The following is a 72,089-nucleotide window of genomic DNA, read 5'->3' as shown; positions in this document are numbered from 1 at the left end:
CACAGTCAGTAAGATTGTCATTGACACCAAAATTGGTGATGGAATAGATAGCAAAGAATGTCAATGTGCTGAAAAATAACGGATTGAGTTCAATCTGGATAAATGTGAGGTAATGCATTTTCCACAAGAAACAGGGTTAGGATTCATACAATTAATGGTAGCATTGGAGAGCAGAGAGATCTTGCTGTTAAGGTACACAATTCTCTGAAGTTTGCATTATATATAGACAAGCTGCTTGAAAAGGTGTTTAGGCTGCTTGTGTTTATTATTCAGTTCTTTGAATTTAGAAATTCAAAGTCATGCTATGGCTGAACAGGGATTTTATGAGGTTACTTCTAGAGTGCTATGTACAATTCTGGTCATCTAGTAATAAGTAGAATATTCATAGAATCCCTACAGTGTTGAAACAGGCCATTTGGTCCAATAAGTCCACACTGCCCCTCAGAAGAGCATCCCATCCAGACCCATTCCCCTACCCCTGAATTTCCTATGTCTAACCCACATAAGCTCATCATTCCTGGACTCTTTGGGCAATTCGGCATGGCCAATGCATCTATGTTGCACATTTTTGGGCTGAGGGAGGAAACCGGGGCACCTGGAGGAAAGCCACGCAGACGTGGGGAGCATGTGCAAACTCCACACAGGCAGTCACCCGAGGCTTGTATTGAACATGGGTCCCTGACGCTGTGAGGCAGCATTGAGCCTCCGTGCTGCCCCAAATTATTATGAATGTTTTGACGTTTCAGAACAAATTTATCAGCATGTAGCTGGGTATGGAAAGTTTGAGTTATAAAGAAAGGCTGGATAGGCTGGGACTTTATTTCACTCAAGTGTGTGTTGGGGTGGGGGGTTGCGGGGAAATGTGACCTTATAGAATTTTTTTTTAAAAAATGGAATAACATCATAGAACTGAAGTGAGTGCGAGCTCCCAGAGTAACGACAAAAAACTCAGTTTTGTGCCAAAGTGTTGTGTACATCTCAGTTAGCCACATAGTCAATCAGCACAGAAACAGACCTTTCAGTTCAATGAGTACCACAAGTGGTACAAATCGGGTTAATCGTACGTGTCTTTTCCCCGTGATAGGGGATTTCAAAGCTAGGGCCACATCTTTACTGTGAGAGGAGATTGATTTCATAAGGACATCAGGGGCAATTTTATTTTTACTCTGGCAGTAGCTCACACGTGGAATGAACTTCCTGAGGAGGTGGTAGATGTGGGGACAATTGCACCATTTACAAGGCATTTGGATAAGTACATTAATACGAAGGATTTTGAGGGATTTGGGCTAGAGCAATGAGATGGTCCTGGCTCAGTTTGGGATTACGTTGGCATGGGCTGGTTGAACTGAAAGATCCGTTTCTGTGCTGTCTGACTATGCGGTCGTCTGAAATGCACTCAGCACTGCGGTAGAAAACCAAGTTTTTCTTGTTGCTCTGGGAGTGTGGAGTCACTTTAGCTCTATGATGTTATTCCATTTGTTTACTTAAATGGAAGATGTAAGTGTCACTCAGTTGTGTAATGTCCTCATGGACAGGGTGGGTGAAGTGGAGCAGCAAATATCTCTTCAGTGAATGTAACTAACTCTGATAACGTTCCAGCCTGTTTATTTTGTCCTCAGCCAGGGACAGGTTGATCTATAAATTGGGAATATGCGCTGATCTCAGATACATTGCAAGTGAAGCCATCAGTCTGGATGCATTTATGACATTCTTCTGAGAATGGTTCCATCAGTCATTCGACAGATAAAGCTAATGTACTATCCGATACTCGCAGCCTTTGGCATTCCTGGTAAATCAGTAATATGATTATGTTTCTTCTAATCGCGGAATTGTTACAGAGCAGAAGGGCTCGTGTGATGCCTTGCTTTTGCTTGCGTGACAGTATCTGACAATGTGCTAAGTGATGACGTGTGAATCGCATGGAAGCAGAGAAAATAGGAGCAGAGAAGGCCATTCAGCCCTTCGAGCCTGTTTAGCTATGTTATAGTGGTCAGGACTGTCTCCTTCTTAAAGGTACTGAGGGACTTATCTGCAGCTACTTCATGTTGAGGTGAATTCCACAGACTCACCAGGCTCTGGTGAAATCTTCACTACCTCTCTGAGTCTCAAGTTCTCATTTATGGCAATGCAAAAATGAGATTGAACCTTTTCATGAAAAGAAAATGAAGTAAAAGATATAGCCCTTAATTGAGGCAAAACTTCTTCTCAAAACGCCATGAATCTGTACAATCCATCACCTGCTTGAATTGAATGCCAAGATACTGCGTAAATTTAAGGAAATAGACATTTTTATCTAAATTGAGTGACGTGTTGAAAGGTGCTGGAGGGCGGACAGCAAAGGGAAGTTGAGTCTGTGACAAGATTAACTATGAACACATCAAATGTCAGAGCAGGGTACACGGGCTGAATGGTCTCCTATTGCTCCTAGCTCTTTTCTTCTCAGTCCTCAGCTTTTCAATGGCTTCACATCCTTCTGAATGATCAGATTATTTCTGGCTACATGTTATATCATTTGTACATAGCCTGCTTGTTGTTGCATTCTGTGCCCTTAACAATTAACCGAGGCGGTTCGATGATTTATTAACCTCTCTCTCAAATTATCCAGTCAAGTTCAGCGACACGTTTGCCCAAATCCCTTTTTGTCGGCATTCCTTGACATTACATTGTGAAAATTAACATGGCTGTGTTAATTTAATAAATTCGCTTTAGAGTTTGGCTCTTGACTTGTTTAAATTTGAGATTCCCATGTACTGAAACAACTGTTGGGTGGGGTGGAGGGGGTTGAAAGCTGGCGACTTGTGGTTATGAAAATTGATAAAACAAGGAACACGAAATAGAGCTTAATTTTCAGCCATTGTGTGTGAATAACTATGCTTGGGACGATGATCAGAGATTAAAAAAATTCAAAAATTACACTTTGTTTCTCTGATTTAAAAATCAAACGCTTTAGGGGAATTTTATCCCTTACGAAGAAAGGTTTATATTTTGATTAGGAAAGCTGATATGAAACTTGAATTTGGCAGTAAGCATACAGAAAGTAAGAGTGTGATTGTAACCCTCCACTCAGTTGCAGCAACTGTGCAGAGAGAAAGGGATTTCACATCATGTGTCAGATATTCCTTTTCAGAAGAATACATTGATAGAGGGAAGAAGGCTCAACTGGAACAGTTGATGTAAGTGCCTAGATCAAAGTGAGTGCTGATGGTGCGAAAGGAAAACTGAGATTTGACTGCAGTGATTGTAAAATAACTCACTCAGGTTAACTTCATCGAATATGAGTTCCTCGATTGTGATTTTGCCAATTAGGCAACCCGGGCTGACAGATATAAAGCAGAGTTTCAGAGGAACTGTTCACTCCAAGTGCTGGCTCGGGGTGGCGGGGGGGGTGGGGGGTAGCTCGATCAGTGTAAAGGACACTACACGTGTAATTCTCGGGTAGCCTGTAGACAGGATACTGGCTTCCTGCATTGAGAGAAAAGCACGCTCATGAAGATATTCGGCCACAACAATAATCGCTGAGTTGGGGTAAGCATTCTGGCATCATGGCTTCATTTAGGAAGGTTGACAAAGTCGATCCTGCCATTGAAGACTGCGTCAACAATGTCAAAAAAAGGTGTTAGCCTTTTCCAGGAAAATCGCATGGGGGAGGGGAGCAGACAAAGAGCACCAAGTAAAAGCTCTGACAACTTCTGGACACGTAACTTTGTCATTTATTAAGAACCTTACCTCACCCGATGCACCAGAGACTAAGAGCTTTCAAGCAATGACGGACATACTTAAAGAATATTATGACCCAAGCCTCCTCCAATTACATGAAGGTATAAGATTTACTTGGCAATTCGAGGAACAGGGGAATCCATATCAGAGTTTTTGACTACGTTCAGAAGGCTGGAAGAAGGTTTAAGCCTGAATTAGGTGCTAAGGAACCGTTTGGCCTGTCAGGTTAATGATGTGATCATACAAAAGCGTCTCCTATCTGGAACACAACTAAACTTCAACTAAGCTCTACAATGGCTGTATTATTGGAAAAAACGTGGCAAGTGAACCATATTAGTTGCAAGATATTCTGATGGAAGCAGACATGCTCGCCTCTCCGACTGAGCTTGAGTGGAAACATTTGCATAGCCTAACTGAGGACTAATCCTGAACAGTGGGAAATTCGGTCAGCCTGCAGCAAAATGCCAAATTAAAGCCAAGCATCATTCTTTATTTTTTGTTTCACCACTGGTGCCAGCAAGCCATTGTTTCCAGGAGGTTGCACAGCATGGAAAGTCCACCTGCATCTGGTGTGGAACAGGTAATTTGCCAAGCAACATTCAAACTAGAACCGTTTAAATTCAGCCTGCAGTGAAATGTTCACCCACTTCTAATGGTGGCCCACACTGGTGCAACTGTTTGAGTGATTGCAGAATCAGTCTTTAACAACATTTGCTGTGATCTACAAACCATAGGATTGTCAAGATCTCTTTGTAGGCTGAGAATCTATAACATGGAATCTTTACAGATTAAGGACACAACTTCAGTTCCAGTCTTTTATGAGAACGAATGATTCAGTTAATGCTCATTGTAGGAAAAGGCTAGGGTCCAAGTGTTGCGGGGTGAAATTGGTTGAGAAGTATTCAACTAGATCGATTCAACATTTTTCGATCAGAAAATCGCTACCTGAGTATGGTCCTAATTAAACAGTCCGAAGTCTCTCAGGAAGGCCTCGATACTATCAAAGGAACAATGATCACCTTGCAAGTTGGTCAGGAAGCAAAAGTAGAGGCAGAAATCACAAGTTTGGGAATCAAAGGATTCATCAAACCAGTCCAATTTGTAGAATGGGCAGCACAATTCATGCCAACTGTGAACCCGATGGCTCATTTCATCTTTGTGGGGATTATAAACAAATGGTAAATTACTTCTCACAGTTGGATACATATCCAATCCCTCACATAGAGGATGCATAAGCCAAGGTGGCAGGAGGTGCTGTCCTTCACGAAGCTGGGCAGGAGCCATGCAGGTGTGCAATTGTGGTTACATGATGAATCACAGAAATATGAACAATAATTGCCCATAAGGGTTTGTGTTCATATGCAAGACTGTTATTTGGTTCATTGTTAGCCAAGTGTAGGGGGAGGGGCTTAGATGAGTTCACAGGTCAGCACAACATCGAGGGCCAAAGGGCCTGTTCTGCGCTGTACTGTTCTATGTTCTATCCAATTTTTAACTGCACGACGGGCCCACTGAACAAGGTCTACCCCATATTGCTATTTATCTAGAAGATGCGCTAATAACCAGGGACACCAATAAGAAGCCCTTAAAGAAACTCAACATATTCGATGACATTTATCCCACGTAGGTGTACGCCTGAGAAGGGCGAAAAGTGTGTTTCCAGCACCCCAAATGAAGTAATTGTTCTACAGAGTCTGCAAGACCAGGTTACACACATTGGAAGACAAGCTGAGGGCAGTCAAATGTGCCCCACCTCCCATGCATGTACTAGAGTTAAGGTGTTTCCTTCTGCTGGTGAATTATAATAGAAATTCCATTCATAACTTGGTCTCCATTCTGGCACCTTTGCATCAGTTCTTTCAAAGATGTCAGCCTTGTAAATTTTTCAAGGTGCCAAGCTATAGCTTTCGGGAAAGTGAATAAATAGTTATCATCCTCGAACATGTTGGCACAGTATACTGACAAGCGTGATGATTATATGGACATATAATACTCCCCTGTATGGAAATGGGGGAGTATTAGATAGTTAATGGCCCAATGGAGAGGAATGCACTTTAGAGTATGCATCCAGGGGTTTGCCTAATACAGAGGACGAGTTCTCGGCCATATGTGGAAACGGGATGTTTCACCAATAGTTTTACGGATGTACCATCCCATTAATCATCCAATGGTTGGCAGAAGTAGAAGTCCAAACTTTGAAGGCAGGCTTAAAGACACAGCCTACAGCTCGACTAGACAACCAGCTGCCCAGAGTCCTTTTAGACTAGAGGACCACCCTTGAAGCAGATACAGGAAAAGCTCCAGCAGAGCTGCTGATCAGGAGAAGACTGTGACCAAGTTGAATTTGATTTTACAAGATTAAGTGAGGGATTTGTGGAAGTTGAAATGGCAACAGGAACGCCAATATGGCACACGAGACTGTGCTTTGTGTGAGAGGCTGTTGACTTCAGGGCAAGACGTTTTGTATATCAGCTACAGTAATGGCTTTCCATGGGTAAGAGATACAGACGACATGAGGTCAGGTCCAATGGTATACAAAGTTTTGGGTCGTTGCAACAATCAACAAAAAGCATATGAACCATATGCCTGTGGCAAACTCAAAAACTGTGTGAGAGCAAAATTTGCCTGGCTCATCGACAGCCTCTCAGTTCACTCTGAAAACCATGGGTTCTTCATCACCATCCAGAATTTAAAATAGCTCAGAATCTGAAATGGATAAAGCAAACATTGCCATCCTGACACCTTTGTCAAGAAGAAGAAAATTGATTTCTTCTGAGATATTCTGGTTGTGAGAAAGTTTTCATAAAAGGTACATACAGTTTGATATGGTGAGGAGATACCGACCTTTAGGGAGGCACGGTTCCACAGTGGTTAGCACAGCAGCCTCAAAGCACCAGGGACCCGGGTTCAATCCCAGCCTTGAACAACTGTCTGTGTAGAGTTTGCACATTCTCCCTGTGTCTGCGTGGGTTTCCTCTGGGTGCTCTGGTTTCCTCCCACAGTCGAAAGATGTGTAGGGTAGGTGGATCGGCCATGCTAAATTGCCCGAATTGTTCAGGGGTGTGTGGGTTATAGCGGGATGGGTGTGGGTGGGATGCTTCAAGGGGCGGTGTGGACTTGTTGGGTCGAAGGGCCTGTTCCCACACTGTATGGTCACTATCTAATCTAATCTTTGTGGAGCTATTTCAGTGACCAGATAAAGATGCATCTATTGTGACACCTGATATTTGATGGGGAGTGTTGGTGGAAAGAGCCTATAAGACCAGAACATACAGGAGCAGTATTATTCCATTCGCCTTTTATACCATTTGACAATGTTCCTTTCTTTCTCAAACACATTTTCCCACATCTCTCTGAGACTCTGATTCCCTCATTGTTGAGGAATCTATCTATCTGTATCAAATATGCACTCAATGGTTTGGACGCCACAGTCTGCTATGGAAACCAGTTCCACTAAATCATCAATGCCCTTCCTCAGTCATTTCTAAATTGCTGTCCCTTCACTCTGAGGCTGTGCTTTTTAGTCTTTTCCCTCCTACTAGTGGAATAAACTTCCACACACCTACTCTATTAAGTCTTCCCAATTTTCTTTAATTTTCAGATTTCTTTCTCTTCATCCTTCAAAACTCCACTGAGTACAGATTCAGAGTCCCTGATCGTTCCTTATCTAGAATGCCCTTCATCCCCGGAATCATTGTTGTGAATATCCTGTCGAGCCGTCCGAGCCCAGTGCATCCTTCCTTTTATAGGGGACATAAAATTTCACAATATTCCAATTTTAGAACCTCAACATGTATTCATGCTTTTGTGTTCTACCTCTTTTGAAATGGATCCTATCATTACATTTGTCTTCCTAACTGCAAACCGAAGCCACATGCTAACTTGAGGAGAAAACTTTTATTTTTGTCCTCGCAAATTCGTTTGTGCATCAGATTTCCAAAGTTCTTTGTCCATTCCCCTAGTCTGTCTAAGTCCTTCAACAGAATGATTGCTTCATTAGCATTACCAGTCCATTCACCTAACTTTCAGTCATCTGCAAATTTAACAATAAAAGCTTCAGATCATTCGTCTGGGTCATTAATGTATGGCGTAAATATTTGTGGTTACAACACTGAACCCTGTGGAACTCCACTAGTCACTGGCTGGCATCATGAAAAGATTTGTTATCTTAGACTGCCTCTGCCAGACAATTGATACCTTGTCCTGCACATCTTGGCTTTTACCTTACTTAGCAGCCACCTGTGTAGCAAATTGTTGAAGGCCTTCTGGAAAGCCAAAGAAATCATCTGGACCGTCTCTCTATGTCAAATTTGCTTGTTACATTCTCAAATAATTCATACAAGTTGGTCAGGTATAACGTTCATTTGATGAAGCTGTGTTGACCCAGCGCTATTTAACTACGCTTACCCAAGTGATGTGCAATCTCCTTAACAATCGACTCTATAATCTGAACAACACCCAATATCAGGCTAAGTGTTCTATAATTTCCCATCTTTTTCTCCCCTGCTTTTTAACATAGTGCTGTAACTTAGACATTTTCCAACTCTATGGATTTCTCCTTGACTCCAGCGATTCCTGAAAATCGCCTCCAAATCTCCTGAATCACTTCCTTCAGCATCCTGGGGTGCAGTCCAACTGCTTCTGTTTATTTATCCAAAATGAGAAACTTCACCTTCTGAGGACTACCTTCTTGATGATGTTCATTTATCTCAATTGTGCTTCCAGACATTCTTTAAACTCTGAAATGCCACTGATATAATTAACCATGAGTACTGATTCAAAGTATCTTTTTTCAGTTGCTCTGCCATTTCTTTGTGACTCATTCCAACTTCACCAGCCTCGTTTATATGTAGTCCAATTTCCAGTCCTGACCAGCTCTTACCTTTCTTGCGTCTAAAAATTATCTTGCAATCTTAGTTTATTTACTATATAACTTACTCACTAATTTTCAACTTCTGTTCTTTTTTTTCATTCTTGACAGTAGGTTTTAAAGGCTTCCCACGTCCTCTGGCTCCCCATTAATCTTCACAACATCTTATGCTTAATCCTTTTCCTATTATACTGTCCCCATCTCCCTCTTATTTTTTTTCCCCCTAAGGATAAAGTTCGGTTGTGCTTGTGGAATTAATCCCAGGAATCCTGACAATACTGTTGTGCTAATGAAATGTGAGGCTGGATGAACACAGCAGGCCCAGCAGCATCTCAGGAGCACAAAAGCTGACGTTTCGGGCCTAGACCCTTCATCAGAGAGGGGGGTGGGGTGAGGGTTCTGGAATAAATAGGGAGCGAGGGGGAGGCGGACCGAAGATGGCGAGAAAAGAAGATAGGTGGAGAGGAGAGTATAGGTGGGGAGGTAGGGAGGGGATCGGGGAAGATGGACAGGTCAAGGAGGTGGGATGAGGTTAGTAGGTAGGAGATGGAGGTGCTGCTTGCGGTGGGAGGAAGGGATGGGTGAGAGGAAAAACAGGTTAGGGAGGTAGCGACAGGTTGGACTGGTTTTGGGTTGCAGTGGGTGGAGGGGAAGAGCTGGGCTGGTTGTGGGTGCAGTGGAGGGAGGGGACGAACTGGGCTGGTTTTGGGATGCAGTGGGGGAAGGGGAGATTTTGAAGCTGGTGAAGTCCACATTGATACCATTGGGCTGCAGTGTTCCCAAACGGAATATGAGTTGCTGTTCCTGTAACCTTCGGGTGGCATCATTGTGGCACTTCAGGAGGCCCATGATGGACATGTCATCTAAAGAATGGGACGGGGAGTAGAAATGGTTCGCGAATGGGAGGTGCACTTGTTTATTGCGAAATGAGTGGAGGTGTTCAGCAAAGTGGTCCCCAAGCCTCCGCTTGGTTTCCCCAATGTAGAGGAAGCCACACCGCGTACAGTGGATGCAGTATACCACATTGGCAGATGTGCAGGTGAACCTCTGCTTAATGTGGAAAGTCATCTTGGGGCCTGGGATAGGGGAGAGGGAGGAGGTGTGGGGGCAAGTGTAGCATTTCCTGTGGTTGCAGGGGAAAGTGCCGGGTGTGGTGGGGTTGGAGGGCAGTGTGGAGCGAACAAGGGAGTCACAGAGAGAGTGGTCTCTCCAGAAAGCAGACAGGGGTGGGGATGGAAAAAATGTCTTGGGTGGTGGGGTCGGATTGTAGATGGCGGAAGTGTCGGAGGATGATGTGTTGTACCCGGAGGTTGGTGGGGTGGTGTGTACTGTGCTTTCTTCCTGTTAAGTTCCCCTTCGAATCAACACTGGCCAACACCTCATTAATGCTGTTACTTTAGATTCCAGCTTTTGAGTTTCTATATGAATTGTAAATTATACTATATTATGGTCATTGTGCTGTAGGAGTTCCATCAGTTCAAGATCCTAAATCAAGTCTACCTCATGACACACAAGTCAAATCCAGAACTGTCTACCCCTCAGCGGGCTCTAAGACACAAACAAGAGGCCGTGGATTTAAATTGATGTGCCAACCTACAATGTTGAAGTGAAGGAAAAAGTAATACTGAGCTATCAGTTACTGTATGGCATGCATTGCCTGGAACTGGGGTGGGGTAGTTGTATTTGAGGCATTGAAGGGGGAGCTTGATGGTGATTTGAAAACAAACCTAATATTCAGGATTATTGGGAGAACACAGGATATTGGCATCACTTAATTTCCTTCATTGATGAAACTGTGCTGGGACGATGGGCAGAATGTACCCAATCAGCGCCATGAAAATTCTATGATTCTGTGTCACAGTTTCAGTGACAGGTCCTCTGAAGTTGTTGAAATCAGTGCTGAGTCATAAATATTATAAAATGCCTCAACAGAAAATGTAGCATTTCTACATCCTGCACAGATTTGTAAGCTGAAAATGCAGCGTCGATCCTTGAATTTGGCATGGGTTTATGTGTACGCATTATCCTTAGTAAACAAGCCATCTGTTATCCACATTGGATTAAGAGTTACCTATAAGGTGCTAATCATCCATACCAGTTAAAAATGTTGTCCTTCTGAGTCCGGCATACGATTCTTCAATGGAAACGTTGAGCTGCAATCATTTCACTTCATCTTGTAACCAATAAATTTTGTAGCGAATACATGCCTGATCAGATAACTGCTAAGTACTGTGGTAGAACCTTTGCTGATTTTTTATCACCTTATTTTATTATTTTTATCATTTTGGTGTGGAGTTATAAACAATGATCTTATAAATTGTGATCTTACCAAAGGAAGGGGCACCACAGTGGCTCAGTGATTAGCACTGCAGTCTCACAGCACCAGTGACGCAGGTTTGATTCCAGCCTCAGGCGACAGTCTGTGCGGAGTTTGCCCATTCTCCCCGTGTCTGCATGGGTTTCCTCCCACAGCCCAAAGATGTGCTGGCTAGGTGGATTGGCCATGCTAAATTACCCGTAGTGTTCAGGGGTGTGTGGGTTACAGATGAATGGTTCTGGGTGGGATGCTTCAAGAGGCAGTGTTGACTTGTTGGGCCGAAGGGCCTGTTTCTACGCTGTAAGGAATCTAATCTAAACTGAAACGTGGCCATTCAAATATGAGTAGCCAATTGTTTTCTTTGTAATAGCAAAATATAAAAAAAAAATTACTGGCACTTGCTTTTCAGGCCAGACCACTTATTAAAAAGATTCCCACAAATGTATCCACTCCAGAGCGACAGTGTACCCAAGCATACTAATTGGGTTCTGATGTGGAGGCAGTCCCCCGGACATGGAGAGCCGAGAGTTTGATTTGGGTTTTGGACAGTCTATGTAGCAGAAAGGTAGAGGGTGTATGTTTAATTGCTGTGTGCTCGCCCTCTCATCAGGAACTGATTGAAAGTTCAGAAAAATAGAATCTCAGTTAATGGAATTATACTAACAATTATTCAACATACTGGAAGCTATCTGAGTGTATCAGTGTCACCTCAAACCAAGCACAGAACAATTCCATGTGCCAGTGATGTCACGGGTTGTGGGCATTGACGAATAAAGCTCATTGGTTACATTTCTAACGTATTTTTTTCTTTTGATTTGATTGTCTCTCTATGAGATTTGTGATAAAAACTATATAGAATGGTCCATAAGCCTTGACCATCATTTCAATTGCCTTATTTTTATTTGAACTTTGTTATTGTTAAAATTATTGCATCGTTCTCAAATCATTAGGTCTTTCATGTGAAGTTTTTCAATTGTAATCACTCTCAATGTCCAGTAGCCTTTTTTGAAGAAATCTGGTTTGGAGCTATTGGGGCAAAATTTGATGGCCAATGAGTGGGTTAATTCGAAATTGTTTGAATCCAAGGATATGGAGACTGAGTTGAGTTTGCAGTCCTTTTCCATGTCATAAGATCAGAACATGATTCTAAGGGCAACTACCAAATTATACAATGATCTATGTAATACTTGAAAAGACTGAAGTAGAAGCTGAGAGAAACAGTCCAATTGCTCAAAAATTCTGCTCTGAGTATTTATGCTTTGTTATCCAGCACTGAAATTTGCAAAATACATGCTAATTTGATACAAATACTACTACGCAGAGGGTTGAATAGCAAAGTCTTGGTTATTTTGTCACAGAGTTTTGTAGATTTGTGTTCTTTGAGTGATCACATTTTATATTTTCTTTTTCCATTTAACTTGCAGCGAACCTGGTGACAATAGTAATTCTCTCCAGGGGAAAGTGCGGTCTTTCAGCTTGCACCACTGCCTACATGGAGGCTATGGCGACAGCAGCTCTTCTGATCATGATCTTCAACATAACTGTACATCAAATTATCAGCTTTCACTTTAAAATTTCCTTCTTGTCCTATACTGGAGCTTGTAAGTTTATTATCTACATGAGCTCGATCAACATGTACATGACAGTGTGGTTCACAGTCTTTTTCACAATTGATCGATATGTAGCTATATGTTGTGACAGGCTGAAAAGAAAGTATTGCAGAGGGAGGACGGCAACTGCAGTTACAATGATCACCACTGTCTTGGTTTGCCTCGCAAACATACCTTACTGGTTTGCATATGAACCTGAAAAGGTAATTGATCACTTACAATGGGGTTGTCGTACCAAGGTGAACTTCTTCACTTCTTCAGCAGGTGAAGCATTCTCTTGGTTACAAAGCATTTTAACTTTTTGTGTTCCGTTCTCTTTGATTTTATTATGCAATTGTTTGACAGTCAGACGTATTTTAGTAGCCAATAGAGCTCGCAGGGCCGTTATGGGACACAGCAGTGAGTGCCAAAGGGACCCAGAAATGGAGAGTCGAAGGAATGCCATAATTTTACTCTTCACTATATCGGGTAGTTTCATTCTTCTGTGGCTGACTGCAGTTGTGAGTTATTTATCCTCAAAGATAACAAGCACTGCACATTATCAAGGTGATTATGCGGCTCCTGCCTACATTGCCACACAAACTGGTTATATGCTCATACATTTGAGTTCGTGTACAAATGTGTGCATTTACGCAGCCACACAAAGTAAGTTCAGGCAAGAGCTGAAGAAAGTGTTGATGTTTTGGTCATGTATTCTGATGTCAGTTAAGCAAAACAAAAAGTGAAAAAATATTGTTTTCTGTTTCCTCGTGATCCTTTCTCAGGACTTTCTGATGCAGAGAACTAAATCACTGCTTTTTTTTTCATTTTCATAGAACATAGAACAGAACAGCTCAGTACAGGCCCTTCTGCCTGCGATGCTGCGCCGAACTATTATGCTACTCTCAGATCAAACTACCCTGCATAATCTACATTTTATTATCATCCGTGTGCCTATCCAAGAATCACTTAAGTGTCCCTAATGTATTTCACTCCATTGCCACATTGGCAGTACATTGCTCTTACCCACTGCTCTCTGTGCAAAGAACCTATCTCTGATATGTTACCTATAGCTTCCTCCAATCACCTTAAAATTATGCCCCCTCATTTTTGCCCTTGGTAAAAGTCTCTGGCTATCCACTGTATCCATGCTGCTCATCATCTTGCAGACCTCTATCAGGTGACATCTCAACCTTCTTTGCTCCAACGAGAAAAGCCCTAGCTCCCTCAACCTTTCCTCATTAGACCCACCTTCCAGGCAGCATCCTGGTAAATCTCCTCTGCATGCTCTCTAAAGTTTCCACATCCTTCTTGTAATGAGATGACCAGAATTGAACATAATACTCCAAGGGTGGTCCAATCAGGGTTCAAAAGAACCTTGCAGCTCTTAAACTACAATTTCACTGCCAATGAAAGCCACACCACAGGACTTCTTAACAACCCTGTTAACTTGTGTAGCAACTTTGAGTATTCTATGGACATGGAACCCAAGATCCTTCTGTGTATCCATACAGCCAAGAATTCTGTCATTAACCCTGTCATTAACCCTGTATTCTGCATTCAAATTCAACCTTCCAAAATGAATCACTTTACATTGTTCTTGGCTGACTTCCATCTACCACTTTGTTTTCTAGTCCCACATCCTGTCAATGCCCCGTTACAACTTACAAGAGCACTAGACACTGTCCATAAGTCCACGAACTTTCATGTCATCGCAAAGCTTACTAACCCACCCCTCCACTTCCTCATCCAAGTCATAAAGTTCACAAAGAGCAGAGGTCCCAGAACAGATACTTGCAGAACAGAGCTCCAGGCTGAATACTTTCCATCTACTAACACCCTGCGTCTTCCATTAGACAGCCAACTCTGTTTCCAGACAGCCAAATTTCCCTGAATCCCATGCCTCCTTATATTCTGAATGAGCCTACGCTGGGGAACCTTATCAAATGCCTTGTTAAAATCCATTTACACCACATCCACTGCTCTATCTTCACCAATTTGTTTTGTCACAACGTCAAAGAATGAAATAAGGCTTCTGAGGGCATGACCTGCCCCTCACAAATCCACGCTGATTAATTCTAATCAAGCTGTGCTTTTTCAAATAAACATAAATACTATCGCTCAGAATCCTCTCCAATAATTGCCCAGTAAGAGTGAATGGTCTGTAATTCCCAGGATCATCTCTATTCACTTTCTTAAACAAGGAAGTAACATTAGCCAACCTCCAATCATCTGCTACTACTCCAGTGGACAGTGAGGAGGCAAAGACCATTGCCAAAGGTGCAGCAATCTCCTCCCTCACTTCCCACCACAACCATGGGAACATTCCATTTGGCCCAGGGGACTTAAATGTCCTTAGTTTTCCGAATTCATTAGCACATCCTTCTTCCCAATATTAACCTGTTTGACCATATCAGCCTGTTTCAACGCTGCTCTTACAAACTTCAAGGTCCCCCTCACTGGTGAATACTGAAGCAAAATATCCATTTAGGACCTCCCCTATCTCCTGCGACTCTGCACACAAGTTCCCACCACTATCCCTGATTGACGCTACGTTCACTGTGGCCATCCTCCTGTTCCTCACACAATTATAGAACGCCTTGGGTTTTTTTTATTAATCCTATCTGTCAAGTCTTTCGCTTACCTGCTTCTAGCTCGCCTAAGTCCATTTTTCAGTTCCTTCCTGGCTACCTTGTAGCTTTCTGGAGCCCTATCCGATCTCTGCTTCCTCAAATTTAAGTAAGCTTCCTTCTTCCTCTTGACTTGATGTTCCACATGTCATGTCATCCAAGGTTCCTTCACCTTCCCATCCCTTCCTTGCCTCAGTGGGACAAACCAGTCCAGTACTCGAAGCAACTGCTCCTAAACATCCTCCAGATTTGTGTCATGCATTTCCCTGAGAGCATCTGTTCCCATATTTTATTGAAATTTGAAGGGATAGTTAAAGAGCATTGACAATTGTGCAAATAGGCGTTATTTTTCATGCATGATGTTACTTGTGCAATTAAAAACTTTGGAGTACTTCTCAGTATTGCAGAGATATCCAAACAATCTAGACGGACAATTGAAAGATTCTACTCTCATAAACCTATGTCTTGTGATGGTCAGAAGCTCTTTATGAGATCTCTCTGCCATACTGTAGGTCTAGAGATCTCCAACTAGCTGGAAATGTGACACGTACGCATGAGGCATCGGATACATGTTGAACAGAATTATGATATCTGCCAGTTACTCTTAATCTGTGACAAAATCTCTGAAAAATTAACATGTCTATGACAGCTGCAATGAATAATTTGGAAATAAAGATTTCTGTGGGAAAAATAAAGATGCTGTCAAGATCTTGTTTTGAACTACTCGAAAATATTTCATTTATTTTAAACAGCATTAAATATCAATAGGTCAATGGCATTTTCAGGAAAACAGCATTGAGCGACAACGACTATGAAGGATGATCTTTCAGGATGAATGGCCTAATTAGCTTAAGCCTCGGCCATCACTGAGTAAGCGAGTAGTCCTGGGAAATACTCAACAGAAGACACAATGCAGAACCTCCCGAGTTCAGAGGTGAATACAGCCCACAGATCGAGGTTCACAGAGCAAGGACACCTTGTGAGGACATCATCAGAGAGCACGCAACTTTCTAATTCTGGGAGCTGATAATGAACGAGCTGTACTCTCTTTGCTGAATACAGAGAATGCACATGTTCACGTTTCTAAGTTAATGAAATTTACAAAGGAAGTAGTCCCAAGATGCAAAAACTGAAACTGTCAATATTCGTAACTGTACAGCATACATTTTGTAACTGTGGAAGGAAGCTGTTGAGATAATGAAGGTTTTTTATAGACTACAGCGGGCCTAGTAGTAGTATTGGTACCCTATTCGTGCCATTTTTGTTATTATTATTGACATCAGTATAACTTAAGACTCTGAAATTCGAATGACCTAAACTCGCTCTCGACTGCCATTTCCCTTTCTTTCAAAAGCGTTCATAAATAACTGCTGAACATTGCATGATGTATTTGAAACTCCATTTTCCATTCACCTTTCTCTTCTCCAATCATGCTCTACTTCATTATACCTCTAGGGCTCTTCTTACCTAAACTCACCTTTGACCTGCGGTCTGAAAATAAATGGATTAGATTGGATAATTGCTTTATTATTTGACTGCTGCCAAAAGCTTTCCCTGGAAAGAGGCGTCAACTAATCTTCATAGTGTTATAGAGTCATGCAGCATGGAAACAAACCCTAGAGTCCAATTAATCCATGATGACAGTGCTTCCAAAGTAAACTAGTACCATCACCTGCCTTTGACCCATATCCCTTCAAACACTAAGCTGGTTGAGATGATGGACATGTTAACCAAGTATTTGTAACCGAAGAAAACACCAGAATGGCAGGGATCTCCGAGAAATGTGTCATCAGAGTCAGAACCACAGGATCCCTACAGGGCAGATTTGGCCGATTGAGTGCACGTCAGCAATCTGAAGAGTATGCCACCACCCCACACCTACCAGAGCTAAACTAATTAGCTTTTTTTCTCCCTCTTTATTCATTCACAGGATGAGGGCATTGCTGGCTCGGCAGCATTTATTGTCTCGAAGGTAGCTCAGATTTGACCACAGCGCTGTGGGTCTGGAGTCACGTGTAGGCCAGACCAGATAAGGATGGCATTTTCCCTCCCTAAAGAATGTTGGTGAACCAGATGGGTTTATCCTGACAATCAACAATGGATTCATGGCCATCATTAGACTATTAATTACAGATATTTATTGAATTTGCATCCCACCATCTGCTGTGGCAGGATTTGAACGTAGGACCCCAGAACATTATCTGCGTTGATGGATTAACAGCCCAGAGGTAATACCACTAGACTATAACCTCCCAATGCTACACAGCCCTGACTACTGAGTCTATTGCCCTCCCAGAGAAGGAGGCTATTTGGAACTCCCCTTGGGAAGGGGATAGAACTTCAGCACCAGTATCCATCAATCTATTAGCTTTAGTACAGTCATGCAAAGGGAAAGGTCTGGTTCACAAATTGCAGTTTTAATTGGGCAAGACCAATATTAATGGTGTTAGACATGAACATTAAAAATTTGATTGGGGGAGGCTGTTATATGGATATTTGGCAAGTGCAAGCCTTTCAGAAACAAGATAATGAGTGTTGAGTGTAAAAGAGAAGGCTGGCATTAGAATAGAGCACAGGTTGACTGGACATATTGAGGTTAATGTCAAGAAAAATAAGGAGACTGATATTAGTTACAGGCAGCTCTTATCAAGTGAATCCAATGAGGACTATAACGGATGTAAGAGTGCACTTAAGCTGGAAATTATGAGGGAAAGGAGGGCACATTATATACCTTTGACAGATAAGAATAAGGGAAATCCAAAAATAAAAAAATAAAAAAAATCATAGAAGCATATTAAGGGAAAAAGTGTAACTCGACTTTCCAGCACAATCATGAAAATTCACTGACAGCAGTTCACTCACAGAAATACGTCTGGCAATAAATATTATGTGCTGACCTTTGCAAACACGATCCATTTTCATATGATCAATGTTCTGCCCATTATTAGCAGGTTTGGAATGTGCTGATGGGGAGGATGGACATTGTTTCTTCTCTTTAGTATTTTCCAGTACTACTCACTTACCCAGTGACGGTCAGGGCGTTAACTAACTGGGCCACACACCACTTATAATTTCCTTGTCTTGCCCTTTGCTTCAACATTTGCTATCTATGTAAGCTCTGTGAGAACCTTACTTCATACTGCCTGTGCAATCTAAATTCAAAAATTACAAAGCAATACGAAGTTACAATCTCTGTCACATTCTCCAGATTCTTAAAATAAAATTCTGAACTCTGTAAACTGCTCTAATTTAGATATTTCCTTGTATCGTGCAATCACATCCCATTATACAGGCCTCTTTATCTTGGTAATATGCTGAGATCCCCGAATCCCTCATTCAATTGATTAGTAAAGCAGTCAAAAAGAAGCCCTTAGGATACAAATTTTCGGGAAATCTCAGCAGGTCTGGCAGCATCTGTGAAGGAGAAACAGAGATAACTTTTTGGGTCCAGTGACTCTTCCTCAGAACTGACGGTGTCTGGGAAAACGCTATTTTTCTGCAGAAAATAGTGAGGTGATGGGGTGGGGAATAAACGACAGGATAGAGCACAAAGAGAGAGAAAGACAGTTGGACAGACAAAGGAGTTGCTAACGATGAGGCAGGGGTGCACAATTTTTAATGTGGACTGTCAATGACTGATAACAGGGGGCGTGTAATTAACGCTATGTGGTAAGAAGGCCTGTTGTGCGGGGTAGGGGGCTGGGACATGGGAAAGCATGTAGTAATGTCTTCAAAAGAGTTGATGCTACCAAAGAGGAAATGTTGTAGCTCGAAAAATGCATAAACGTAGGTAGATAACAGGAACTATCCCAGTCTATCTCAGGAAATTTTGGGAGAACAACAAAGATATTTTGGGCCACCTAGTGAAGGTATTCTTCTCATCGGTACCCGTGCGTGAGGTGCCAGAAAATTGAATGTTGCGTTATTATTTAGGGGATGCATTGGACTCGTCATATTATCACTAATCCAGAGATACAGAAAACATCCTGTGGACACAGATACAAGGTCCACCAGGAGGAATTTGAAGTAAAAGAAAATAGAAATCTAGCATTAACAGTTTAATGTTTATTACCAATCCGTTGTTGATATGTTTTAAGTGGTGACCAAGACAAGGACACTGTGGTAGAGATTGCCTGCATAGAGTTTTGAAAGTCTTTCAAGAAGGTATTGTTTGGTGAGTGATTAGTAAGATTAGATCACATGGGATCCATGAGAGCGAAAATAATTGGACAAACAAATGTCTAGACTTCAGGCCTCTTCTGCAGTTACACTGTCCCAAACAACACCTCTTCCTCTGTTAAATCGATGAATGTTTTGACGCCACCTCATGCTCCCACGAGGAACTCAAACAGTTCATCCACTTTACCAACACCTTCCATCCCAACTTTAAGTTCACCTGGACCATTCTTGATACTTCTCTCTCCTTCCTGGACCTCCCTGTTTCCATCTCTAGCAATCACCTGGGAACCAATACATATTTTAAGCCTACTGACTCCCACAGCCACTGAGAATGCACCTGTGCTCACCCACCTTCCTGCATGAATGTCATTCCCTATTCCCAACTTGTTCACCTCTGCTGCATGTGCTCAACAGATGAGGCATTGCATTCGTGTTCTCATTTTTCAAGGACTTAAACTTCCCCTCCACAGTGGTTGAAAATGCCCTCGACAGCATCTTTCATGCTTCCTGCAACTCATCCCTTATACCCCCTCCCTGCAATAACAACAAAGACTGAATCCCCCTTGTCGTCATGCACCACCCCACCAAACTCCGGACTCAATGTATCATCCTCCACAACTTGGGCCACCTGCAATCTGACCCCACTACCAAGGCCATTTTACCCTTCCCACCCTTATCAGCCTCCTAATGGGATTGATCTCTCCGTGGGTCCCTTGTCCGCTCCACATTCACCAGCAGCCCCATCACCCTGGCACTTTTTCTGCAACTGCAGGTAGTGATATACCTGCCCCCACATGTCCCCCTTCACTCCCATGCAAGGGCCCAAGAAAACCTTCCACATTAAACAGATGTTCACCTCCTAATGTCATATATTGTATCTGCTGTTCCCGATGTGGCCTCCGCTACATCAGAGAAATCAAGCAAAGGCTTGGAGATCGCTTTGTGGAGCATCTATGCTTGGTCTGTGACAAACCACTGCACTTCCCTGTTGCGAATCACTTCAACACCCCCTCCCACCACTTGGATGATGTGTACATCCTGGGCCTCCTCCAGTGCCACAACGATGCTACCCTAAGGTTGAAGGAATAGGGCCTCATATTTCACTTGGGAACATTGCAGCCCTATGGTCTCAATGTGGACTTCACAAGCTTGAAAATCTCCCCACCCTCAACCTCATCCCAAATCCAGCCCTGCTCGTCCCTGCGCCCTCAAGCCATTCGTATTTTCTCCCACCTATCGGGTCCTGTCGCCTCAATGGCCACCCCCCAACCCCCACGTCCTTGGACCAGCCTTATCCCTGCCTCCTTGATCTGCCTGTCTTCCCTTGACTGACCAGCTCCCATCCAAACTTCCCACCTACACTTACCATTGCTGGCTCCATTCCTGCCTCCTTGAACTGACCATCTCCTTGGCACCTATCTGTACCTTTATCCAGCTTCTTTCTGCCTCCCCCCACCTATCTATTTATTTCAGAGTCCCCTTCCTCCCCCTCATTTATGAAGAAGCATCTGAAGTATAGAGTTTCTTGCTCCTCTGATCCTGCCTGGCCTGCTGTATTGATACAACGCTGCACCTTGTTATCTCAAATTCTCCCGCATCAGCAGTTCCTACTATTTCCTCGTGGTCAAAGAGTGCTGCCTTTCAGAACAGAGGAATGTTTCCTACTGTACGCAACAAGCATCGGTGCTGGGCACATTGTCATTGGTCTGAATGAATTGGATGACATATGGAGGCATAGATCATAAGTATGCAGATGACACCAAAATCTGTGGTACGATGGACAGTGAAGAAGGCTGTCTAAAAGGACACTGAGATCTTGATCTGCTGCGGCAATGAGCTGAGGAGTGGCAGATGGAATTTTATTCAAACAAAATTGACGTGTTTCAATTTGTTAACACAACTAAGGGCAGGACTTACACAATTAACCGCAAGGCCGTTGGAGTCGGGTAGATCGTAAAGACATCGGGATGTATGAGTGTGGTGCCACAGATCAACAGGATGGTGAGGAATGCATTTAACAACCTACCTTCAACTGTCATAACATTCTGTACAGAAACTTGGACATCATTTTCTGGCTCTTCAAGATATTGCCGAGGCCACATTTTGAGTACTGCGGATAACTCGAATCATTCCACTTTTGGAAATATGTTATTGAACATGAAAGGGTGCAAAAATATTGACAAAGATATTACTGATACTGAAAGATTTGAGTTATAAATAGGGGGTACATAAACTGAGATATCTTTCCTGGAACATCGGAGGCTGGGGTGTGATGTAACAGAGGTTTATAACAGTACAATGGGCACAGATGAGGTGAAGAGCCGAGGTATTGTCTGCAAATCCTGATGGCAAAGTTTGAATGGTGAGATGAGAGTGATTTAATTTACCCAAGGGACAATTTTTCACAGTGAAGGTGGCGCATATATGAATGAGCTACCATACCAGTTGGGAGGGGTCCTTCCAATTGCAAAATCTGACAGACACTGGCAGGGAGATGTGTAGGAATGGTTTAGATGGATACAGACCAAATCTAGGGAAATAGGACTCACTCAGATTAGGAGATAATGGGAACTGCAGATGCTGGAGAATCCAAGATAACAAAGTGTGGGGCTGGATGAATACAACAGGTCAAGCAGCATCTTAGGAACACAAAAGCTGACGCTTCGGGCCAATGAAGAGTGTGGGCCCAAGACATCAGCTTTTGTGCTCCTAAAATGCTGCTTGGTCTGCTGTGTTCATCCAGCCCCACACTTTGTTATCTTCATTCAGTTTAGGAAACCTGTTCAGCATGGATGAATTGAATCAAAGGGTAATTGAACAAATTGAGCTGACGGGCAATTGGCAAACTTGAACATATTTGGAAGTGCAAACCGATGCAGATATTGAGTGAACGTGCAAAATCCACGACAGTTGCAGGAGGCCAGGGACAACAGTCCAAACGACTAAGCCACCTTTAAGGGCAGCAAGGTGGCTCAGTGGTTAGCACTGCAGCCTCACAGCGTCAGGGACCCGGGTTCGATTCCAGCCTCAGATAACTGTCTGTGCGGAGTTTGCACATTCTCCCTGTGTCTGCGTGGGTTTCCTCCAGGTGCTCCGGTTTCCTCCCACAGTCTAAAGATGTGCAGGCTAGCTGGATTGGCCATGCTAAATTGCCTGTAGTGTTCAGGGGTGTGTGGGTTTTAGTGGGGATGGGTCTGGGTGGGATGCTCCAAAGGGTGGTGTGTACTTGTTGGGTCGAAGGGCCTGTTTCCACACTGCAGGGAATCTAATCTAATCTAAGACTGGAGCAGTTATAAGTCAACAACATTGCTGAGGAATTGGAGTCATGTGGACACCACACTTGGTTAGGGAAGCAGTTTATTTTTTGGAAAAGTTCATTAGTCAGCATTGAATTGCCATTAAGACAGATTGAGCTTGTGAGACGATTGAAGTTGTTCAGAACGCAAAACCATATATCGGTAAACAAACTTGCTCTCCTTTTCAAGGCAATCCAGGAATACTTAAGAAACCGAAAATACAAATGGAGTGGTAGAGGATAATGGCTGCATTAGATGGATCTGGAAAACAAGTTTCAGAATTTGAGGAGGAAAAGAAAACTATTCATTGTCTCATACGAAAATGTCTAAACATGTGCTATCTCAACTGAGATTGCAGCAATGTATACATGTGCCATCGTTGATTTATTTTCTTCTTTAAAAAAAGCAAAATAAATGAAACAGGTGAGGAATAAAAACTGGACACTTCTTATGAAAGAGTAATATTCATGTAGTTCTTTGAGATATAACATTGACAGCTCTTGATGAAGTAAACTGTGCTTTTCTTCCTTAATATAGTTCTTGGGGCACACAGCCAAAAGACACAAAACTCAATGAATCAGCCTTGGCAGGCCTCTGGTGAAATTACTGGAGTTTTTTTGTTGAAAAAAAAATCGTTCACAGGAACTGGCCGGGCCAACATTTACTGCCGGCCCCTAGTTGCTCAGAGGGGAGCTAAGTGTCAACTGCGTTGAACATGGTGTGATATTGCACGGAGATGACATCAGGTACGGGCAGCAGTCTCCTTCCCTAAAGAAAGAAAGTGAACCAATTGCGATTTCCCACATAATGATCACAATGCTCAATCCCAGCCAATTGAAGTTTACTGGTAAATAGATTCCAAGTATTTACACTAAGTCATAAGCAGCCGCATTTCATGATCCATGTAAAGTAACAGTGATGACAGTCTGTTCATCAGACAGCCATAAAACTTGCCTTAATTAGTTAATAAAGGAACAATCCTTTTTTTGTGTGTTTTCTGTCTTAGATTATTCATGAAATATGTTTATTTGTCTGTCTATATATGAAAGTGGCAGGAATTAAAGAATATTGAGTTTGAATAATATATATTAATAAGATTAATATCAAAGTTATTTAAGTTTGAACTTCTAAGGCTTCAGCACTAACAATTCTATTGTATTTCCTTGTTCTTTAAACTGTAAAATTCATGCCTGTTATTGAATATTAGGAAAAAAAAACAAGGAATGATTTGGACATGTTGATGTGAATTGAATGTGTTAAAATCATTGTAATGCAAATACAAGGAAATGAAGCCTGACTGAACTTTTCTTTCTGTCACTGTGTTGTAACAATAAAATAAATTAGTGTGCCATGTATTTCTGTGCCTCTGAAATGACTGCACCGAGAATATTTCAGAATTAATGTCTGGACCAGTGGAAATCTAAAATCAGACCTGGAGGCAGAAGGAGATTATTCCACCAGACAGCCAAATCTGTTATTCAATGGTATCATGACTGATCTCGTTGCGGCCTCCACACCACTTTACTGCCCACTCTCTGTAACCCTTCAATGTGTTAGCAATCAAAAAGATGCCAATATTCTCTACAAATTTATTCAATGCCTTGGCACCCATTGCCACAGATTCATGATGTTTTTTCAATAAATAGCTTCTCCAGAAGGAGAGATACAAGTATTGTCTCTGAGGGGCGCTCTCCAATCTGCAGCTATTAGTTGACAGGGGTCAAAGTTGTGGCTTTATCTATATTCACAACAAGTTCAAATGAGGTTAAAGAGAGGGAAATGTGATCAGGAAAAGGCTCCAGGCATTTCTATTTTGTGTGTGGTGCCCAGGGTAATGCGTAAGTAATGTCAATCGCAAGCAATGAAATTAATGTCACTCAATGATGTTTGAAAAGCTGACAATATCTTTAAAGATACAGATATTTCAAAGGAAATGTGCATTGTGTCTTGTTTGATTGATCCCCCGTAAGCAGATCGAGAGTTCAATGAGAGATGGCAATCAACTGAAACTGAAACTGAGCATGACAACATTCTGCAGTGCTGTTCCAATAAACAATCAGATGAAACTAAGGAACAAGAGATATCCCCGCTGAACTGTCAATGCATAGTGGACAATGAATCATCAGGTAGTCTTAACAACTAGGTAATGTTAGGAGTGTTTTCAAGGTAGCAAATGAAATTACAATCTGAAAAATATGGAATTAGGGAAAACTGAGTCACTGATCAGGATGACAACAACATACAAGAAACATAAAATGCAAGGAAGATGAACGTAGAGCTCTGGTCAGTGCTTGGAAATATGACAGAACATGATTAATGAGACTTTCCCAAAAGAAGGATAGGATTGGCAATTGAATTTCCCAGGATTTAGACGTTTCAGATACGATCGAAGGAGATGCAAAAGATGTAGAAGAGTTGGTTTACTGGGAAAGATGTATCCAACAGCTACACTGAGTGGGGATTGATAAGAGGACTTGTGCAGCGATGCAATATGGATAGAACTCAAGAAAAAGGAAGGTGAAATCATGACCCTGGGACCCCCCAAGAGGCAGCAGTAGATAAAGGAGAGTATATGTCGACAAGTTTTGGAAAGATGTTAAGACAAAAACAGTGTTGCAGTGGTGGGTTATTTTAACTTCCGCTATATTGACTGGGACTCACTTTGTGCTGGACAGTTGGATAGGGCAGAACTTGAAAGGGCCTTTCAGGAGAGTTTGTTGACACAGTATACAAGCAGTTCAATCAGTGAAGGATTTATACTGGAGCTGATTTTGCGAAATGATCCCGGCCAGGTGAGTGAAGCATCAGTTTGGGAGCATTTCAGGAGTAGTGACCACATCACCACAAGTTTCAGATGCCCAAGAGAAGGATAGCAGCAATGTTTCGAAGAAGGTGTTAAATTGGGAGAAGGTGAACTATAACTTTAATAGGCAGGAACTAAAGGATTTTGAGTGGATGCAGCTGTTTGAAGGTAAATCAACATTGGACATGAGGGAATATTTCAAATGGCGGTTGACAGGAGGTCAGGTTCCAGTGAGAATGAAGGATGGCTATGGCAAGTTACTCAAACCTTTGATGAATGGCATACTATGATCCTGTTCAAAAAGCAAATGTCAGCATGCATAACATCGAGGAGGATTGAAACTGATGGAGCCCTTGGCTTATCTAAATAAAATAGGAATGGAGTTAAACAAGGAATTTGATAAATGGATAATGCAAAAAAGCATTAAGGAGATTCCCATGGATTCTTATACATATACAAAAAGCAAGATTGCAGCCATGAGAAGGGTTGACCCACTCAAAGACAAAGAAGGCAATCTATGTATCGGACCATAAAAGGTAGGAAAATAAGTCCTTGTGTCTGTATTCACCGAAGAGAAGGAATTGATGGTCAGTGATCTCAGGGAAGAGAGGATACAGCAGGATAAAGATTGTATAGGAGCATAGGCAGAAAAATGGCAGATGGAGTTTCATCATTTCAAATATGAGGTGATGCATTTTGGGAGGTCACATACAGGTTGACATTGGGCAGTGATTGGCAGAACCACTAGATCTATTGATGCAGAGGGACCTGAGGGCTCAAGTACACAGTTCACAGAAGTTGGCAGTGCAGATTGATGAAGTAGTTTAAAAAGCATGTGGTATGTTTACCTTCATTGGAAGGGTCATGTGCTGGAAGGATAGACAAGTTATTTAGATGGCCACACTTGGGATATTACATCCATTTATGGTGACCCCAACACCAGGGGAATTACAGCAGGAGAGGGTACAGAAAAGGTTTACCAGGACGTTGCCTGGTTTGGGGCATTTTAGCTCTTCAGAAACTTTGGACAGATTGGGTTTGTTTTCAATGGAAGGCAGGAGGTTGAGGGGCAAACACATAGAATATAAAAGATAGTGAATGGCATGGATAGAGTGGAAAGCCTGAGACTTTTTCCAAGGAATGAAGTGTCAATGACTAAGGGGCACTGGGTTACGACGCGGGGCAGGGTGGGGAGTATAAAAGAGATGTGTGTGGCAAGTTCTTCACATAAAGGATGGTGAGTCTGTAGAACAGATTGATTGAGGATGTACTTGGAGACACATGAGCAACATTCAAGAATTACCTGGATAAACAGATGAATAGGAAGGAAAGAGGAATTTGAATCATGTAAGTGAAAACAGTTCTGATACAGAAGCAAAATGCATTGGCACATGTTTGGAGGCCAGAAGGGCCCGTTGCTATCCTGCAACATTGCTTGTTCTTTGAAATAGGAACACCAGTCGGCCAATTGGCGTGTCAGATCTGCTCCAGCATTCAGACACTTCATGGCAGATCCAACATGCCTTAAAATCAATCAACTGCCCTTTCAACATAACCTTTGATACACATTATGAGCAAAAATCTGTCGCAATTTAAATACCCCCGGGGCACAGCCCCGACAGCTTTCAGAGGCAAAGTATGGACATGGTTATCAATATCTATCTCATTACTTTTACGATATGCACTGCACCACTAATGTTGAATAAGTCTGGCCATAATTGAAAATAAAACAAACCAATCCGGGATAAAGCAAGGGCCAATTTACAACTGTGTAAAATGAACTATGAAAAATAGGGACAGGAAGTATGCCATTCAGGCCTTTGAGCTTGTTCCAATGTTCATTCAAGTCAGTATGCTTTAATATTCCTCCTGGCAATGTTCATGCACTTGCACATTGTCTTGGATTTTCAAATACATCACAAATTTTATCCTACTTAGCTATACTTATGCACCAGGAATTTCACCTCCACAGCTCTCTTGTCACCTGCTCTGGGAAGAATTTCCTCCCGTCCTTGTTGTTAAATTTGTGCCAGTTTATTCTGAAACTCTCCCCACTGACCCGAAATTATGCAATGAAGGGAAACATCCTGCCAGAATTTACTCTGCCAATCTCCTTCAGAATCAAATAAGTCTAAATGAGATCAATTGAGGTTGGAAAATAAACAAATTTTATAAAATATGCTACAGCAAGGTGTAGAGCTGGATGAACACAGCAGGCATTTCTGAAGAAGGGTCCAGGCCTGAAACGTCAGCCTTCCTGCTCCTCTGATGCTGCTTGGCCTGCTGTGCTCATCCAGCTCTACACTATGTTATCTCAGATTCTCCAGCATCTGCAGTTCCTACTATCTTAGCAAATATGCTTTATGGTTTAACATAATCATCAGAACTGAAAGAAAGTCAACACAACAACTGAGAGCAATGACATATTCCTGTTCATCTCAGCATGTGCCCATCATCTTTGTTGTGCAACGTTATTCCGTTTGTTCAGTTTTGTGAAATTCCTGCCTGTTACTCAGCTGTGCTATCTCCTCATGGACAAGGTAGATGAAATGGAGCAGCAAAGTTTCTTCAGTGAACGTCATGCTGAAAATGTTGCAACATATTTATTTTTTCCTCACCCAGGGATATAAGTAGGGGATATTCACGGTCCTCTGATGCATTGCAAGTGAAGTCATGAATCTGGATTTATTTCAGACATTGTTCTAAGAATGGTGCAGCCAATAATTATACAGATGAAAATAATTTCCTACCCAATTCTTGCAGTCTTTGGCATACCTGGTAAGTCTTGTAAATTGAAAGTGTTGAAAAGTTTTGATATTTCAGCTGGAGGCCTGTTTCCTGCAATGTGCCACAAGATTCAGTTCTGTGCTCGTTGCTGAGCGTAATTTATTTCAACAATTTTAGAACATATGAGGGATGGTTAATAAGTTTGTGGAAGACACCAAAATTGGTATTACATTGGTGAGTGAAGAAATTTTTCTCGAAGTCCAAAAAGATATTGATCAACTTGACAAATGGAAGGAGAAATGGCAAATAGAGTTATTTAAGACAAATGACAGGTGTTGCATTCTGCGAAGGCAAATTGAGGCAGGGCTTACATAGATAATGGTGGGGAAGTGTTGTTAAACAGGGTTACCTTTCAGCGCAGGAAGTTAGTTTCTTGAAGGCAGCTTTGCATGCAGAAAAGGTGTGAAGAAGACATTTGTTATGTTTGCCTTCGTTGGTCATACCATCAAGTATTGAAGTTGCAATGTCATGTTGCATCAGTAAAAGGCATTGGTGAAGCCACTTGTGAAATGCTGTGCACAATTCTGTTCGCTCTCCTTCAGGACAGAGTATGTTAAATTCAAAATTATGCACAGAAAAGGAAGACTTTTTCTGGGTCTCTACAGTGTGAGATATATGGAGAGACTGACACTTCTTTCTGACACTTCTTTCCCTAGATCGTAGAAGGCTGAGTGCTGACCTTGCAGAGCTTTATGTAATCATTCAGGGCATCGATACTGCAAATAACAAAGGTCTTTTTGCAAGAGTGGGATTTTGCAAAGTAGAGGGCATAGGTTTCAGGTGAGAGAGGGAGAAAAAAGGTTCCCGAGAGGCAATTTTTATGCACAGAGGGTAGTGCATGCATGGAATGTGCTATGAGAGGAAGTAGTAGAGATGCATAAAATTACATCATTCAAAAGACATTTCCACATGTCCATTATGGGGAAAATGTAGGGGGAATTTTATCAGAAGCTGGAAAATGTGAATCGGTAGCTATGGGTCAACTTGTCGCCTCTGACGAAATCTCAGAATCCAAATGTGTTGAACGTCTATTCAGCCTACTGCGTGCACGCCGATCTTCTGAAGAGCTTCCCACTGTCGAATCCCTGTAACTCTGCACTCCCCATGGCTAACACAACTAGACTACAGAATTTGGAAGACTAAGGGTAATTTTGTATCACTAATCCACCTAATTCACACAGCTTTAGAACATGGGAGGAAACCGGAGCACCAGCAGAAAACCCACACAGACACGAGAAGAATGTGCAAACTGCACTCAGTCAGCTGTGAGTGGAATCAACCCCTCCTCCGTGGCATTGTAAAGCAGCAGTGCAAACCATTGAGTCATCCTTCTCAAAGGGTGAGTTTCTGTGCTGCATGGCACTATGATTCTATGGCTGTCCTCATTGAATTATCAGAGAGGAGGATGCAACAGTGGATCCCTGGCACCTTGTGACATCTTCTGTGGTAGCTTCTGACAATGTGCTCAGTGAACATGTATACATCCCGTAGAAACATAGATGTTCGGACCAACTGGAGGTTATTCTGCACTTCATTCAGAAAAAAAAAATCAGTTATCTGAATTATATCAACACACATTGGATTGTAAAGGAAGCTATCTGCACACATCAATGTCATTGTAAACAAAAGAAGGTACAATTCCTTGTGTCCATGTTTTTACAGTTTGTGGAAACAACTTACATAAACTGGACAGTTATGTCTCTTTCCTTTCACTTCTTTAAATTTATCAATTAAATAGATTTATTGGTTTGTATTTATATGAGAATCAATCAGGATTAGATTTAAGTTTTTTGACAATATTCAGATTGCATTGCTTTTTTAAGATTAGATTAGATTCCTTAGAGTGTGGAAACAGGCCCTTTGGCTCTACAAGTCCACACCACCCCTTGGAGCATCCCATCCAGACCCATCCCTCTGTAACCCACACACACCTGAACACTTTGGCAATTTAGCATGGCTGATCCACCTAGCCTGCACATCTTTGGAGTGTGGGAGGAAACCGGATCACCCTGATGAAACCCATGCAGACACGGGGAGAATGTGCAAACTCCACCCGGACAGTCACCTGAGGCTGTAATCGAACCTGGGTCCCTGGTGCTGAGAAGTTGCAGTGCTACCCATTGAGCCACTGTACCACCCCACAGTTTTGTTCTGCTAAGGTAATAGTCAGGATTTTAAAAGTGTGACTTCTCAGTGAGAAAAGAATCTGATAGTCGGACATATCTGATAACGGAGAATTATAGGCCTATAGCCTGACATCAATGTTGGGGAAAATGTTGGAATCAGTCTTTAAGGATGTAATGACGGAGCATTTGGAAGACAGTGAGCAGGATCTAGTCGGCATGGATTGACTTAAGGGAATCCAAGCTTGAGAAATCTTCCAGATTTTTACTGAGAATGTTACCAGTAGCTTACAAAATGATGCTGTGTTACAAGCTGTTGTGTATATGGACTTTCAAAAGTGTTTTAACAAGCTTCACACAAGAGATTAGTCATGAAAATGAAAGTTCATGGCATCGAGGGAATGCATTCACATGGATAGAGAATTGGTTGGCAGACAGGAACAGAGAGGTGCAATAAGTGACCTCATGTCAGAGTTCCAGGCAGTGAAAAGTGTGTTGGTGGAGGTTTCAGTACTCGGACTTGAGCAGCTCACAATATACACGAACGGATTGAGCAAAGGAGTTGAAAGCTTTTTTTTCCCAGACTTGCAGTGTCAGTGTGTACAGTGACGATAATGCTGACAAGCTGCAGAGTTACTTGCATAGTCTGGCTGAGTGGGCAAATAGTTCGTAAATGAAACATAATTAGAATAAATGAGAGGTTATCCGTGTGGGCCACAAAACAGGAGGATTGATTATGGTCCAAGTAATGGCAGTTTTAAGTTTCATGGTGGAACGATCGTTGATGGTTGGCATGTGAGTGCAGCAGGCACTGAGGAACATTAATGCTATGCTCTACTTCATAGTGAGAGGATTTGGGTATTGGAGAAAGAATATTCTGTTGTACTTATACATGGCTATCTTACAGCCACAACTTACTATTGCATGCAGCTTTGGTCTGGTAGACTGAGGCAGGAAAGTGGTGTAACTGAAGGACTCCAGTCAAGTTTTGCCTAACTGATTCTGGAGATGACAGTACTTACTGAGAGGAGGCTGGAATGGCTGGGCTTGTACTCACTGGAATTTCAGAGGATGAGGGGCAACCTCGTAGAGAATCCTAATTGGAGTGTACAATATAGATGCAAGAAGGAATTTCCTTCAAGTGCAGAATTCAAATCACATTTTAAGTATAAGCTGTAAGAAATAAGGACAGAGATGTGGAATGATTTCTTAACTCGGACAGTTGTGCATGTGCGGAATTCTATCCCACAGGAAGCTGCTGCAGCGAATGCATTCGATATATGCAAGAGGGATTAGGGTGTGGTCCTTGCAGTGAACGTGATCATGGGCATGGGGAGAAGATGGGAATAGAATAATGTCATTGCATGATCAGCCATGATCGGGTTGAAAGGTGGCTGCAGGCTTCAATTCTAAATGGCTTACACCTGCACTTATTTTCTCTGTTTCCATGTTTCTATCAGTGTCTGAAAAATTCTGGTAATTTTATTCAAAAGCCAAAAGTTTAGTTTGGTACTATTCTGATCTAATTTTTGTTCATTGAATAATTCATTTTAACGTGTATTGAGAATTTAAAAAATATTGAGGCAAATTTGCTTGGCAGTCTCCACTTCATTTTTTTAAATGCAGAATTTCTTGCCAATCCATAATTGGCCACAGGGCAGTTAACAGTAAACCACATCACGGCGGTTCTGGAGTCATTTAAAGGCCAGACCTGGTAAGCATGAAAATGTCCATCCCTAAAGGACATTAACGAAACAAGTAGATTGTTTTTATTACAGTTAACAGAATAACAATCAAGACTCTTAAAATCCAAATTTGTATTGAATTGAAGTTCAACCATCTGCTGTGGTCGGATTTGAACCTAGGCTCCCAGGCCATTACCTGGGCTTCTGAATTAACAGTCCAGCAATAACACTACTAGGAAAGCAATTGTGCCTATATTAATAAAAAAACTGTTAGATTATGATTTGCTCTATGTATTAGTTCAAAACAACTTAATTCGACGATGCTGGTATCTACTGAATCTTGCATTCTCTCTATTCTGAGTATTCCATGGTTATCACATGATGAAATCTACAAAATTCAATGTATGTTTAATTAAGAATATATCTATACAGAAGGCTGAGTATTAATGCCATTGTGTACTTTTTCAAGAAAGTTCCAGATATTTGTATTCTGTCTGATCCTGTTTTGTAACTTTTCTGCATTTCATACACAGCAAATCTGGTGGCGATAATGATTCTCTCCAGGGGAAACTGCGGCCTTTCTGATTGTACCTGTGCATACATGCTGGCGATGGCAGCAGCAGCTATTCTGATCATATTCTTCAATGTAACCATCCATCACATTTTCAGTTTTCACTTTATACATTCCTTCTTCTCCTACACTGGAGTTTGTAAGTTCATTATCTTCATGAACTCAGTCAGCCTGTATCTGGCTGTGTGGTTCACAGTCCTGTTCACACTTGATCGATATATCGCTATATGTTGTGAAAGACTGAAAACAAAGTATTGCAGAGGTAGGAAAGCAACTGCAGTTATCATGAGCAGCACTGCTCTGGTTTTAGTTGCTAATGTACCCTATTGGTTTGCTTATGAACCTGAGAAACTAATTGATCATTTACAATGGGGTTGTCGTGCCAATGTGAACTTCTTCATGTCCCTTGCAGGTGTAGTATTCTCTTGGTTACAAAGTATTTTTGTAGTTTGTCTTCCATTTTTGTCGATTTTCACGTTTAATTTCTTGACAGTCAGACGCATTGTAGTAGCAAACAGATCTCGCAGGGCCATTCGGGGATGCAGCAGTGAGCGTCAAAAAGACCGAGAGGTCGAGAGTCGAAGAAAATCCATTATTTTGCTGTTTGCGATTTCGGCCAGTTTCATTATTCTGTGGCTGACAGCAGCGGTGAGCTTTTTAGCCACAAGGATAACAAACACTGCACATTATCAAGCTAATTATGCAGCTCCTGCCTACATTGCCACTGAAACTGGCTACATGCTCATGTATTTCCATTCATGTGCAAATGTGTGCATTTACGCAGCCACTCAAAGTAAATTCCGGCAAGAGCTGAGAAAAGCATTGACATCTCCTTGGTCAGGTATTCTGATGCTAGTTAATCGAAAGTAAAAGTGATAAATATCTTATTCTCCATCTCCTTTTATTCTCATGTATCAACAAGCTCCGATACAGAGAACTAAATCTCTTATACATTAATTTCCTCAATTCAAATCTGGACGTTTCAATAAAGAATAAGGAAGGCTCTCAAATTATATATTTCTTTTTCATGAGTGGTGTCACAATTGTTTTGTGTCAAGCCAAAAAAAGGAGAACATTGTTTCTTTTCTTTTTGAGCGTCAAAATCATTTACAGCTGCAGGTGGAACATTCTATTCACAATAAACAAAGGCTCATGGTCATTTGGGAAATTAAAGCACTTTTCGTTCAGATTTCTCTGCTATCTGCACAGTTTAGGGAACTTCAGGTAGGTACTAAGAATAAAAGATAGAAATGAAGGAATTCAGCATGCCAGAAAAGAAAACTCAGCAGCTCAACCTTTGGAAAGTTATAGACCCTTTACTGGAAGAGTGAAAATAATCCCACGGACTGAAATATGTCACCTGGCTAGCCTGAGCTGCTATTCTTGGGTATCAGCCTTTATGTTTGTTGACTTCTCAGGAAACATTATTGCAAAATCATTTAATGTGCACTTGGATTTTTGCTTTTATTAATTACTTGATTGAAGTTAATATTTTCTTAACCAAGCAGCTGTTTATTTTATGCAGTTTTCACCTAAATGGATAAAATTAGTGGCAAGTTGATACAGATTTAACTCGCCCTCTTTTTGTTGGGTCAATAACTGTTGTCAAGGGTGGTAACCGAGCAATAAGTGGCATTGACAGGAAAGCAACATTGAGTCAAAGCGAGTGTAAAGCCTTTGCTTCCAGAATTAATCACCCAGTTACCAGAAACCTGGCATAACAAGGTGTAGAGCTGGATGGACATAGCAGGCCAAGCAGAATCTGAGGAATAGGAAGACTGACATTTCAGGCCTAGAGCATTGAGATGACCAGTCTAGCAGGGAAAGTCTTGAGATTGATCTGGCTTTCAGCTGTACTTTGATCAGGAATTTCATATGTGATTGCTTCTTGTTTGTTCACACATTATCAATACATCCAATATTCAGAGGATAGAACCTAAGAATTATATGAACGTTCATCAGAGCTTACCTGAAGCTATCCGTGTCCATCATGATAATCAGCAACCTAGCAAAATACAATTACACCTATTTGTAATGCCACGATTCACTGAAAGACCTAAACAAATCAAGTGTACTACCTCATAGTCACATGAGGATCCACCTCAAAAAAATTGAACAACTTTGTAAGTCATGATATACCTCTGAGAAAGCCATGCTGACTATATCCGGTTAATCCTTGCACCTTCTCATGGAAATAAATGTACTCCTTCAGAATTTTCTTCAACTATTTCCCTACACTAATGTGACACTCACTGTTCTGTCATTATCTGTCTGTTCTGGTTATCTCTGCCAACATTCTGAAAAATTGAAACCATATTAACAGTTCTCGAATTCTTCGGCAGTACCCCCTTGGCAAAAGATGAATTTAAGAATTTGGGTCATCACTCCATCAACCTCCACTCCTGCCTTCCAAAGCAGCCTGGGACACAATTTTTGTGGACCTAGAGATTTGTCCACTGTTAAACCGGTAAGCATCTCCGACACCTTCTCCTTTATCAATTTTGCTCAAGCTATTCACATTCTCTCCCCTTGGACTCCAAACCATTATCACCATTCTCTTGAATGACAACCGATATAAAATATTGATTCAAATCCCTACTGATCAAATCTGGATTCACATGCAGATTGTAGCCACCCCCCCTCAGTTTTTTTCATCTTCTCCTTGAATTTATATTGGAATGTTTTAGGATTTCCCTAAATTTAGTCACCAGCGATTTCTCATGCTCCCTCTTTGCTTTCCTAATTGCTTTGTTAATCATCACTCTGCAAATTCTGTACTCCATGAATGCCTCCACTTACTTGTTACCTTGATTCTGTCTCATACTGAATATCTCTGATCATCCATGGTTCTTTGGGCTTGTTACAAGTTCCTATTACCCTGAAGGAAACACGCTTGTCTTGTTCCCATCCTATTTTCAATTTAAATGACCATCCTTGGCTTTCCAAAATATTGACAATCGTATAGTCACAGAACACTGAAACAGATTATTTTTTATAACTCATCCACATTCGCCAGATGCGCAAACCTGACCTGATCCAATATGCCGGTATTTCACCATTGTCCCCTCAAAGCCTTCCCATTCACATAAACATACATATCTGGTTGAAATGTACAAATAGCATCTACCTCAAACACTGCCTCTGACAGCTGGCTCCATACATGCATTATCCTCTGCATGAAAATGTTGTCCGTTTTATCTCTTGAAAATTTTTCCCTGCTCACCTTAAACCCATTACTCTTAGTTTTGTGCCATCCCCTCCTAGGAAGAATACTATGACTGTGTCCTTCATGATTTTATATATGTCTTTCTGTTCACCCCTCAGTCTTCGAAGCTGAAGGGACAAATGCCTCAATCTATTCAATCTTCACTTATAACTCATGTCACCTTGTTGCGCCAGCTAATGTCTTTATAGACCATTTTGCACCCTCTCAAGCGTCATAACATTTCCCCAGCAGTATCTGTTATCAATCTACCTTGACCTGATCTTGCCTTATTTTGGTAAGATTTGCTTTCCCCGAATACAATGCATCATGCTTCTTTTTTATTATTTGCAACTTATGTGTTCCCTTCTCCGTGAAAATCTTATTGTGCGTGATGTTGCGTTTTTAATCAGAAAATGCTTCAGTACCGTTATCTCAACCACGACCCTGCCATCCTTCCTCATGAATTAGGTCTAGAACAGTTCATTGGATACTCCACAAGTTTCATGAAAAACTCTCCTACAGACATTTAAAAACACACACACACACACACACACACACACACACACACACACACACACACACACACACACACACACACACACACACACACACACACACACACACACACACACACACACACTACATCCAAGCCATTAAACTAATCCTGTCCTGGTTGGAGGTTAGATAGACCTTAGGTTTCAGTTAAAAGTTTGGCGCAACATCGTGGGCCGAAGGACCTGTGCTGTGCTGTACTGATCTTAGCTATGTGTTCTGGTTAATCTGAGGAAAGTGAATTCAACTCCCATCATTAGCTGATTGTTATTACTTCTACACACCTCTACGAATAGTGCTCAAATTTTCTCTTCAAGTTCCAGCCCACTGTCTGGGATCTAAAGTAATGTTTCATGACACCTGCCTTTCCAGAGTGTTTTTTTTTAAAACTGCTAACACTAAATTCATGCATTCAACTCTGTTGATATTTAAATACCTAACCCTTTTCCTCTACCCTGATGCGGTGAAGTATCTTTACAGTATCCAATGAAATCTCATTTTATTTTACTCCCTGGGGTTTCTTTTCTCCAAACGTACTATCCCCCACAATTTGAAAGTGATATTGGTGGACAAACATTGACTTATAAACTAGTCCGTAGCTGGTTACCAATCCAGCTGCTATTCTTGAAGTTCTATCTCTCTTCACTTCCACATGAGTTCACAATACTTCAGGAAGTCAAGGAGAAAGGGACACTGAATAGAAAAAAAAAGAACTGTCAACAGAAAGAGAACTAAAGTCCTTTTGAATCAACAGCAGAAGGAGAGCACGAGCTCCATCTAAAGCATCAATGCACAACTTCAGAAACAACTGAAAGCAAAAATGAAGCCCGAGGACTTCCTTTGTCAGACATTTCTTTTCAACTTATTTTTAAAAAAATCTCAGGATGACAAAACGGTTTTCCTTCTGCTTCTGAAGCAGACATTCCTAAACCACTGTGGCAACAGCTGTTGGAACGAGAATCAGCAAAACACTAAACTCTCTTTAAGGCACTGTACTATCACATGCTCCTTCTTGATTTCTCTACCCTTGGTAAAATGTTTTGCCCTCTTCTTCTTCAGTTATTTTATGACTATTCTTATAGTAAACACTTTTTAATCTGTTCAAGAAGCCTGGTGAAAATGCCTTTCATTCTGGATAATAGAGGCACAAAGCAATAATTCACCGTATGTTGACCTAAGCATCATGTACTTTTACTAATTAACTGACTGGTAGAGTATTGGGCCTCACTACTTCAGCAAAGTGCTCCAGACAGTGTTGTAATTTAGTTGGGAGTTCAGCATGTGAATCTCAGATGGAACCAAAATGAAACTGTGTCAGCAACTGCCGTGGTTGTCGAAAGATAAAAGGCACGATGAAAGTTTCATATTTTAAAACCAATGGCACTGAAATTTGGTAAATCATTTCAGCAGGTTGAGAGCGTATGCCTCATTCATTTGCAACATTTAACTAAGGCTTAGCCAGTTGACAAAATGAGTGAATTTAAGGTGATACTGCCTGCCAACGCAAAGTGATGGCGATAATGGATGTGTTGGCAAAGTAATTGGGATTGATGAAAACACCAGAATGGCAGGGATATCCAAAAATTGTGTCATCCTCATTGGAGGATTACAGAATTCCTCCAGGGCAGATAGAAACAATTTGGCCTCTTGAGTTTGCATCAGCTATCCAAACAGTATGCATCGCTCCACATTTATCATAGTTAAACTATTTAGTGCACACAGCTCTGGCTGCTGAGTGGAATATATTCCCAGAGAAGTGGGAAATTTGCAGCTCCTCTTGGGAAATAAGGCAAACCAACCAAACAAAATGTTGTTGGGAAAGCATTTTAAGACCAGTGTCCATCAATCTATTAGTTTTAATATAACAATGCAAAAGGATGAGTCTGGTCCACAAGTTAAAGTTCAAAATTGGAGCAAGGCCAATTTTGATGGTATTAGACCAGAAACTTTCAATAGTTGATTGGGGGAGGTTGTTCACAGTTAACTGGACAACTGGCAAGTGAACTGCTTTCAAAAATAAGAAAACAAGACTTTTTAGGCAGCGCGTTTCCATTAGTGTAAAGGCGAAGGCTGACAGAAAGGAACATTGTTTCACCATACATAGTAAGACTGTTGTCCAGAAAAGTAAGCAGACTAATATCAGGCATAGGCAGCTATGATCGAGTGAATCCAAAGTGAAATATAAAGGTTTAGGAGTACACTTCATGTAGAAATGAGGGGAGCAAAATGGAAAAATGAGGCAGCTTCGAGAGATAAGGCTAAGGGAAATCCAAAGAGAGCATAATAGCATATGAACAGAAAAGAGTAACTCAAAAAAGAATAGCGCCATGTAAGTATCAATGAGAACGTCCATACTTGGAACTGCAGGAGATGGCATTGATCCTAAATTATATTTCTCGTCAATATTTGCCGGGGAGAATGTAGAACATAGAACATAAAACAGTACAGCACACGATGTTGAGTCTAATTTTACCCTAATCCTAAGGTCTATATAACCTCCACTCCTACCTTATACTATATCAGTGTGCCTATCTTCTGGCCACTTAAGTTCCCCTAATGAGGAGGAGTTCACTGCCCTCTCCGGCAATGCATTCCACGCCCCTACCACTCTGAGTAAAGAGCCTACCTCTGATGCCTCTCCATATCTACTTTCACTTACTGTAAAACTAAGCCTGCTCGTAATAGCTACCTCCAAGCTAGGAAAAATGTCTCTGGCTGTCCACTCTATCTATTCCTCTGATCGTTTTGTACACCTCTATCAAGTCAATTTGTTCTAAACCGAAAAACTCTAGCTCTCTCAACCTTTTCTCGTAAGGCCTGTCCTCCATTCCAGGCAACATCCTGGTAAATCTCCTCTGCACTTTTTGCAATGCTTCCACATCTTTCTTGTAATGAGGTGACTACAATTGGACATGATACTCCTGATGTTGCCGAGCCAGGGTTTTGTACAGTGGCTCAACCAGGGTTTTTATCGAGTGACTTGGAAGTTTGGAACTCAAAGAAGTAAGTAGTAATATTATCAAAAGTGTTCACATTACCGAAGAGGAGATGCTATAGATCTAAATATGCATAAGGTTAGGTAAATGCCAGGGGCTTGATCAAGTCTATTGCAGGAATTCTTTGGAAAAATTGGAAGAAATTTTGGCCACAAAATAAGATAGTTGTCTTATCAACAAAAACGCATACGGTGCCACAGATTGGAGGGTGATTAATGTTGAGGTTTGTTTTTCAGGAAGGTAATGGCTGAGTGGTAGTATCACAGGACTGTTAATCCAGAGACCCAGGTAACATTCTGGGGACCCTGGTTCAAATCCCAAATCAGAAAATTAATGCGATTGAATTCAAAGTAAATAAATCTGGAATTAAGATTCTATCCATTACCAAGACTCCATTGCCGATGTTTGGTTTTAAAAAATAAAACATCTAGGTCACTAATGTCCTTTAGGGAAGGAAGCAACCATCCTTATCTGGTCTGGCTGATATGTGAATCCAGACTGATGGCAATGTGATTGCCACTTAACTGCCAGCTGATCAATTTGGGATTGGCAATGAATGCAACCTAGCCTGCGATGCACATATCCCAGTGATATAACAAGAAAAGATAAGACGTTTGCATGATATATTTAAAAAAAAAACAAACGGCAGTGAATACAATGTCACTGCTGGTTAAATTATTGGAGGGATTTCTAACTCACAGGATCTGCATGTATTTGGAAAAGCAAGGGCTGATTAAGAATAGTCAACGTGACTCGGCGCATGGGAAATCATGTCTCACAAATTTGAATGAGATGTTTCAAGTTATGAGCAAGATGATAGATAAAGGAACTGCAGTAGATTTTGCCTACATAATGTTTCAAAGTGCCTTAAAGAACACATCGCATGGTAAAGTGGTTAGCAAGGTTAGATCACACGGGATCGATGAAAAGTTTGACAATTGGAGAAACATTGCCTAGACAGAAGGTGGTCAAAGTTTTTTGTCTTTCAGGTTTGAGGCCTGTGTTCTGCAGTATGCCACAAGCATCGGTGCTGGGCCCACTGTCATTTGCAAGAACGAATTGGAGGGCAGATGGAGGCAGAGCTCATCATTGTGTGGATGACACAAAAATTTGTGGTATGGTGGAGAGTGAAAATAGTTATCAAAGAGTGCAATGAGGTCTTGATCTATTGGTGCAATAGACTGTGAAGAGACATTTGGAGTTCAACACAAAAACTGTGAGGTGTTTCTCTTTCGTCAGACAAATATGTTCAGGACTTTTGCAATTAACGGTAGTCTGATTGATCAGGGAGGCATTTGGGGTGCATGTTGATCCTTCCTTGAGAATAGTACTACTAGTAAACAGGGTGATGAAGGAGTTTGGCATGCCTGCCTTCAAGTATCAAATCATTCATTACAGGAGCTTGGTCGTCATGTTATGACCCTTCAAGACATGCTAAGGCCACCCGTTGAGCACCACATGCAATTCTGATCATCCCACCATTGGAAAGAATTTATTAAACAGGGAGGGGTGTAAAATAATTACAAAGATATTACTAAGCCTGAAAGATTTGAGTTATACAGAGAGGATACATAGACTGGGACTTCTTTCTTAGACCGCAGGAGGCTGAGGGATGACCTGAAAAAGGTTTATAAAATCACAATGTGCATGGATAAGGTGAATAGACAGGGTATTTTCTGCAAATCATAACGGCTGAGGTTGAAAGGTGACAGGTGAATGACTTGAAAGCGACCCAAGGTCCATTTTGTTCATAGAGAGGGTGGTGCAGGTTTGAACGATCTATCATACGAAGTGGGAGAGGTGATTGATTTGACAGACACTTGACAGCTACATGGAAAGGAAATGTTCAGATGGTTATACACCAATCGCGGGAAATGGCACTGGTTCAGGTTAGAAACCCTGTTTGCATGAATGAATTGAGGCAAAGGGTAATTTAGGTTGGCCAAATCACCAAACCTAAACATGTTGTGACAATGCGGGGAAACTGGAGCAAAACCAAGCAGGTTCGGGGTGAACATGCAAACTACACACTGACAACCGCCTCAGTCCTGGGCCACCAGTACAAACCATTGAGCCACCTTGGGCAGTTATAAGTCAAACACATTGCTGAGGGTGTTGTGTCAGTTGAATATTAGGACAGCAGTTTCTTTTCAAAAAGGGCATTCGTCAACAGTGAGTTGCAGTAATAAAAACCCAAACTTGTGACCGGAGTGATGTTGCTCATTATGGAAAGTCATATATAAGTAAACAAACTTGCTCTTCTTTTCAAGGAAAACCAGGAACATTGTCTAAGTTCCAAAAAGAAATATTTAAACGTGTGCAATCGCTAATGAGAATGCAGAAAAGTAAAGAGGGCGCCTTCTTTGATTTATTTTGAAAAAAGCCACAAAATAAATGAAGTGGTTGAAGGAAATCTGGCCATTATTCGAATGAAACAGAAAGGTTAATGCAGCACTTTAAGATAAAATATTGGCAGAAAACTACTGAATAAAAAGAGTATCTGTCGTCCTTAATATAGTTTTGGGGGCATCCAGTCTAAAGATTTGAAATTCAAGGAATCTTCTGGGCAGGAATTCATGGAGACTTTTTTTTTCAAAGTCATTCGCAGGGAGTGAGTATCGCTGAACAGGCCAACGTAATTGCTCAGAGGCCAGTTCAGATTCAACCACATTGCAGATGGTGTGGTATTACATGGAAACCATACCAAGTAAGGACATCAGTCTCATTCCCAAAAGAATATCCGTGAACTAACTGGGTTAACAAAAGAGAGGTCAAGAAGTCAACCCCAGCCAATTATATATTACTGTTACACAGTTCACAAACATTTTCACCAAGTCCTAAACTGACTGCCACATTCCAGGCTCCATGTAAAGTCAGAGTGGCGCCAGTTTCGTCAGCATTCAACCGTAAAATCTGCCTTAATTGAATAACACTGGAACCCTCCATTCTATCCATTTGTCTTTCTTTTAAGATTATTCCTGAAATATGTTTATCTGTCTGAGTATGTGTGAATGGCGTAGTATTAACCAATATTGGGTTTGAATAATAGATATTAATTAGATTATCAACAAAGTTATTTAACTTTGATTTTCTGAGGCTTTGGCATGGCCGATGTTGTTTTATTCCCTTCTTGTTTTAATTGTAAACATTGTGTCTGGTGTCGAATATTTAAATAAAAGACATCACAAGTCGAATATTTAAATAAAAGACATCACAAGCAACCATTGGGGCAATTTTGATGTTCATTGAATGCATTAATTTTACTATCATGCAAATACTGGGATACGAGGCGGACTTTGCTTTGTTTTCTGTCACTACGTTGGAACAACAAACTACGTTAATAGGCCATATATTTGTGTTCTTCTGCAAAGACTGCACTAAGAATGTGACTTAATGTCTGCAACAGTGGAAAAATAAGACCTTAAGGCAGAGCAGATAGTTCAACGAGACAGCCGGCTCGGTTATTTAATCAGAATGTGACGAACTAATTACTTCACTGTTTGCCCACTCTCTATAACCGTTCAATGTGCCATCAATGAGAAAGATACCAATCTTATCCCTAAATTTATTAAATGCCATGGCAGTCGCTGCTAAAGATTCCTGGCAATTTACAAAAAATAATTTCTCCAGTAGCAGAGATTCAAATATTGTCTGTGCAGAATGTTAACCAACCTGCAGCTAATGATTTGGCAGAGTTGCTTGTTGCGGCTGAACCTATAATCACAACAAAATCAAGTGAGGTTATAGAGAGAAAAATGCTATCAGAAAAGTTTCCAGGCATTTTTATTGTGTGCGGTGCCCAGGGCAATACAAAAGTAACATTCATCACTGGAAAAGCAATTAATGAGACTTGCTGGTATTTAGAGTACTGATAGTATCTTCAAAGTTGCACGCATTTCAAAAGAAGTGTACATTGCATCTTGTTTAATTGAGCCTCAACAAGTAGATCTAAAGTTGAAAACAAGATGAAAATCAGCCAAACCTAATACTGCCATGACAAAATTCTGTAATGTTGGTCCATTTAACAATCTGATTCCAGCGGGGAACAGGAAATCTCCTCACAGGCCTGTAAACGCAGAGTGGACAATTATTCATCAGGCAGCGGTACCAACGAGATAACGTAAAGTGTTGTTGAGTATCGCAGATGATGGTACAATTTGCAAAAGTTGCGATTACAAGAAAATTGAGACATTAGTCAAGGCCACAACAACACACAAGCAACATAAAACTGAAGGAAGATGAAGCTTTGATTAGCGCATGGAACTATGTCAGAAGTGCAGTTGAGGAGACTTGGCTGAAAGAGGGTCAGAATTAGCATCTGAATGTCCCAGCGGTTACATGATTCAGACATGATCAAAGGAGATGTAAAAGATGTTGGACAAATACTGGCAAAGGAGTATCTAACAGCTGTATTGATGGAGGATACGCCAGAAGTCTCATACAGTGATGCAATATGTGTAGAACTCAAGAACAGGGACTATGAAATCACAGTGCTGGGGCCTCCCAACAGTCAACGGGAGGTAAAGGAGCAAATATGTAATCAGATTTTGGAAAGATATAAAAAGAGAGCAATGTTGTCTTGGTGGGTGATTGTAACTTCTCCGATATTGACTTGGACTGGCTTTTTTGGAAGACTGATGGAGCAGATTTTGTACTAGTCTTTTAAGAGATGTTCTTGACACTGTATAACACAGTCGAATTGGTAAATGGATTATGCTCGACCTAGGTTTGGATAACAAGCCTGGCCAATTCAGTGAAGTTTTAGTGGTGAGCATTTCAGGAGTCATGACTGCACTCATAGATTGGGATAACAGAAGTGCACGGGAAAAGTTGTTTGATTTCATCCAGCTGAACTACAATAATATCCAGCAGCAACTGGTGGATTGCAATGGTAGCCCGCTTTTTGAAGGAAAATCCATGTTTGGCATGTGGGAGTGTTTCACACAGCAGTTGATAAGAGTTCAGGAGTGGCACATCCTGCAAGAATGAAGGTTAGCTTTGATGAGTTATGTGACTCTTTGATGACCAATACGTTATAACCCAAGTTAAGAAGAACAAGTCAGCAGACATAAGACCTACTATGATGGGAACTGATGAAGCCCTTGACATATCTAATGAATGTGGAAAAGAAATGTGTGGCAGCACGGTGTCTCAATCGTTAGCACTGCAGCCTCACAGTGTCAGGGACCTGGGTTCGATTCCCGCCTCGGGCAACTGTCTGTGTGGAGTTTGCACATTCTCCCCGTGTCTGCATGGGTTTCCTCTGGTTTCCTCCCGCAGTCCAAAGATGTGCAGGTTAGGTGGATTGGCCATGCTAAATTGTCCCGGAGTGTTCAGGGGTGTGTGGATTATAGGGGGATGGGTCTGGGTGGGATGCTTCAAGGGGCAGTGTGGACTTGTTGGGCCGAAGGGCCTGTTTCCACACTGTATGGAGGCTAATCTAATAAAGTTAAACACGGAATTAGAATGCCTAAGTAAATAAATGCAGCAGGATATGGATTCATATGGAGGCATAGACAGAAAAATGGAGTTCCATGGGTAAAATATGAGGTGATGCATTTTGGAAGTTCAAATACAGGATGAAGTTATGCATAGTAGCAGAACCATTAGACGTATTTTTCAGAGGAATCTGAGTGTTCAGGTCCACAGATAACTACAGGTGGCAATGCATATTGGAAGGGCCATGCAGTATAATAAGCCATGTTGCAGCTTTGTAGAACTTTCTATGGCCAAACTTGGAATAGTGCATCTACTTATGGTCACCTCACTACTAGAAGGATGGGAATATTGGGAAACGGTATGGAAAAGGTTTATCAGGATTCTGTCCAGTATCGGTATTTTAGCTCTGAAAAAAGCTTGCATAGACTGGGATGATTTTCAGTGGAATGCAGGATGTTGAAAGGTAAACCCATAGAATTTCAAAAAAGATTGAAAATGGCAGGGATATAATGTAAAGTTTGAGACATTTTCACAGTTGAAAGGGGTCAATTACTGTAGGACACTCTAAGGTGCGCGGTGGGTGGGGGTTTTAAGAGATGTGCACGGCAAGTTCTTCACACAAAAGGTGTTGAGTGCCTTGAACGTGCTGCTCGATGAAGTGGTGGGAGCCATAAGAGCAGCATTCAAGAAGAATCCGAACTAATAGGTGAATAGGAAGGGAAGATGAATATGGATCTGAAAAGTGAAGACAGCTTCAAAGGAAAAACGCATCAGTTTCAGCTTGAAGGTTGTTAGAACCTATTGCTGTACTGTAAGGTTGTTTGTTGTTTGAAATAGGAACATGAGCTTGCCATTCAATGCATCAGATCTGCTCCAGTGTTCACCAAGCTCTTGGAAAATGCTACATATCTTGCATCCACCTCACCATAATTTCACTGTAATCTTTAATTCACTTCCAGAGTAAAAACTGATTTATTTCAAATTTAAGCGCACCACGGGGCGCAGCTCTTATTGCTGTCTATGGAAAAGTGTTGGTAAGATTTTATATTTTGATATAAATACTTCTATGACACAGCACAGCTAATGTCAAAGGAAGAGATAATGGGAACTGCATATGCTGGAGAATCCAAGATAACAAAGTGTGGAGCTCAATGAACACAACAGGCCAAGTAGCATCTCAGGAGCACAAAAGCTGACGTTTCGGGCCTAGACCCTTCATCAGAGAGGGGGATGGGGAGAGGGTTCTGGAATAAATAGGGAGAGAGGGAAAGGCGGACCGAAGATGGAGAGAAAAGAAGATAGGTGGAGAGGAGAGTATAGGTGGGGAGGTAGGGAGGGGATAGGTCAGTCCAGGGAAGACGTACAGGTCAAGGAGGTGGGATACGGTTAGTAGGTAGGTGATGGAGGTGCGGCTTGCGGTGGGAGGAAGGGATGGGTGAGAGGAAGAACAGGTTAGGGAGGCAGAGGCAGTTTGGACTGGTTTTGGGATGCAATGGGTGGAGGGGAAGATGGGGAGGTAGGGAGGAGATAGGTCAGTCCAGGAAAGGCGGACAGGTCAAGGAGGTGGGATGAGGTTAGTAGGTAGGAAATAGAGGTGCGTCAAAGGAATGTCAATGTCAATGGAATATGGCCACAATAAGAAATGAAATACATCAATCTGGAATAAAGCACCAGCCAAATAAAATCGATGTATATGGCCATCAGAAGTAAAAACAGGGAATGTGACATTCAGGCCCTGAAGCTTGTTCCCATATTCATTCAAGTCAGTTTGATTAAACATTCGTTATGTCCACATCAATGGCCTTCCACATTGTCCTTGATTTTCATGAACATCAAGAAGTCTATCGAGCTTATCTTTACAAACATGCAAGAAATTTATCTAAACAGCTCTCTGAGGCATGTTCGAAAGAATTGTAACGCTGTCTGAGAAGCATTTCTTCCTCATCTCGCTCTTAAATTAGCGCCAGTTTATTCTGAAATTGTCTGCATGAGACTGTGCAATGAAGGAACATATTGTCTGAGAATTTACTCTGCCAAGCTACTTAAGAAACCTATATGTCTCAATGAGATCACCCTAAGATCTACTGTCTCCTTGTGTGGTTCTGAAATTAACAACTTTACAAAATACAATTTAAGATTTACCATAATCATCAGAACTGAAAGACAGCCAACACAATAGTTGAGAACAATGACACCTTCCTATTATTCTGTGCATTTTAGTTCTGCAATGTTATTTGGTTTGTTTATTTTAGTGAAAGGTGTATTTGGTACTCAGCTGCATCATTTCCCCGTGGATGCTGTGGGTGATATGGAGCAACAAAATTACTTCCATGAACGTAACACACTGAAAATGTTGTGACGTGTTTATTTTGTCCTCACCCAGGAATGTTTGCTGTATAAAAAGGAGATATGCACTGCTTTCTGGTGCTTTACAATTGATAATGTGAATCAGGCATTGTTGTAAGAATGGTAAAACCAATAATTGTACAGATGAAATTAATTTACTACCCAATTCTCGCAAGCTTTGGCATTCCTGGTAAGTCAGTAATTTGGAAGTGTTAAAGAGCATTGCTCTTTCAGCTGGAAGCCTGTGATGAGCAATGTACTGCAAGGTTAGGTTCGATATCAACTGTTGAGTATCATTTATTTCAACAATTTGAAAAAAAAATGAAAAGCTGGTTCGTAAGTTGTTGGATGACACCAAAATTGGTATTACAGTGGTGAGTGAAGACGGTTTTCTCTAATTACAAAGAGATCACAATCAACCTGGCGAGAGGAAGGAGAAGTGAAAGGCATTTAGACAAATGACAGTCATTGAATGCTGTTCAGGCAAACCAAGGCAGGCCTTAAAGAGATAATGGTGGCGGAGTATTGTTGAACAGGGTTACCTTGGGCTGCAGGACCACAGATCCTTGAAAGTGGAGTTGCATGCAGGTAGGATGTAAGAAGACATTTGTTGTGTTTCCCTTTGCTGGTCATTGCATTCCCGATAGACGTCATGCTGCATTTGTCAGAGACGCTAGTGTGCCACTATGTGAAATGTTGCGCACAATTCTGTTCACTCTGCTACAGGACAGAGCCTTTTAAACTGGAAATTGTGAACAGAAAACGAAGGATTTTGCTGATACTGTAGCTTGTGAGTTATATGGAGAGGCCGGTTATTCTCGGACACTTCTTTCCCTGGAACGTAGAATGCTGAGTTCTGGCATTGCACTTTATTTAAAGATCAAGGGTCATCTGAGCTGTAACTAGCAAAGGTCATGTTCCAAGATTGGGGATGTCCCAAATTAGAGGGCATATGTTTAAGTTGAGAGGGAAAAATTTAAAACGCAATTATTACACTCCAGGAGCAGTGTATGCAATGAATGAGCTACCAGAGGAAGTCTGGGAGATGTGCACAATTATAACATTTAAAAGACATTGGAAACATTTAGAGGGATATTGACCAAATGCTGGCAAAAGGGATTAGTTATTTGGGCGTTAGCTTGTCAGCATGGATGGCAACTCAGACTCCTTACAGTGTTGAAAAAGGCCATTAGGCCCATCAAGTGGACACCGACCTTCTGAAAGCATCCCAATGTCCTATTCGGGCAACCCCGTATTCCCCAAGGCTCACGCGACAAAACTACCCAACGAAACACCACGGGTAATTTTGCTTTGTCAAGCCACCTAACTTGCATGAATTTGGACTATGGGAGGAAACCTGATCACTAGGCAGTATCCCACACAGACATGGGAATAATGTACAAACTCCACACAGAGAGTCGGCCGAGAGTGGATTCGAACCCTTCGTCCTCGCATTGTAAATCACTGAACCACCAACCACAAAGAGTACTGCGGAAGGTCCTACTGCAGTTATCCTGTACTGGATAATTCTGTGACTCTATGGTTTTAATCATTGAATTGTCACAAACAAGGATTCCACAGAGGATGTTTGACACTTTGCAACAGCTCATGTTGTATCTTCTGACAATGTGCTCAGTGAACACGTATACATCGCCTAGAATCATAAAAAAAGTAGTGCCAAAAATTATTCAGCCCTTTATTAAGAAAAATAGGATCTCAGTTATGTGAATTATGTAAATTTACGTTGAACCCTACAGGAGGCTTGCTGCATACATCAATGTCATTTGAAAACCGCGAAGTTACAGTTCCATGTGACCATGGTGTTACAGTTTGTGGAAACAGCTTCTGTAAACTGTCTGGCTGTAACACTTTTATTCTTTTTCTGATTTATTCAGTGTATATGTTTGTTTGTTTGCTTGTCTTTGTGCTAGAAGCAAACGGGAAGAATCAAATAAGATTAGATTTAAATGTTTGCGAATATTCAGATTACTTTGCCTTTTTAAAACTTTGATCTGCTGACGTAATATTCGGGCCTTTTCCTATGTTTCTTCCAGGTGAAAAAAAAAGCTGGTAATCTGATAGTTCTGGTAATTGGGAATTATATGCTATTAGCCTGGCATCAGTGGTTGGATAAATGCTGGTGTCAATCATTAAGGATATAATAACTGAGCATTCAGAAAACTGTGAATCATTCCAAGTTAGATTGGATGGCCTAAACGGAAATCATGCTTGACATCTCTTCTGGACTTTTTTTGGACATTTTACCAGTTGCTTGGAAAATGGTGAATCCTTTGACAATCTGTATCTGGACTTTCAAAACTTTTGTTTTTTTGGCCCAGTTTCCACACAAGAGATTAGTTTTTTTAAAAAAAGGAAGCTCGTGGTATCAAAGGTAAAAAATTTACAAGGATAGGCAAGTGGTCGGAAGACCGGAAACAGGGTATTTTCTTTTTAAATCAGCTTGTAGATTTCCAAACTTGCAGATGACAGTGAGCCAGGTGGCAGCATGTGCGATGAGGAGAATGCTGACTGGCTGCAGGGTGACATCAATAGACTGGGTAGCTGGCAAACATTTAGTAATTGCACCATAATTAGAATAAATGGAGGATTATCTTTTTTGGTCACAAAACATTATCTGAATGATGGCAGCTTAAGAGAAAGTAAAGTACAACTAGAGTTAGGTGGCATGGTGGTACAATCTTTGAAGGTTAGCACGTGGGTGTGGCAGGCAGTGAGGCAAGTTAATTTCATGCTCTCATTCAAAGCCAGAGGATTTGAGTATTGAAGCAAGAAGGTCCTACTGCAGTTATATAGGGCTTTCTTATGACCACACCTCAGTATTGTTTGCAGGTTGGGTCTCCTAGTCTGAGAAAGGACAGCAGGGTCTTTGAGGGAGTCCAGTGAAGGGTCACCAGACTGATTTCAAGCATGGCAAGAATGACATATGAAGAAAGACTGGATTGACTGGTCTTGAACACACTGGAACTTCGAAAAATGAGGGGCAACCTCAGAGAAACATATTGACCCCTCATGGAACTGGACAGACTACATGCTAGAAACACACACACACACACACACACACACACACACGCACACACACACACACACACACACACACACACACACACACACAGCCTGAAACTAACGGTTAGTCGAAGTACAAGCAGAATGCCAATCGCAACTTGGATGAGGAAGGATTTCTTCACTTGGAAAGTTGTGAAAACTGTGCATTCCTCTCCCTGTGGCCAGACCTTTCCATACATGGGAAAGGAGGATGGGGAGAGGGTGGGAATGGGATGCTGAAATTGCCTGTTGAACCATGATCGAATGTAATGGTGATGCAGACTCGAATTCTGAATGACCTGCTACAGCATCTACTTTCTATGTTTCTATCGGTTTCACAAAAAAATTGGCAATGTTATTCAAAAATAAAGTTTGTTTGGAACCAACCTGATAACATTTTTGATTATTGAATAAAAATGTTGAGGCTGGTTTGATTGTCAGTCTCCATTTCGTATCTTTGATGTTGTGCAGCACTTATTGTAAATCCATACTGTCCCACAGGACTTTTTTTTGTCAAATACATCACAGTGGGTCTGGGGTCCGTATACACTTGACCATATAAGCATGGCAATTTCCATCCCTGAAAGACATTAGTCAACAGTATTTCTACTATCAGCAACAATGATTTCTGAAGAAGGGCCCAGACCCGAAACGTCAGCTTTCATGCTTCTCTGATGCTGCTTGGCCTGCTGTGTTCATCCAGATCTACACCTTGTGATCTCAGTGAAAATTATTGTTGTTTTTATATCAATTAACAAAATAATAATCAAGGCTTTTAAGTCCAGATTTGTATTGAATTGAAGTTCAACCATCTGCTGTGGAGGGATTTGAAACTGGGTTCCCAGGGGATTACCTGGGCTTCTGAAAGAACAGTCCAGTGATAACACTACAAGGTAAACACCTGTTTCCAATATTATCAATATCTGCTAATGTATGTATGCATTATTCGATATAACATTTGAAACAACGTATTTCGAGTAGGGTAAAATCACTCAAACTTGCAGTCTCTATTCTGAATTTCTGTAGTTATCACATGATGAAATTTACAAAAAGAAAATGTACATTTAATTACGACTGTAACTATACAGAAGGTTGAGTAGTAATGTCATTGCACACTTTGTCACAAATTGTTTTCTGAGTGATCCTGTTTTGTAACTTTTCTGCATTTGACTCACAGCGAATCTGGTGGCGATAATAATTCTCTCCAGGGGAAACTGTGGCCTTTCTGATTGTACCGCTGCCTACATGCTGGCGATGGCAGCAGCAGCTCTGCTGATCCTGATCTTCAATGTAACCGTGCACCATATTTTTAGTTTTCACTTCATACATTCCTTCTTCTCCTACACTGGAGTGTGTACGTTTATTATATTCATGAACTCAGTCAGCCTGTACCTGGAAGTGTGGTTCACAGTCCTGTTCACACTTGATCGCTATGTCGCTATATGCTGTGAGAGGCTGAAACTAATGTATTGCAGAGGGAGGACAGCAGCTGCAGTTATAATGAGCATCACTGCTGTAGTTTTCCTTGGTAACATACCGTATTGGTTTAGTTATGAACCTGAGAAAGTAATTGGTCATTTACAGTGGGGTTGCCGCACCAAGGAAAACTTCTTCAATTCTCAAGCAGGATTAGCATTCTCTTGGTTGCAAGGTATTTGTGTAGTTTGTCTTCCACTTTCGTCGATTTTCCTGTTTAATTTATTGACAATCAGACGTATTGTAGTAGCCAATCGATCTCGCAGGAACATCCGGGGATGTAGTAATGACAGCCAAGGAGACCCAGAGGCAGAAAATCGACGAAAATCCATTATTTTCCTCTTTGCAATATCCGCCAGTTTCATACTCCTGTGGCTGACAACACTGGTGAGCTTTTCAGCAACAAGGATATCAAACACTGAACGTTATCAAACAGATTATGCAGCTCCTGCCTACATTGCCACTGAAGCTGGCTACATGCTCATGTATTTACATTCGTGTACGAATGTGTGCATTTACGCAGCCATTCAAAGTAAATTCCGGCAAGAGCTGAAGAAAGTTTTGACATCTCCTTGGTCAGGTATTCTGACGTTGATTCTTCAAAAGGAAAATTGAAAAGCATCATATTGTCTATCTCCTTGTGTTCTCATGTGTCTACAAGTTCCCATATAGAAAAGTAAATATTTCAATTTATTCAATTCAAATCTGAACATTTCAATGAAGAGTACTGAAGTCTCTGTAAATGATATTAATTTCATGAATAGAGTTTTACGCTTTTTTGAATTTTTTTGAATTCAGTAGCCATGAATGCTGAGTGCCTTGCTTCACTAATTTATTGCTAGAAACATTTAATCGAAGAAAGGCACTCAGCATTCAGGGCTACTTTAGCCACAGATATTTATAATTGCAACCAACGTGCGGGCTATTCATGTGAAAATGATTAAAGAAGTCATTAGTTTAACAATTCAGACAGAGACACACACACAAAAAAAGCTCTTCATTGCTTTCTTCATGATCATGTATTGGGTCCGCAGGAAACATAGAATAACTCCTGAACATGCAGACAGACCACCTTGGACATAATTTATTCATGTCTATGGACATGGAAACTTCAATTCTGAGTAGAGTTTCATTCCCAATATTTATTGATGACTACACACAAATCCTATTATTTGTCCAGGGTCCTTCACTATCGATACAGAAAACAAACGCACTTTCACCAGCACCCCTAATTTCATTTTGCTAATCAATAAAGCAACAAAATACTCTGCACACATGCCACACATCCGCATAACCACAACACACATGCATTGCAACGATATTGATGTGCACACATCATTAAATACTCCAAAGGTCCTCATACAGCAACTTTCAAACGCTAACATGTTTCAACGAGAAAACAAAAGGGCATTGAATACGTGAAAACACCATCATGGACACGTTTCCTTCCAAAATCACTCACCAGACCAAATTGTCACTTCGACAAATCCGGGACGTCCTTCCCAAGCGACATTGTAGCTTGAATCAGAGCAGGTAGATTACCCCAGTTCACCACCACGTTGTTAAGGGGCCAGTACAGATGGGCAATAAATGCTGACCAAGCCAGTAAAGCTGACATGCCGCAAAAATTAAAAAAAAGAAACAAATGACAGAAATGAAAGAAAAACAGATAGGCGAAAGACTCATCCATTCTCATCTATTAATTGATCACCATGCAAACTAGTCATCAAATTTATCCGTGAGCCACTCATAATTTAAATGCTGTAATTCAGTTGCTATTAACGGATTAATCCATTTCACAATGTCTTACACCAGTCACCTATTCTGACATTTCTCACTTGGGAGAATGCATCTATAATTTCAATAACTTCTTTCAGTGATTTGTGTTAACCGTCTATTGAATGGCTCAAATAATAAACATCATTTGAATATGTGATAATAGGGTGTAGAGCTGGATGAACACAACAGGCCAAGCAGCATCAGAGGAAAGCTGATGTTTCGTGTCGAGACCCTTCTTCAGAAATATCAGCTCTCCAGTGCCAGCAGTACCTACTATCCTTTTGATGCTGCCTGGCCTGCTGTGTTCATCCAGCCCTACACGTTTTTATCTCAGATCCTCCAGCTCGTCAGTTCCTACTATCTCGTTTGAATATGCGCTGTTTTCCTCAGTTAGTAAGTGGAATATTCCCATTTCCTACTATTACTTTCAGGGCATTTCATCTTTAGTTCAACAAAGCAAGTAAGAGACAAAAACAGAAAAGACTGGAGAATTTTGGGAAGTCTGGCAGAATCTGTTGATAGAAAACAGAGGTGAAGTTTCAAGTCAACTGACATTTCTTCAGAACTGAGTACTCCAAACAGCCAATAGTGGATAAGTTTGAAACTTACATTAATATCACCAACTTTTACGAATGCCACATGGGAAGAATTCTATCTGGCTGCATCATGACTTGTATGGCAATAGCTATGCCTTGAACTCTATGAGGCTCCAGGAGGTTGGTAACCCAGCCCAGTTTGCCTCCAGGCGCCCTTCCACCCGTGGACTCCAATAAATCAAATCAAATCACGTTCAAGTGTCTCTCTTTTCCACATAATCCTGTTTAGCTGCTGACCAAGATCCAGCTGTCTCACTCTTAAATATTCCGAGCTATCACAAATCTATTAGCTTCAAGATCGCTTTTGAAAAGGATAAGGCTTCCACAAAAGATTCAGGGTTTAAGAGGAGTGTAGAACATTGCAGTGGCGTGTGACGAAAAGATTCAAAAGTTGAGTGGAGTAGACTTTTTTATGGTAATAGAACATCTGACAAGTGGAAGTCCTCAAAAGTGCTTCGACAAGACTTAAGTGGCATTATGTTCCTGCTAAAGTGAAGGATAAATCTGCAACGATTAAGGAATAATGACGGAAGAAAGATAATGAAGTATAATCAAGAACAGAAGACAATAACCTTTACGACACAGACATCTTATTTCAATTGAATTTCTGAACCAATATACAGAGAGCCGTGTCATTCTTCAGAAAGAAAGCAGCCGGTAATGCTAAGGATAATCTAAAGAGATTCTACAAGTGTGTTAAACGTAAGTGGGTAACTCAAGAAATGTAAGCCCCCAAAAAGATCAATAGGGCCACTTTCTTTTTGTAGTGCTGCATGATATGCAAGAGATATTATATAAATATTCAGTGTCAATTATTGCTGTGGGCTAAGACGAGGTATCTACAGAACATGCAGAATAAATCTTGCTGTTTTCTAAAAGTTCACATTGCAAGCGAGGAAGCTCTACACGTCTTTGAGAATCAAAAGATGGCTAAAACTAAGAGTAGATGTAATGGGAACTGCAGAAGCTGGAGAATCCAAGATAAGAAATTGTGAAACTGGGTGAACACAGCAGGCCAAGCAGCATCTCAGGAGCACAAAAGCTGATGTTTTGGGTCTAGACACGTCAACAGAGATGGGGAGAGGGTTCTGGAATAAAGAGGGAGAGAGGAGGAGGCAGGCCAAAGATGGAGAGAAAAGAAGATAGGTGGAGAGGAGAGGATAGGTGTGGAGGTAGGGAGGGGATAGGTCAGTCCAGGGAAAACGGACAGGTCAAGGAGGTGGGGTGAGGTTAGTAGGTAGGAAATGGAGGTGCAGCTTGAGGTGGGAGGAAGGGATAGGTGAGAGGAAGAACAGGTTAGGGAGGCGGGGACAATCAGGGCTGTTTTTGGGACAAGTGGGGGGAGGGGACGAACTGGGCTGGTTTTGGGATGCAGTGGGTGAAGGGAAGATTTTGAAGCTTGTGAAATCGACATTGATACCATTGGGCTGCAGGGTTCCCAAGCAGAATATGAGTTGCTGTTCCTGCAACCTTTGGATGGCATCATTGTGGCACTGCAGGAGGCCTATCATGGACATGTCATCTGAGGAATGGGAGGGGGAGTGAAAATGGTTCGCGACTGGGAGGTGCAGTTGTTTATTGCGAACCGAGTGGAGGTGTTCAGCAAAGCAGTCCCCAAGCCTTCGCTTGGTTTCCCCAATGTAGAGGAAGCCACACCAGGCACAGTGGCTACAGTATACCACATTGGCAGATGTGCAGGTGAACAATTGCTTAATATGGAAAGTCACCTTCGGGCCTGAGATGGGGGTGAGGGAGGAGGTGTGGGGGCAAGTGGAGCACTTCCTGCGGTTGCAGGGGAAGGTGCCAGGTGTGGTGGGGTGGAGGAGAATGGACAAGGGAGTCACGGAGAGAGTGGTCTCTCCGGAAAGCAGAAAAGGGTGGGGATGGAAAAATGCCTTGGGTGGTGGGGTCGGATTGTAGATGGCGGAAGTGTCAGAGGATGATGTGTTGTATCCAGAGGCTGGTGGGGTGGTATGTGAGAACGTGGGGGATTCTCTTGCGGCGGTTGTGGCGGGGGCGGGATGTGAGAGACGTGTTGCAGGAAATGTGGGAGATGCGGTCAAGGGCATTCTTGACCACTGCGGGGGTAAATTTGCGGTCCTTGAAGAACTTGGACATCTGGGATGTGCGGGAGTGGAATGCCTCATCCTGGAAGCAGATGCAGTGGAGGCGGAGGAATTGGGAATAGGGGATGGAATTCTTGCAGGGGGCTGTGTGGGAGGAGGAGTATTCTAGGTAGCTACGGGAGTCGGTGGCTTGAAATGGACATCAGTTTCTAGCTGGTTACCTGAGATGGAGACTGAGAGGTCCTGGAAGGTTAGGGATGTGTTGGAGATGGCCCAGGTGAACTTGAAGTTGGGGTGGAAGGTATTGGTGAAGTGGATGAACTGTTCGAGCTCCTCTGGGGAGCAAGAGGCGGCGCCAATACTGTCATCAATGTAACGGAGGAAGAGGTGGGGTTTGGGGCCTGTGTAGGTGCAGAAGAGGGACTGTCCCACGTAACCTACAAAGAGGCAGGCATAGCTTGGGCCCTGCCGGTACCCATGGCCACCCCCTTTGTCTGTAGGAAGTGGCAGGAATCGAAATTTGTTGAGGGTGAGGACGAGTTCGGCTAGGCAGATGAGGATGTCGGTGGAGGGCGACTGGTCGTGCCTGCAGGACAGGAAGAAGCGGAGGGCCTTGAGGCCATCTGCATGAGGAATACAGGTATATCAGGACTGTACGTCCATGGTGAAAATGAGGTGTTGGGGGACAGGGAATTGGTAGTTCTGGAGGATCTGGAGGGCGTGGGTGGTGTCACAGACGTAAGTGGGGAGTTCCTGGACTAAACTGGAGAAAATGGAGTCCAGATAGCAGGAGATGAGTTTGGTCGGGCAGGAGCAGGCAGAGGCAATAGGTCGACCAGGGCAGGCAAGTTTGTAGATTTTGGGAAGGAGATAGAAACGGGCGGTGCGTGGTTGGGGAACAATAAGGTTGGAGGCTGTGGGTGGGAGGTCTCCTGAGGTGATGAGGTCATGGATGGTTTTAGAGATAATGGATTGGTGCTCGGGGGTGGGGTCATTATCCAGGAGGCTGTAGGAGGTGGTACCGAAGAGTCGGCGTTTGGCCTCGGTGATGTAGAGGTCAGTGCGCCATACTATCACTGCACCTCCCTTGTCTGCGGGTTTGATGGTGAGGTTGGGGTTGCAGTGGAGGGAGTTGAGGGCTGTCCGTTCTGCAGGGGAGAAGTTTGAGTGGGTAAGAGGGGTGGAGAGGTGGAGGCATTTGATGTCTCCACGGCAGTTGGAGATGAAGAGGTCAATGGAGGGTAGGAGGCCTGGATGTGGTGTCCAGGAAGAGGACTTGTGTTGGAGTCACAAGGTGTCATTGGAGGGAGGGTTAGGCTCCCGGTTAAAGATATAAGCGTGGAGGTGAAGGCGGCGGAAAAACTCACGATTGTCCTCCTCCACCCACACATCAACGAATACCAGTCACGTTTGGACATGGGGCAGAACACCTCCGCTCGGTTTGCAATAAACAACTGCACCTCCCAGTCGTGAACCATTTCAACTCCCTCTCCCATTCCTCAGACGACATATCCAACATAGACCTCCTGCAGTGCTCCAGTGATGCCACCCAAAGGTTGCAAGAACAGCGACTCATATTCCACTTGGGAACCCTGCAGCCCAACGGTATCAATGTGGACTTCACAGGCTTCAAAATCTCCACTTCCCCCACTGCATCCCAAAACCGGTCCAGCTTGTCCCTGTCTCCCTAAACCGTTCTTCCTCTCACCTATCCCTTCCTTCCACCTCAAGCCGCACCTCCATTTCCTACCACCTAACCTCATCCCGCCTCCTTGACCTGTCCGTCTTCCCTGGACTGACCTATCCCGTCCCTACCTCCCCACCTATACTCTCCTCTCCACCTACCTCCTTTTCTCTCCATCTTCGGTCCGCCTCCCCCTCTCTCCCTCTTTATTCCAGAACCCTCTCCCCATCCCCCTCTCTGATGCAGGGTCTAGACCCGAAACGTCAGCTTTTGTGCTCTTGAGATGCTGCTTGGCCTGCTGTGTTCATCGAGCTTCACACTTTGTTATCTTAAAACTTAGATTACCTGATCCAATGTAATCTGGAAGGCTGCGTAAAGTAAGGGAGGAAACTCTGAGACACCTTCCAGAAATATTTGCATCATCTATAACTGTGGTGAGCTGCCTGATGACCGTAGTGTGTCTAACATTTTAGTGTTTGTCTCAGATGAATTGTAAGAAGAATTTCATGATCTATGAATCTTTGAGTCTGACTTCGGTAGTGGGTAAATTATGGAAGGTCATTTTAATAATGGGATTCACGTACACTTCAAGAAACAGGATTGATTAGGGACGGTAAGCATGGATTTAAATGAATAAAATCGTGTCACATTATGCACTTTTTTGAGGAAGGTACCAAAAAGATTATGAGAGGAGAACAGACGACATTGTTTTCTTAGAATTTAACGAAGTCTCCGAAAATGTTCCAGTTTTAAGCATGTGAGTAGTTCCAGTCAGATGTGATTCAGTTTCCAATTTGAAACCAAAATTGGCTTAATAGCAGGAGACAGAGAGTGGTGGGTGGAGAGATAATGTTTGAACTGGAGGCCTGTCACCAGCAGTGTTCCACAGGGATAATTTTCTTTGTTTTTTTTTAGATTCAAAAAAACAAACAGGGGAGGCAATAGCCCAGTAGTATTATTGCTGGGCCGTTAATTCATGGAACTAAATCATGTTCTGGCAATGTGCGTTCGAATCCCGCCATGGCTAATGGTGGAATTTGAATTCAAAAAACAAAATATGGAATTAATGATCTAAAGATGACTGTGAATCTATTGTTGATTATCGAAAAACTCCATCTGGTTCATTAATGTCCTTTAGGGAAGGAAACTTGCATCCTTACCTGGCCTGGCCTACATGTGACTCCAGATCCACAGCAAAGTGGCTGGCTCTTAACTACCCTATGGACAACAAATGCTACCTTGTCAGTAGCACCCTCACCCCATGAATGACTGAAGCAAAAAAAAATGTTTTGAATGAGAATACAGAAGGCATGTTTAGTAGTTTCCTGGTTGACAACAAATTTTGTGGAGTTATCGTTCCAATCGACAGAAAAAAAAGGAGTTGGAGTTCAAACTTGATAAATACAAAGTATTGCATTTTGGTGGCAGAAACAGGTGCTGTACTTATATAATTAATGGCAGGACATGGGTCGTCTTGTAGACCAGAGGGACATTGGTGTTTAGGTACATAATTCTTTAACATTTTTGTCACATGTAGACACCCTGCTTTAAAAAGGTGTTTGGGAAGCTCCCCTTCATTAACTGGTCCACTGAGTATCGAAATTATGAACTCATATTGTATCTCGGAAGGAGATTTGTTGAGACCTCTTCTGACGTATTGTGCACAGTAATGGTCGTCCAAGTAGAGGAAGCATATTATTCATGTCATGAGGTTTCGAAAGGTATATAATGTGATGTACACGAGTATGGAATGCGTGATTCTAAAATACTGGATATGCTGGGACCTTTTTTCACTGGAATGCGTGAGGCTGGGAGGTGACTTCATACAAGTTTATGATAACATGGCGGGTAAATATGGATTTAAGAAGTAGATTTTGTTTCTCTTGTATGGCAGATTTCAAGACCAATGGTTACATTTATAAGTTGAGAGGAGATAGCTTTTCTAAGACATGAGTCGCAGATTTCATTTATACCAAGGGTGCTTTGCATGTGAAATGAACTTCCTGATGAGTGGTGGATGCTGGCACAATTTCAGCCTTTGCAAGACATTGGGTAGGTACTTTAATAAGAAGGGCTTTTTTGTGTGATATTATTGTCCAGTGTGTTAACTTAAACAGTCAGATTGACAACTTGCTTCTTCGCTTGTTTAAATTTGAGAATGACAGCCAGCAATATGATGTTATGGGCAATGATAAAGCCAGGAGCACAAAATAGAGCTTTCCTTTCATCCAGTGCATGTGATTAAATATACTTTAGGATGAAGATCATGGAAGTATAGTATGGTCAAAATATGACTGTTTCTTGGATTTAAAATGAAGGGTTTTTTTGTGAAAATGTATTCATTGCAAAGAAAGGTTTACATTATGTTTAAGAAAGCTAATATGAATCTTGAATTTGCTCATAAGTACACAGAAAGAAAAGGTTTGAGCGAAATGCATCACCCCCTTGAGGCAAACATACAGAAGCAAGCAAAGTTAATGTTTAGTGTCGGATATTCTTCTTTAGAAGAAGGCATTGACAGAGGCAAAGAAGCTCGACTGGAACAGTTGGTGAAGGCCCAAATCAAAGTTCTAAGATAGTGCTGATTTTGCGAAATCAGAATAGAGTCTTGGCTGCAGTGTTTGTTTCGAGCTCACTCGGTCGACTTTATGGAATGTGAGCTCATAGTTGGCGATTTGAATGTAGTCCAATCAGGGAGTCCTGGTGAACAGATATGCGCAGGAGGGTCAAAGGCTCTGTTCACTCCAAGTGCTAGCTGGTTCCATGTCAAGATCACTTCTCATGATTGACTTGTAGACAGGAAACTGGCCTCTTGCTTGGAGTTATTTCAGTGGATTTGATGCAAAAAAATGCTCCTGAAGAAATTCGATCGCGGTCCTCATCTTTAGGTTGGGGTCAGCATTCTGGCATCATGCTTCCATTTGGGAAGCTTGACTGTTTCGAAGACAGTTTCAGCTACATGAAAAAAAAACATGCCGGTCTTTTTTTTCAGGCAAATGACATTGGGGGAGGGGGTGAGCAGATGAATAATATTGAATAAATCTCCTCACAACTTGTCAATGTGTGGCTTTGTCTGTTTTTTTTCCCAGCTTTACATCACCAGGTGCACTAAATTCTTCCAAACTTTGACGGACTAAATTAAGTAATACTTCAACACCAAGCCTCCTCTAATTTTAAAATGCTATCAGATAAATTGGCAATTTGAAAATCAGCAGAAGCCACATCAGAATGTTTGATTATGTTCAGGCTAAAGGAAGAGGCATGTACTTTGGTTTAATCCCAAGTGAGTTGTTGAATAGGGGTTTGGTTTGTAGGGTTAATGATGTGACCATACAAATTTGCTCAGTATCTGAAGCCCAACTGGACTTCAACAGGATCTAGAACTGGCTTTCTCTTTTCAAAATGTGGCAAGTGAAGAGTACGAATTGTATGGTATTCCGATGGAAATGGACATGCTTGCAACTCCAAGTGAGCTTCTGGAACACCACTTGAAAATTGTTCAGCCTCACTCAGGACATATCCAGAGTCCACAGCAAAACTCTACAAGAAAGCTAATCATGCATTTTTTTCCCCTTCAAATTCTGTGCCAGAAAGCCAGTGAGAGTGCAGAGCATGGAAGCCCACCTGTATCTGGTTTGGTTAACAGTTAATTTGATTTGCAATGTTGAAAGCTGAACATTTCAGAATAAACGTCCAGTTAAATGCCTAACCGCTTAAAGGGGAATTTGGCACCGGCACGGCTGTTTCAGTGATTTCAGAACCAGCCCTCAGCAAAAATTACTCTGGACTATAAACACTACGATTTCAATGCCTCGGGTAGACACAGAACCTACACCAGGAACAATTTACAGATAAAGGATAAAACTTTTGGTCTCCATCTCTTGTGAGAAGCAACTGATTTCTGTTACCAGTGATTGAAGTAAAACAGCTTGGTCCCAAGTTTAATTTGGAGAAAATGGTTGAGAAGCATTCAACTAGCTGACTGGAGATTGTTCAAATAGAAATTGTTTGCCTGAGAATGGTTCATTTATATACCCGTAAGTATTTCAAGGAGGCCTAGAAGCTGTAAAAGGAACCGAGGCATTCCTGAAATTTAATGAGGAAGCAAAAGTAGAGAGATAGTGCAGAAGTTTGGAAAACAAAAGAACCATCAAAACAGCCCAGTGTTTGCAGAATGAGCAGTGCCAGTCATACCGATTGAGAACCTCGAACAGTTGTTGCATTTTTGAGGGGATTTTAAGCATATGGTAAAACACTTCTCACAGCTGGATAAAAATTCAATCCCTGGCATAGAGGATGCAATTCAAAGGTGGCAGGAGGTTTTGTCCTTCACGAAGCTGGGCATGAATCATGCGTGTTTGCAGTTGTAATTGCATGATGAATCCCAAAAATATGCGACAATGATTACTCAAAAATGATTGCTCAAAATATACAAGACCGCTATGTGGTGCATCATCAGTCTGTGCAATATTTCACTGCACGATGGGCATATGTTATAAGGTCTACCTCATGTTGTTGCTTATCTAGAAGAGGTGCTAATAACAGAGAAAACCAAATAGGAGACCCTTATAGTCCTTGGAGGTTTCTCCCATGTAGGTGCACACCTTAGAAGTGCGCAATTTCTGTTAAATGCACCCCAAGTAAACAAATTGAGCTCTAGAGTTTGCCAGACCGGATTGCAACTGTTTGAAGACAAACTGAAGGCGATCAAGTGTTCCCCGTCTCACAAGATTGTGCTGGTGCTTAGTTGTTTGCTTGGGTTGGTGAATTAAAATGGAAATTTCGTACCAAGCCTGACCCCTACCCTGGCACCTTTGCAACTCTTTAAAAGGTATCAACTTTGGGAACTGTACGTGGAACGAAGCTATAGCTTTCAGGAAAGTGAAGAAACAGTTATAAACCTCGAATGTGTTGGCACACTATAATCACAAGCGAGACATGGTGTGAAAATACAATGCCTCGCTGTATTGAATTGGTGTCGTGTTAGGTAATAAATGGATTAATGGAGAGGAATGCCCAATAGTGTATACATCCAGGACTGGAGCTAATGGTTAAAAAAGGATGGTTTGGTGGTCATTTTTGGAGCCAGGAGTTGTTCCACAAATACTTTTATCAACTTTCCATACTATCCATTATCCAATGGTCTGGCAGCAAGAGAAGTCCAAACGTTGAACACAGGCTTAATGAAACAGCCAAAATCTTCACTGGGCAATGAACTGACAAATCTCTTGCTTGATCAAAGGACAATACTTGCTGCAGATACATTATATCTCCAGCAGAGTTGCTGGCACAACGGCAAAAGATTCGCCAATACCAGACACAAGATTGTATTCCCTGCAAAAGGCAGTTTACATCTGTGGAAGAGCTTTGCAGTGCAAGCCACAGGAATGGCCCTCCATGAGTAAGAAATGTATTTGACGCGATGTCACATCAGCAGCGTAGAAATCTCAGGGAGTTGCATCAGTCCTCAACAAGCATTGGGACCATATGAAATCTGCAAACTCGCAAATTGTGTGTGAGCAAATCAATGATAATGGAAACGGCAGATGCTGGAGAATCCAAGATAACAAAGTGTGAAGCTGGGTGAACACAGCAGGACAAGCAGCATCTCAGGAGCACAAAATCTGATGTTTCCGGCCTAGACCATTCATCAGAGAGGGGGTTTGGGAGAGGGTTCTGGAATAAATAGGGAGAGAGGGAGAGGCGGACCGAAGATGGAGAGAAAAGAAGGTAGGTGGAGAGGAGGGTATAGGTGGGGAGGTAGGGAGGGTATAGGCCAGTCCAGGCAAGACGGACAGGCCAAGGATGCGGGGTGAGGTATTAGGTAGGAAATGGAGGTGCGGCTTGAGGTGGGAGGAAGGGATAGGTGAGAGGAAGAGCAGGCTAGGGAAGCGGAGAAAAGCTGGGCTGGTTTTGGGATGCAGTGGGGGTGAGGGGACGAACTGGCCTGGTTTTGTGATGCACTGGGAGGAGGCGAAGAACTGGGCTGGTTTTGGGGAAAGGGAGATTTTGAAGCTTGTGAAGTCCACATTGATACCATTCACAATAAACATCTGCACCTCCCAGTCGCGAACCATTTTAACTCCCCCTCCCATTCCACAGACGACATGTCCATCATGGGCCTCCTGCAGTGCTCCAATGATGCCACCCGAAGGTTTCAGGAGCAGCAACTCATATTCCGCTTGGGAACCCTGCAGCCCAATGGTATCAATGTGGACTTCACAGGCTTAAAAATCTCCCCTTCCCCCACTGCATCCCAAACCAGCACAGCCTGTCCCCGCCTCCCTAATCTGTTCTTCCTCTCACCTATCCCTTCCTCCCACCTCAAGCCGCACCTCCATTTCCTACCTACTATCTCATCCCGCCTTCTTGACCTGTACGTCTTCCCTGGGCTGATCTATCCCCTCCCTACCTACCACCTATACTGTCCTCTCCACCCATCTTCTTTTCTCTCTATCTTCGGTCTGCCTCCCCCTCTCTCCCACTTTATTCCATAACCCTCTCCCCATCCCTCTCTCTGATGAAGGGTCTAGGCCCGAAACATCAGCTTTTGTGCTCCTGAGATGCTGCTTGGCCTGCTGTGTTCATCCAGCTCCACACTTCTTTATCTGCGAGCAAATCAAGCCCGGTTTGTCAATAGGCTTTACAGCTGCTTTGGAAACCATAGGTTCTCCATTATCAACAAATAGTTAAGATACCTCAGATTCCAAAAAAGAAACAGTGAAAGCCATCTCATCAACACCTTTGCTACAATTAAGAGAATGAATTTCTTCTGAGACATTCTCGGTGCTAAAAGCAAGCCACTGCACACTGCATGCTGGCATTGCGAGAGGCAAAATTGGAGGAACCTGCCTCAGTCCTAAAAAGCCCCAGGAGAAGATGCAGGAATGAAATACCACGGCCTTTAACTTTTGGTTCATTTGGCAAGGGATGTGCTAACGGTAAGTAAGCCAGCTTGCAGACCTCAAAGAATATGAATTGCCTAATAGTTGTTAATTTGTTACAGTCAGGGAGCTTTGGCTGACAGACAAGAAGAGGTATATCAGATACTCTTTTTACTCTGAAAGCTGGCTCTGAGGGAATGGCATCGGTCTCAAGTATTCTCCACATGTACATAGAGTCTTACATGACGATTGAATACTGGCCTCTGTGGAGTTATTTTAGTAACCCACAAAAGATACATTTGCTGTGACACATGCAATTTAATGGGGAGAGTAGAAGCAGAAGAATAATAAGAACAGAACATTGGGAGCAGAATTACTCCATTCAGTACATGTGTGCCATTCAACGGTGTCCATGATAGAACAAAGAACATAGAACAGTAGAGCACAGAACAGGCCATTCAGCCCACAATGTTGTGCCGACCATTGATCCTCATGTATGCACCCTCAAATTTCTGTGACCATATGCATGTCCAGCAGTCTCTTAAATGACCCCAATGGCCTTGCTTCCACAACTGCTGCTGGCAACGCATTCCATGCTCTCACAACTCTCTGTGTAAAGAACCCGCCTCTGACATCCCCTCTATACTTTCCTCCAACCAGCTTAAAACTATGACCCCTCGTGTTAGCCATTTCTGCCCTGGGAAATAGTCTCTGGCTATCAATTCTATCTATGCCTCTCATTATCTTGTATACCTCAATTAGGTCACCTCTCCTCCTCCTTTTCACCAATGAAAAAATAAAGATATTTCTCAATGACATTTTCTCACTTCTTTCTGTATCTCAGATACCCACATCAATGAGGAACCTAGCTATCTCTGTCATAAATGCCCTAAATGATGTGGACTCCTATTTCTGCTGTTACAAAGAGCCCTATAATTTCGTCAATGTCCAGCCAAAAACTCTACTCCTCAGTCATTTCTAAATTGTTGTCCCTTCACTCTGAGGCTGTGCTGTTGATTCATGTCCTATCAGTGAATTCTCCTTCTCCGTGTCTACTCTATCAACGCCTCTGATATTTCTCTAAGTTTAAATCAGGCATCTCTCTCCTGAATGTTTTAAACTCCAATGAGTAAAGATCCAGAGTCCACAATCACTTATCATTTGGGAAGTCCTTCATGCCCGGATCATTCTTGTGAACAAGCTGTGAACCATCACCAACTGAACCTTCATGTTAGATTGAAAGAATAATGTTTTTGGACTCCCAAATCCCTTTATGCATCATGCCCTGTTTTCCTTCCAAAGTGCATAATCTCACTCTTCCACATTGTGATCTATCTGCCAATACTTTTTTTTTTCCACTCTTGAGTCAGTCTAAGTCCTTCTGAAGCCTGATTGCTTGATCAGCACTACCCATCCCTCAACCTATCTTTCTGTCGTCTATAAACTTCGCAATAAATCCCTGACTTCACTCTTCCAGGTCAGTAATATATAATGTATACATTTGCGATTACTAGTTACCAGCAGCAATCCTGAAAAGAAGACCTTCATCCCAATCGCTGCCTCTGCCAGATAAACAATACCTTGCACCTAACATCACGGGATATTATCCTATTCAGCAGTTTCCTGTGCAGCAACTTGCTGAAAATCTTCTTGAAATCCAAGGAAATCATGAGCACTGGCTCTCCATGTCAAACTTGTTCGTTAACTTCTCAAAGAATTCGATCAGAATGTTCAAGCATAACATCCATTTGATGAAGTCATGCTGACCCAGCGCTATTTTGCAATGCATTCCTAAATATTGGGATATCTCTCCTTAGCAATGGACTCAATAATGTGAACAAAGGCCATGGTCTGGCTGTGTGATCTATAATTTTGCAACTTTCGCTCCACTCCCTTTTAAAATAATGCTGTTACCTAAACATTTTCCAGTCCTCGGCAATTCCTGAAAGTTGCCTCCAAAATCTCCCGAGCTATTTCCTTCAGAATCCTTTAGGTCCAGTGCATCTGCTTCTGTTGATTTATCCACCTCCAAAAACCTGAACTCCAACACTCTCTGCTTAGTGATGATCGCTAAGCTCACTTCTACTCCCAGAGACTTTCCAAATTATGAAATGCAACTGATGTATTTCACAATGAATAATGATTCAAAGTCCATATTCAGTCACTCCATCATTTTTGACTAATTGCTACTTCTCCATTCTCTCTTAAGTTCCGTGTGTCTGAAAACAAACTGTGTTAGAACTTTTGCTTTTCTTTTTAATTAACTTATTGCAATCTTTGTAACATTCTGGTGTGAAGCTGAGGGCTGCCGGCTGATAAATGAAAAGTCACCTTTCAAATTTGAGTAGCTACTTGATTCTTTAAAAAAAAACCCAAAAAGAAACAAATAAAATACTGGTATTTTACAAAAGACTTATTGAAGACTGCTCCACAGATGCATCCACACCAGAGTTACCTTATGCTCAAGCAGATAGCAAAAGTTGAATATTAATTTTGATCTGATATTGAAGCAATACATCTGTCAGTTTGACTTAGCATTTGGACTATATATGCAAGGTCTTTCATACGGTTGAAGATTTCTAATTTTAGCCATCATCAATGTCCAGAAGCAGTCATAGAATCCCCACAGTGTGGTAACAGGCCATTCGGCCCAACAAATCCATACTGACCCTCATAGCATCCCACCCAGATCCACCCCCCTATAACCCACTTAAACTACACATCCCTGAACACTATGGTCAAGTTCGCATGGCCAAACCATCTAGCCTGCACATCTTTGGACTGTGGGAGGAAACCGGCGCACCCGGAGGAAACCCATGCAGACACGAGGTGAATGTGCAAACTCCACACAGACGAGTCACCCGAGGGTGGAATCAAACCCAGGCCCCTGGTGCTGTGACTCAGCAAAACTAACCACTGAGCCACCATACGTCCTGAGCATAGACACCGCTGGGATTGCAGTCATTCAACAAGTCTAGTTTGGAAATATTCGGGAAAGTTTAATCACTGTTTAATTGTACGTGTGGAAAATGCAGAGAAATGGGAAAACTGGGCGTGGTTATTGGATTGCCACAGACCCATTTGCGCTGAAGAATCTGTCTCGGTGCTGTTGGACTCCATGACTCTTTGATTAGAGTCAAAGTCACAGGCTGTACAGAAACATAGCCTTCGGTCAAATCAGTCAATGCAGACCATAAGCCCAAACTAAACCAGTCTCATCGCTGTGCATGGCATGTTTCCCTGCACATATTTCTTACCAATATACTTATTTAACTGTCGCCTTAAACTTTGTAACTGTACACATAAACAAAAAATTCTTCTCAAAGTTCATTATACACATGAATCACTATGTGTGCGAAAAGTTGCCTTTCATGCCTTTTTGTTTTTCAAATCTATCTCCTCTCACATTAAAAATCTGCCTCCTAGTCTTGAAATCTGAAACACCAGCGAAAAGGTATATGTCATTTACTTTATCTGAGCATTGCATGATTTTTAATCCACTACGAGGCCACCCTCTATCTTCTGTGCTCCAGTGAGAATTGTCGTACAATAATTATTAACGTATCTTATGAAAGGAAATTTGCCATCATTCTGTTGTTTGTCTTGCATTTGTTAAGTTAGGTAGTGTAATTGTGGATTGGAAGGAAGACGTTTGAATTTGGTGTTTGTAAAATATTGCTGCCTGTAAAATATAAAGAAGGAAAACAATTCAAAGTTCCTTTAAATCATGCTGTACTTTTTTCTATACTTAGAGGGGCGGCATGGTGGTTCAGTGGTTAGCACTGCAGCTTCACAGCGCCAGGGACCCGGGTTCAATTCTAGCCTCGGGCGACTGTCTGTGTGGAGTTTATACATTCTCCCTGTGTCTGCATATGTTTCCTCGAGGTGCTCCGGTTTCCTCCCACAGTCCAAAGATGTGCAGGCTAGGTGGATTAGCCATGTGGGTTATAGGGGGATAGGTCTGGGTGGTATTCTTCAAGGGACAGTGTGGACTTGGTGGGCTGAAGGACCTGTTTCCACACTTTAGGGGATCTAATCTAATCTTAAAGTCAGATAGATGTCTGTGAACAGCAGCATCTTATGGACTTGCACATGCATAGAGAGCACCCGAACTGAAATTTCTGTATCAAAAAGCTGCATGATTACCAGTGAAAACAGTAGTTTTAGTTTGTGAGCAAAACAACAAGTTTTGATATTAGCCATTCCTTTGAATCAAGCACCTAGAGACCAAAAAAAATTAATTTAAATCTCATTGTTTTGACAAAATGGGACGAATGATATGTAAAACTTAATATGTCATAAAGGGTATAAGAGCGGGGAGCAGTTGAAACATTCCGACGAGAGCTAACTGACCACTGGGGAGCGCTAAATGCCATTTGGAGAGAGTTAAACGTCATTGACGAGAGTTAACAGCTCTCAGCTCTCAGGAGTAAATCAATGGCTCTCACAGAATTCTCTCAGTTTACGTGAAAGCACCATTTAAATCAAAGGAACCTCCTGCACAACTAGTTAATATTCCTGATGGAAGAATCAACAGAGACAGCATTATGACAGAAAATTCGATGTAGATTGCACAGAATATTCCAGAAAATTCGAACCTGGCTGGGCTGTAATTTAGAGAGATATTTTTGTTTAATATTTTATACAAGACTTGTATTTATTAGGACAGAATGTGTGAGACAATAGCCGTGAAGTTATGCTCGAGTAATATAAATTGTCTGTTGTCTATAACCCTGATTCAGCCACACCTTGAGCATGGTGTCCAGTTCTGATTGCCATATTACAGGAAATATGTGGAAATGTTGGAAAAGGTGCAGAGGAGATTTACCAGCATGTTGCCTGGAATGGAGGGAAGGTCACATGAGGAAAGGTTGGGAGACACTCGGGCTTTTCTCTTTTGATTGAAGAAGGATGAGAGGTGTCTTGATAGAGGCGTACAAAATGAGCCGAGGTATAGATAGAGTGGACAGCCAGAGACTTTTTCCTAGGGTGGAGGTAGCTATTATGAGGCGGCATAGTTTTAAAGTGTTTGGAGGTAGATACAGAGAAGACATCAGAGGTTGGTTCTTTACTCAGAGGGTGGCCATTGCCAGCGAGGGTAGTGGAAATGGCCTTAGGGGCATTCAAAACAGCTAATAGATAGGCATATGCACGACAGTGCAAAGTAGGAGTGTAGGTGAGATAGACCATAGGTTCAGGGTAAAAATTCAGCGCAACATCATGGGCCGAAGGGCCTGTAATAAGCTGTACTGCTCAATGTTCGATGTTCTATGTCCTATGACTCTACCCATTGAGTACAAGAATCAGGACGTCTTGTTCAGGTTGAAAAGAACATTGGTAATCCCTCTTCTGGAGTACCGTGCACAGCCTGGTTACCCAGTCAGTATTGAGGGATCATGTCTCTGTTAATGGGTGAGGAATAATAGAGCAAGTCTCTGTTAATGGGTTAGAAGTGAGAGAGCGAGACACTGTCAGCGGTTCAGGGCTGAGGGATTGTGTCGCTGTCAACAGGTGTGAACTGAGGGAGTGTGTTGCTGTCAACAGGACAGGGCTGATGGACCGTGTCGCTGTCAACAAGTCAGGAGAGAGGGCGTACATTGCTGTCAACAAGTCCGGACTGAGGGCCATCAGTGCTGTCAACGGGATAGGACTGAGAGAGCGCATAGCAGGTCAGGACTGAGGAAGCACGTCGCTGTCAAAGGGTCAGGTCTGAGGGAGCACGTCGCTGTAGCCGGTATGGAAGGATCCAGTTATAAAGAAAGGTTCAATGAGATGGGATTTCTTTTCACTGGAGTTTAGGAGGTTGAGAGTTGACCTTGCAGAAGTCTACAAAATCATGAGAGATACATGTATGGTTGATGACAGGTTTCTCTTCCCTTGTCTGGAGGTTTTCAAGACCACATGTTACATTTTTAGGTTGAGAGAAGATACGTTTCAAAAACATGTGAGATGAATTTGTTTTTGTTTTACACAGATCGTGGTTCATGTGTGGAATAAATTTCCTGCGGAAGTGGTGGATGCTGCCCCAATTGCAGCGTTTCCAAGTGGAGTTATAGAAAGGTTTTTGAGTGATATGGGCCAATAGCAGGCAATTGGAACAAGTTTAATTTGGAATATAGCTGGCACGGACTGGTTGAACTCAAGAACCTGTTTCTGTGCTGTGTGGCTGTGTGGTTAAGTGAAATATCACCAACATTGTGGCAAACAGCAAAAGCCTCCTCATGTCCCTAGGGAATGTGCCAGTCACTTTCGCTCTCTGATGTTATTCCATTAGTTCATTTAAGTGAAAAAATGCAACTGTCACTCAGCTGTGTTATGTCCTCATGCACAGGGAGGGTGAAATGGAGCAGCAAACGTCACTTCAGTGAACGTAACAAACTCTCATAAATGTTCAACTTGTTTATTTTGTCTCAAACCAGGGACAGATATCTCTATATATAGGGAATATGCACTGCTCTCAGATGCATTGCAAGTGAAGCCATCAGTCCGAGTGCATTTCAGATATCCTTCTGAGAATGGTTCAATCAGTTCTTCAACAAGTAAAGACAATTTACTATCCGATGCTCGCATCCTTTGGCATTCCTGGTAAATCAGTCATATTATGTTGTTTCAACTTACTGTTCAGAAGGCTATCAATACGTGCATAAACTTAAGCAGGATCTGACTTTGTTGACTGACAGCTATAGTGTATAAATAGGAGAACAGATAAAGCTTTACATGATGCTAAGAGAGATCCCAGGTCAAATGAGAACAAGATTTTGGGGAAAAAGAAAAGTATTTACAGAAGAGCCGGCAGAATGATTAAGGTCAGAAGACAGGCCGTAAGTATTGCTGAGAACGTCATACAAAAACAAAGGAAGATGCCCAACGGTGGGGAGAACAGTGCTCCAACTGCAAGAGGTTGAATAATTTTGTACACAAATGTGAAAGTATGTTCTGAAGAAGACAAAAGGAATTTGCAGACAGCGATAAATATGTTGACTGAATGATAATAAAAAAGTCTAGCAAATGGAGTATAATATGGGAGGAGAGGTGTGCGTTTGTTCATTTTGGAAGGTAAGGTAGATTGGCCATGTTAAATTGCCCATATTGTCCAGGGATGTGTAGGTTAGGTGGATTGGCCATGGGAAATGCAGGGTTACAGGGATAGGATAGAGAGCTGAGTCTGGTTAGGATGCTCTTCAGAGGGTTGGTGTGGACCTGATGGGCCAAATGGCCTGTTTCCACACAGTAGGGATTCTATGATTCTTTGAATTGCTAAATTTGTGCAGGCCAGAAGTGAACGTGTTAGTCCCTGCTTTTGCTTTTGAGACAGTTTCTGACAATGTGCTTGGTGAAGATATCTGAATAACATGGAAGCATAAAAGATAGGAGCAGCGGAGGGCATTCAACCCTGCCATCTTGCTTCAACATGTTATCGTGCTCAGAACTGCTTT

The 72,089-nt window shown here is 42.0% G+C and overlaps 1 protein-coding gene across 1 annotated transcript; it reads left to right on the top strand.

Annotated features, from left to right (window-relative positions):
• The first annotated feature begins 28,074 nt into the window (after nt 1-28,074).
• LOC132207370 (probable G-protein coupled receptor 139) lies at nt 28,075-43,444 on the top strand. The gene is made up of 5 exons (XM_059642785.1): nt 28,075-28,179; nt 32,530-33,408; nt 34,910-35,034; nt 39,221-39,327; nt 43,360-43,444. The coding sequence occupies exons 1-5, from the start codon at nt 28,110-28,112 to the stop codon at nt 43,442-43,444; spliced, it is 1,266 nt and encodes a 421-aa protein (XP_059498768.1). The 5' UTR covers nt 28,075-28,109.
• Nucleotides 43,445-72,089: the final 28,645 nt, after the last annotated feature.

The sequence above is a fragment of the Stegostoma tigrinum genome, chromosome 46 (genome assembly GCF_030684315.1).
Source record: "Stegostoma tigrinum isolate sSteTig4 chromosome 46, sSteTig4.hap1, whole genome shotgun sequence".
Classification (NCBI taxonomy): domain Eukaryota; kingdom Metazoa; phylum Chordata; class Chondrichthyes; order Orectolobiformes; family Stegostomatidae; genus Stegostoma; species Stegostoma tigrinum.
Note: the sequence above shows the minus strand (reverse complement) of the source record. Positions and strands in the feature narration are given on the sequence as shown.

Coding starts and splice junctions, on each gene's coding strand:
- LOC132207370 (XM_059642785.1), top strand. CDS start 28,110: ATGGTGCAGCCAATAATTATACAGATGAAAATAATTTCCTACCCAATT. Junction 35,035..39,220: donor ATTTGTCCACTGTTAAACCG/GTAAGCATCTCC, acceptor TCTTGTAATGAG/GTGACTACAATTGGACATGA. Junction 39,328..43,359: donor GAAGTTTGGAACTCAAAGAA/GTAAGTAGTAAT, acceptor ATCTGATTCCAG/CGGGGAACAGGAAATCTCCT.